Raw genomic sequence first — 72,089 nt, forward strand, 5'->3', positions numbered from 1 at the left:
GCTATACTGGGCAGTTGAGATCTTTTCTATGAATGAACCCTGTCCACTTTGAAATAGATCTTTGAGAACTTGCTGTTGCTTCTAAAGGCTTCGCGAATCATGATAGCCAAATGTGACCTCGTAAGTGTTTTTTTTTTTCTTTCTGAGCCTACTAGATGCAGTTTTTCAAAAAAAAAAAAAAAAAGGGCTCAGAGAAAACTGAAATACATTGTGGTTTGAGCCACCACCCCCACCCCGACTGCCATCTAGCAGGCTCATACAAAAACAGCAAATACTTCAAGAGGCCTCAATTCAGCCGTCTCTTATCACAGTGGTTAATTTATGCTCAGTATACTGTCATCTTTTGATGGTGCTGTAACAAAGCAAAGTACTCTTGAAATGCATTTTATCCATAGTTTTTAGATTAAATTTGTTTTTGTTTACTAAAATGTGCTCACTGCCTTTACATCTAGTTTGTATCAATGTCATACTTTTTGGGGTTTAATGACACACAGTTGCTCCTGATAGATTAATTTTCATGATTATTCAGCTTTGCTTAAAATATCTGTCCTGTTTTCGCATTGTTTGTCTATATTACAAACCCTTGCTAAAAGATATATGACAAAAATGTGGTTGACGTCTTGGAAAAAGCTTGGCCCTACAAGTATTAATGTTCCCTGCCCATATTCTTGACCCAGTCTTCTGTTCATCTGTTATGATCAAAATAAAGCTTTTCATTTGCAGTGCTAAGATGTAGAAATCATTATTATATAATTTGTATTGCCAATGATGCAAGGTTTGTTTTTTGTTTCTTTGCAGACTTGCATGAAGTCTATTTCCTTTGATTACCAGGAAGAGGTGGCAAATGCCAGTGGAAAATGTGCCAGTTTAATATAACACTATATTCTTTCAACACAAATTACTTTTTCTGTAGCATGTAATGTGTTAATATACTAGTAAATAAAGTTAAATCTGAGACAAATTCATTGTTTGGCTTTGCTTTTTATTTGCTTGTAAAAATGTGTTGCATGGAGAAAACTGGTATTTAGCATTTCATCACCTATGATTTTTCACAAAAAAAAAAAATCTAGCTGTGGAGACAAATGTGTACTATCAATGTTTAAGATGGTCCTACAATTTTAACCTCTGCTAATTAAGTTGGAGGAGGTTATGTTTTCACCCCTGTTTGTGAACAGTCTGGAGCCCACAAATTTTCATATATTATGAATTTTTATTTAAGGTTCATATCCTGATAGGCAAGAACTGATTAAATTTTCATGGTCAAAAACAGGAAACATCTTTTAACATTGAATGAATTTTCAAAAATTCATAACTGTCAAAAAAGTTCAAATTTCTTTATTTGAGTGTTATGTAGGATGGTATCCTTTATCAACTGACAAATATTGATGCGGATCTGATCCAGAGTACAGATTTTGTCGTCATTTAACATTGAAAACCCCATTTAATGTATATTTTACATTATATATCAATCAAAAATGCCACAATCACTCATTTTTCTGTTATGGACTCACTGACACCACAAAAATTGGATGGCGGTTCCAATTTTATACCGGTTTCTCTAGCTTCCAGTTATCAGTTGGAAACCAAGTGCCAAAAAGCAACATCTTGTGCATAGCAGAGATGACCAATGTTCTGTGAAAATTGTCTGAAAAAGAAGTCAGAAACCGAAAATGTTTAAACAAAAAACCTCACACCATCACAAAAGAACTTTTATTCAAGTGCATGAACTGAACAGATTCTCCTGACATTTGTTCACATCTCATTTAGCTTATGAAAAGTCACTTCTGACAAGACTTTGACCTTGAAAATTTTTTCCAATGTAAAAATTTTGTGGAATTGGAAATTAGCATTGACAAGATGTTTGCGCTCTACGAGTATGTAGTTATACACAGCAGTTGCTTAACAGCTGAATACAGTGTTCATACTGAAATTGAGGCATTTTTGGTTATAAGAATTTACAGTATACATCATGAATGCATCCAGATATGCTGATTTGTGCCTTAGAATTTTTTAAAGTAAATATAGCAAGTTTTTTTTGTCACAGTTATGCGTTCTTGGAATGGTTTACCAGTATTAATTTTACTGCACCAAGTAATGTACTTTAAAGAATTATGACAAATATGCACAATTTAAGTTTCAGTTGAGTACAGCTATGTCACTTTTTTTCTCATGGTGTGTGCATCTTTGTGTCTACAACTATGTACGTTTATTACAAACTGATAAATGAATCAGGAATTATAACTGACATTTTCCTTGGGCATAAGTGCTCTGCTGTGTATAACAGTTGTGCCCAAGAAAAATTCCTCTGTGGGGACAATAAAATATATTTGATTGACATCTGTGCAAAATGCACAATTTACGGTAGCATGTATAGTTGATGTACACTCAACAAAAATATAAACGCAACACTTTTGGTTTTGCTCCCATTTTGTATGAGATGAACTCAAAGATCTAAAACTTTTTCCACATACACAATATCACCATTTCCCTCAACTATTGTTCACAAACCAGTCGAAATCTGTGATAGTGAGCACTTCTCCTTTGCTGAGATAATCCATACCACCTCACAGGTGTGCCATACCAAGATGCTGATTAGACACCATGATTAGTGCACAGGTGTGCCTTAGACTGTCCACAATAAAAGGCCACTCTGAAAGGTGCAGTTTTGTTTTATTGGGGGGGGATACCAGTCAGTATCTGGTGTGACCACCATCTGCCTCATGCAGTGCAACACATCTCGTTCGCATAGAGTTGATCAAGTTGTCAATTGTGGCCTGTGGAATGTTGGTCCACTCCTCTTCAATGGCTGTGCGAAGTTGCGACGACAAACTGGAGTCACGTCGAGACCCCGATGAGGATGACGAGCATGCAGATGAGCTTCCCTGAGACGGTTTCTGACAGTTTGTGCAGAAATTCTTTGGTTATGCAAACCGATTGTGGCTGGTCTCAGACGATCTTGGAGGTGAACATGCTGAATGTGGAGGTCCTGGGCTGGTGTGGTTACACGTGGTCTGCGGTTGTGAGGCTGGTTGGATGTACTGCCAAATTCTCTGAAACGCCTTTGGAGACGGCTTATGGTAGAGAAATGAACATTCAATACACGAGCAACAGCTCTGGTTGACATTCCTGCTGTCAGCATGCCAATTGCACGCTCCCTCAAATCTTGCAACATCTGTGGCATTGTGCTGTGTGATAAAACTGCACCTTTCAGAGTGGCCTTTTGTTGTGGGCAGTCTAAGGCACACCTGTGCACTAATCATGGTGTCTAATCAACATCTTGGTATGGCACACCTGTGAGGTGGGATGGATTATCTCAGCAAAGGAGAAGTGCTCACTATCACAGATTTAGACTGGTTTGTGAACAATATTTGAGGGAAATGGTGATATTGTGTATGTGGAGAAAGTTTTAGGTCTTTGAGTTCATCTCATACAAAATGGGAGCAAAACCAAAAGTTGCGTTTATATTTTTGTTGAGTATATATAACCCATAGTAAGTGACATCATGACTCAACCACATGGGGTGTACAGCCAGTACATTCTGAGTGCCGGTCCCAAGCCAGTGAAAAAATAATAATAATTGGGCTACTGCTGGACAAAGAAGAAGTAGAGAATTTATCCAGAGGCCGTGCGAGAGGAGGAAAGTTGGAAGGGAGAGCCAAGATTTTGAATGTTGGCAGTATGACTGGTAAAAAGAATTAGCTGATATGATGGAGAGGAGAAAGGCAGGCATGTTGTATGTAAAAGAAATGAAGTTAAGGGAAATAAAGGCAGGAGGATTGGAGGTGGCTTCAAGTTGTATCATTTTGTGGATGGGAGGAGAAATGGTGATGGGATCATTTTAAAAGAAAAATATATTAAGATTGTGCTGGAGCTTAACAAAATGTCTGACGGGGTGATGAGTGTGAAGTTGGAACCTGAAGGGGAGATGATGAATGTCATCAGTGCATTTGCCCCACAGGTAGGTTGTGAGATGAAGAAGGAAGAAAATTTTGGAGTGTGTTAGATAAGATGGTGGAGAGTGTGCTCAAGTGGTGCTCGGAGCAGACTTCAGTGGGCATGTTGGTGAAGGGAACAGAGGTGATGAGGAAGTAATGAGTAGATATAGTATCAAGGAGAGGAAGGGCAGATGATAGTTGACTTTTCAAAAAGAACGGCTGTCATTCTTTAAAAAAAAAGGTGCATAGGATGGCTTATAAGAGTGGAGGAAAGTGCACACAGGTGGACTACATTCTTTGTAGGAGATGAAACCTAAAAGAAATTGGAGACTAAGGTGGTGGCAAGACAGAGTGTAGCTAGACAGCATAGGATGGTGGTTTGTAGGATGACTTTAAAGGTGAAGAAGAGGAAGACATTGAAAGATGAACAAAATCAGATGATGGAAGCTGAAGGAGGAAGAATGCTGTGTGAAATTTAGGGAAGAAGAATTTAGGGACAGTGACACAAACAAGACAGGAGGCAGAGCTGGAGGTGGCAGTGCTGAAAGGACTGGGATTATCTTTATGAGTGATGAGGAGATGGAAATGGTTGATCTACTGTTGCAACCCCTGACGGGAGCACCCAATAGAACAAGAAGAACTGACATCATGACTGACTATCCTCTTTGCAATACAAGTCATGTCAAGGTCATGTTGAAGACTATTCTGCTCCTTGAAAGCCATCCCTTATACAAGCTTTTAGTGAGTGACTTGTGGTGTATCAATGTTCTAATGAACATTTCAGGAGGTCTTTTGTCCCTGCAGAAGTCAGATTTTTTAATGAACACTTGGTTTTTGCTGATTCATTGCAGTAGATCATTCATTCATTTTCTACCACTTATCCGGGTCTGGGTCACAGTGGCAGACCTGCACCAGGACCCAGATTGCAGTAGATCATGTTAGGTATTTATTTATTTATTTATTCCATTGTGTTGTCTGTATTGTGGCATATATGAACTATACAGTGACAATTAAGTTTCCCCTTTGGTATTAATAAAGTTTTTCTAATCTAATATGATATAACATAGTATAATATAATCACAAGTTGAAGGTCAAGGTCAAATCAGAGGTCAGAATTCACTGTCCGCAGTATTATCTTCAAAATGCAAAGAACAATTTCAATCTAACTTAAACTCAGTGGACTGTCCTCTCACAACACAAAACATGTCAAACCCAGGGTAGAAGGTCAAACCAGAGGTAATCTGGCAATATCTTCAAAATGCAATTTCACAATGCAAAGAGCAACTCAGTGTACAATCATCTCTCAGCACAGGTCATAGGTGTAAAAGTTCATAGGTCTAAATTCAAAAATCAAAAGTCATCTCTGAAAATACTTATCAGAAACTACAGATGAGAGATATTGTTTCTGTGTAGACTTCTGCTCTCCAGGGGCAAGCAAATACATATATGACCTCTGATATCAATGACATCAAATGATGTCATCAAGGTCAAAAATTAGCTGGTGGCAGCAAACAGTCATTTGAATGCCTGGTTTTAATATTATTGTTTTATGTAACACTTACATTATTACATCTCCTGTTATTCGCATCAGATTATGTCACTGTGACTTTATTTTGTAACACCTACTACCGAATGAAATATTTTTGAACTGCGTGAACCTTCTCATGGATTTTTAAAACCACTTTATTTGTGTTACTGATGTGAGTTTGTGCAAACCACTGTCCCACAATGTGCACAAGTTTTGATGTAATAATAATAATAATAATAATGTTAATAATAATTAACACATTTTCTTTAATCGCTTACTCCAATCAAGGGTCACGGGGGGGCTGGAGCAGTCATAGGGTCTAATGTGGAGGACATCCTGGACAGGACCCCAGTCTATCGCAGGGCTGCGTATAGAGAGACGAACAAATTTCCACCTAAGACATATGGTAACATAGGGATAAAATCAATACAAATGACACTCTTAGGCTGACAAGTCGTAGTCAAATAATAATTATACATAACAAATAGTGTGGTGAGTCCCTCACAAGATGGCGGAGCAGCGTGTCGACTCCAATTTAAATATAACTGTGTCCCACTGATCTCTATATCCCCGGATGGTCGCCATCTTTCCTCCCAGTGCGGACGGCGGGGCGGAGGGATACCGTCATCATCATCATCGAGGCAGTCGGTTTGTAGGAAGCACCGACAGTCAGCACTGCTGCATTTTTACCTAAAAACTATTTGACACTTTAATTAGCTCGCTACTTTTACCCCTATCTCGAAATGGGTGATCGAGACGATATGGTTTATCAGGCCAAACTTGCCGAGCAGGCAGAGCGATATGACGGTAAGGTTCACTTTCAGAGTGGGACATGCTCATTTTTCCCCCCTTCCGAGTGGTGCTAATCTAGCTAGCTTAAAAGCTAAAGGAATGCCGCGGTTACCACTGCTGTTTGCCAGTTAGCGACCTACCGGCACACCAGCTGGTTGGTGGGCTGATTTAATCACCGTGGCGTGAAAATAAGTGTCGGTGTTGGCAGTAGGTGTGGATGTCTGTTGGAAATAGTTCGGAGGTGGCTAATTAGCAGAGGTGCTATAACAAAATGGCGGAGTAGTGGAGCGTGAGCTGTCAGTCGCCTCCCTCTGCACCAGGCTAGCTTTATTAGCTTCGTGGTTAAATTGCTGCGTGGCCGGCTGTTATGTGCCGCTTCTTGTCGTTTAACCTTTCGGTGAAACCCATCAATAGATCTTGCGTGATCGTGCCAGCCAAATTAAACAAGATTAACTTGGTTGGCGAAGAGTTAACTAGCCGGCTAGCTGGGTTAGCTATCGTTAGTAGCGTGTGGGAGTAGGAAGGCAGCTGTTAGCTTGATCAGGGTGTTCCCCTGCAAAGCAGCAGGCTGGAACCGATCGATCCTTTCTCCACTCACTCTGTCATACCATTACTGGCCGCGCAGAGGCTGTTTTTAGATTGCTGCCTTTGCCACCGGCCATACATTTCCTAGTAATGTTAATGTGATTGTGCCGTGATTCGTGCGGGATTTAAACCACTGATTTCGTGACTTGCCGTGTAAATTGACCATGTCGAAATTCCGTATTGTTATCAACCCAAGCCTATTAAATTGGTCGCTAGTCAATTTTAAGCAGTCATATAATTGTCACATAAAAATAAAAATCATGGAATTTAAAATGAACACAAACTAGTGCTCTAGAACTTTACACTCAGTACATACTAGACCTCTGCTGATGCATCGTTTTTTTAATACCAGTCCAAGTTAAGTATTTGATTATTCTAAAATTTGATTTTCCCCAGAAATACATAGCATAAATGATTTCTTCTTACATTTTGTGTAATTTTTGAAATGTCATAATCACGATATGACGCAATATATTTTGAAATTAAAATTGTTTGTCATGAACAGAATGGGTAAATAAGACTGCTGTATATTTAATTTACAAAGTGGACATTCTTCTGTGACCAAAAGAAGATTTACTCCAGCTATTTCTCCAGAACACGCTGTGACAGGAACATGGAAGAGTGACGCGGGGGTGTCTGGGGTGATGTGTGGGGGTCGGGGAGTTAGGGGAACAGACATTGAGGGGAGGGTTAGAGGAAGTGATAGTGGTGTGGGGGAAGGTGTCTGGGGAGGTTATGGTGAGGGTTGGGGGAAGCAGTGCAGCGGAAAACTGAAAAAATCATTCAAATGGTGATGCAAGCACCAAATTTAGTACAAATACACCTTAGGCTTTACCCTTTTGAAAAGGCAGGTTGTCCACTTAAATTTTCAATACGCAACTAAGTAGGGATCAGTTGGAGAATTACACAGGGGTCAAATTAAAAGATGCTCCAATCATATTGGAAACTACATCATGTTGTTTGTCTGATCACAGAGATTCCAACAAGGCATAGTTTGGACTATCTGTGATTGAATGTTATGGGCTAAAAACAGCAAGAATGATGACAAAGGTCAAATTCAGTTTGTACAGAGGTCAAAAGTTAAGGTTGCTCTATAATTTTGGGAAAAAAGTAATGCAGATTATTGGTTGAGCTAATAGGGTTGTAAAAAGGAATAGTTTGCGTCATGTGTCGTAACATATGTCATAGAATCCAATGGACGTCTACATTGTTTGACCTTTACTTTGCAGACCAAGCATTCAACACTATCAAAACTATTCCATTTATTAATCCTATTAGCTCAACCAATAATTTGCACCACTTTCTACCAAAATTGGAGCACCTTTAACTTTTGACCCCTGGGTCATTCCATATGAAAAGACCAAGGCTTCCAGTTTCATGGTCTCAGAATTGCTCTGTTTTTTTATATTTTGTGGTATGAGGTGTAAGATGAAGATTGCACTTTGTTCCAGTTAAATATCTCCACCCATTCCGATTTTATAGGCTGCTGAAAAAGGGGGCGTGGCAATGTTAACCCTTTGTTATTGGTTTGTAAGCATTTTTAAGAGGCTCTAACTCAAAAACTAAATAAGATATCAATTTGATTTTTTTCAGAATGTATTAACTCTGTCTTAAACTCTCAGAAAAAATGATTTTTACAAACATTAACCCTCCACTGGCCACACAGGATCAGGGTGAAAATTGAAATTTGAATGGTACTGAAGCAAAATCAGCCGAATATAGGCTCAATTTTATCACATACCATTGAAGATAGTGCTTTTGCTTTTAGTTTTCTGGAAAGTACATGCCAGGGGCTTCCAAAGGAAGCGAACTCCAGACTGATGCTGTTGTTTATTTCAGAGCAATGTTAACCCTTTTCAGCCTTGGTTGCCGGGCGAGGCACTTTTGGACCCTCTTTTTCACCTTGTGGGTATCTTCTGATTTTCAAAAACTTTGTATCATCTAAAAGCCCTTGATATGTGCTGCTAGAAAAATTACACACTGATATAAAACAAACACCCCTACACATAGAATTAAAGTCCTCTTTTCAGGGTATATCACCCTTTTTGCATATATTCTAATGTACAGTAATATGTACATAAATGTACATAGGCTTGTCCAAATTTTGTGAATTGAGACCCAAGCAGTGTGTTACTGTTGGAGCAAAGGGGACCCACTCAGGTGATAAAATTATCATGAGTTGATGTCAAAGATGTTCTGTTCAGTGCAGTCAAAAACTTGCATGCTTCACCGATGTGAGCTATGTCCGGGAAATGAGGCACTTGTCTCTTTTCTAGAGGAACGGTTGGCTGTGGCAGGGCTTGAGGAAATTGGATTCAAGAAATGGGTTACCGTTGACAGAACAACTATTGTAGAGCATGTTCTTGATTCAGGCCTACACTGAGAAGTTGGCTTCCATGGTTGATAAACTAACCACCCATCACTTTATTGCTAAGAATCAGGGGGCTTTTCTGGAAAAGCTAAAGACTAACGTGGGGGAAGATGAATGCATCATTCTGCTTGACTTTGCTGAGAATTACTCGTTTGTAGTACAGGATGCAGCACAGGGTTACCACTGGGATAATTCCCAAGCAACCCTGCATCCCTTTACTGTGTACTACAAGATGAATGATTCCCTGCATTGTCGAAGCATATGTGTAATCAGCAATCACTTGCAACACGACACAATTGCAGTTCATTATTTCCTCACTCAGGTTGTGCCCCTGATCAAAACAGGTATCCCGACAACTTTAAGCAAAGCATATTACTTCAGCGATGGGGCAGCCTCCCAATATAAAAATTTCAAGAACTTTTGCAACCTTCTCCATCACAAGGAAGACTTTGGCATGGAAGCAGAATGGCATTTTTTTTTTTGCCACTTCTCATGGAAAGAGTCCTTGCGATGGAATAGGGGGCACAATCAAGCGGGAGGCAGCCAGGCACAGTATGAAAGCAATTGCTTCGGGTTATATTCTTACTCCCCATGACTTATTTGAGTGGGCTCACGCAAATATCAAGGGGGTTGAGACAATTTTTGTTGAGAGCGAGGATGTTCAGAAGCACTCAAAGCAGCAGCTGAAGAGATTTGAAGGGGCTAAGAAAGTTATGGGTACCAGGGATAACCACTGTTTCAGTGTAACTAGGAATGGTACCATTCTCGTCAAACGTTTGTCGGGTGAAGAGGAGGTCGGATTTGAGTGCGATACCCCTATACCTGAGCCTCTAAAACTGGCAGACTGTATCCCTGGTCATTATGTGGCCTGCTTGTATGATGGCCATTGGTGGTTGGCAAATATCATTGAGCAATCTTAAGAGAATGACAATGTCAAAGTTTCATTTATGCACCCAAATGGACCAGCCTCAAACTTCCACTGGCCTCGTAGGGTGGACGAATGCAGGTACCTTTGACTCACATTCTCTTGATGGATACTCCAGACACCACTGGACTTGGAAGGAACTATGTTTTATCTAGTCAAGAAGCTTCCAGAGTGCGGGCATGGTTTGACAGCCTGAAGTTGGCAACAGAGTAGAAGTCAATATTTACAGAGTAGCCTGGCAAAATTGTGGGCTTTTTTGTTCAGAACCAGCAGTACAAGGGTTGATTGTGAATAACAGAATGCATTAGGATGTTAACATAATTAGTTAGTTCAAGGTTTCCATATTTTATATTTAAAAAAAAAATGAAAAAGAGCTGTTGTACATGTATTATTTATGCATTTTAGGTAACTATGCACCATAACTCCTATGTATTGTGTACATTTATGTACATACGACTGTACATTAAAATATATGCAAAAAGTGGGATATACCCTGAAAAGAGGGCTTTAATTCTATGTGTAGGGGTGTTTGTTTTATATCAGTGGGTAATTTTTCTAGAAGCACATATCAAGAGCTTTTAGATGATACATAGTTTTTGAAAATCAGAAGATACCCACATGGTGAAAAAGGGGTCCAAAAGTGCCCCACCCGGCAACCAACATTGCTCTGAAATAAATAACAGCATCAGTCTGGAGTTCACTTCCTTTGGAAGCCCCTGGCATGTGCTTTCCAGAAAACTAAAAGCAAAGCACTATCTTCAGTGGTATGTGAGAAATTGAGCCTATATTCGGCTGATTTTGCTTCAGTACCGTTCAAATTTCAATTTTCACCCTGATCCTGTGTGGCCAGTGGAGGGTTAATGTTTGTAAAAATAATTTTTTTCTGAGAGTTTAAGACAGAGTTAATACATTGTGAAAAAATCAAATTGATATCTTGTTTAGTTTTTGAGTTAGAGCCTCTTAAAAATGCTTACAAACCAATAACGAAGGGTTAACGTTGCCACGCCCCCTTTTTCAACAGCCTATAAAATCGGAATAGGTGGAGATATTTAACTGGAACGAAGTGCAAGCTTCATCTTACACCTCATACCACAAAATATAAAAAAAACAGAGCAATTCTGAGACCATGAAACTGGAAGATGTTCTCAATTTGGCTCATTTCATATGGAATGACCCCCCTGTACAAACTGAAATTGACCTTTCTCACCGTTTTTGCTATTTTTTACCCCATAACTCTATAGAATTCAGTTATAGAAGGCCCAAAATATACCTTTTTGAAATTATGATCAAACAAATAATACGGAATACTTTTCAGTATGATTGGAGCATTTTTAAATTTAACCCCTGTGTAATTCTTCAATTGACCCCTACCTGGTTGCTTATTGAAAATTCAAGTGGACAAAAGAGTGATGTTTAAGGAGTATTTGTGCCAAATTTGTTTTTTGCGTCATCATTTGAATAATTCCTCTGTAAATATTCTCATATCTGCTGCACTAAAGGGAGAGTTTTGGGGAAAGGGGTAGGGTTAGAAATAACAAAATAAAAAAAAAACTGCGTCAGGAAACCATTAAAAACCCAGTGACCCGCTACAGTGGGTCACGTGATGATGTCATTGTGCTCAACCAATTGCAACGTGTCCTGGTCTTCTTCCAGTCACAGAAGAATCTCCACTGCCTTAAAATTAATGTGACCTAAGTCTTGTAATGGAAGTAATTGTAAAAGCACTGTCATTTTGTATCATATAAGTATTATCACAAAAGATTACATTAAACGTGCCTACGGACTACAACATTAATTTGCTACTTAACTAGTGAATAAGACTGTCTGTACTAGGGGTGTGGCCGATTGGATCCAGTATCGGTATTGGGTTCCAATACCAAGGTAATACAAGCATCGGAAAATACCTATCCAACCTGCGGTGTTTTCCGATACCAGAGAGAAACCACATCTGTGAAACCTCTTAACCGCTGCTTGCTCTCTGCTCTGTTTACTCTCAGCGAGGGGAGAGGGGGAGGTTCCTGAGCTGAAGCCAAGCTGTTTCTTCCGCGCACCGTAGCAGAGAGCCACAGGTAGCGGCAAAGTTAGCCAGGTAGCAGCTGTTGGGTTCAAATTGTCTGTGCCGCCGAGGACGGATTTTCTGAAAAAATAAATAGATAAAAATGTGTGCTGAAAAAAAAAAAATAGCTGCTTTGGCATCCCAAGGCTGTGAAACAGCAGCTTAGAGCACGAGCAGAGTTTGTTCCTGTACGCCGAATGTGAAAAAAACTCCAGCAGAATCCTTCAGTATTAATCCACGGTCCCTCGAGTGAGCCTCGCTGACTATACATTCACAATTTTATGGTTTATTTTACAGTTTAAAGGCTTTGTTTCCAAAAAGTTCCATGTTTGCTGGGAGAGAGAGATTTTTATTTTTTTTCACTTGCTTTGACAGTGTAAACGTATGTTTCAATTGAAATTGAATTGAGAGACAGAGGGAGAGAGAGGACTTAATTTTTACTGTTACACTTGCTTTGACAATGTAAACATATGTTTCCTGTGTCAGTAAAGCTCCATTGAAAAGGAGAGGGAGAGCGAGACAGAGAGGATCGTACTATAAATCGTACTATAGATGTTCCGTGCAGTTTGTGAAAGTAGACAAACTAGAAGAGTTTGCTGTCTTGAGCACCATTTTGGGGACAGTGCTGTGCACTAATGTATTTAAACTGATATCTCAGGTATCCAGCATCCTTGCAAATTTCTTTCAATTGATTTGTTTCACATTTAATCTCCTCCTCCCCCTCAAAATATGTAATAAGCCTGGAAATTTGAACAATACTTCCACATGTGGACAATGTTCTCTGCTCACTTCTGGAAGTCTTGCACAGTACCGGTGTCAGAAAAATAATGACTGGATTCACATTATTATTGAAATTTTAGTTGTGTAACTTCCATTGATCAACTTTCCAATACTGAAACAAACATAGCCCCCCCCCCCCCCCCCCGCACATCCTGCATGATGGATACTGTGAGAAGCCAGCCAGGTTGGGCCTGCAATGTCATCTATGGGAGCAGAGGTCATAGTCGAAATTTATATCTGTTTCAGATGTTAATATGATGAATAAGAAAATTGATAGAGCTCCAGTTAATAAAAGAGCATAACTGTTTCTGTGAAGACAACTGGAAATTTGATTATAAATATTCTGGAGCGCTGTCATTGTAAATATTACAGGTGATCAAATTTTAGCTGTTTAATCAAAGGCTAGCATACCAGTTCTTCAACTCCAATATGGTGGGAGAGGTTTAATATCAATCTGATAGTCATGTTCTGAAAAAAGACTGAATTTATTCTCAGAATGTTGACATTGCTGTATTTTGCCAAATCCAGTAGGTGCTGCTGTAGGATTAAGAAAAGCGTTTAAAGCCTCGACACATGGTTCTACTAGAAAAATGTTTTGAGCAGGCCTCCGTTTCATAACTGCTCAAAGAAGGAAAAGGTCCAACTTCCTTTACTTCTTATAGACCTATTAGCCTCCTTAATGTGGATGTAAACATTATGGCCAAACTGTTAGCGTCCTGTATAGACGGAATCCCTTCTATTATATGAAATGAACAGACTGGTTTTTATCAAAGGAAGGCATTCCTTTTTTAATATATGTATCCTTTTAAATATACTGCACAACAAACACTGTAGTAATCTCCCTGAAGTGGTAATGTCATTGGATGCTGAAAGTATTTGATAGTGGAATAGGAGTACCTTTTTGCAGTTGTGAAAAAATGTGGCTTTGGCAATACATGTATTAAATAGATTACTCTCTTGTAGCCCCCCCCCCCCCCCCCCCCCCCCCCACCAGCTTCTGTCTGTACTAATAATGTCAAATTTGACTATTTTACTCTGTCACATGGTACACGTGAAGGTTGGCCCCTCTCCCCTTTTTGCTTTAGCAACAGAGCCACTCTCAGTAAGTCTCAGAACCTCTTCCTTTTTCCAGGGTGTGCCTTGTGGGAGTACAGAACATAGGGTTGCTCTGTATGCAGATGATTTACTTTTAAATGTCACAAATCCAATGAGTCATTTAACATCTTTTATGGCAGCACTCCAAAATGTTGGAAATATTTGCTGTTTTGGCAGTTTGGTAAAATAATTTCCTTCAGGATAAATAATGTTCTTTCTTTTTGAGATCAGAGTAAATCTGTTGAGAAAATTGGGGGGAGGGGGATGTGCAGCGTGGCCATCCTTGTAAGTTAAACCTTTCCTCATATGCACGGGAACTAGAATACCATTGCTGAAACTGCAAGCTAAAATGCGCGGTCATTGGTTTTACTTTTTCTACAAGAGCAAACTTTCAGCCAGTCAGAATCTGTGTAATATCGAAAGTCACTGAAAGTACCCAGATGTGGACATTTTGATTTTGTGCAAATTTTGGTCTGTCAAGTTGCGCCTTTAACATGGCCAAAATTATCGAGAGAGGATGAAGACAGCGTTAAAAAGATCGGTAGTGGCGTAAAAAAATTCATTTAAGCGGACATAGTTGGAGTCGGAGGTGGATGTGTACGGAACAAAGGCATGACTCGGTGAATTCGTCCACAATGTTGAGCTCCCGATGAAACCCGCTGCACGCTATGTTTGGATTTCGTCAACAAAACCTTGGAAGAACATTGCAAGATGAAGAAACGTCACTGAAGTGAATATTAAACTGACTAATCATGTGCTGCCCGGGTCCAGGAGAGCGCAGACGAGGCACAGGCAGCCCCAAAGCCCACTCCACTTGTACTGGCCAGTGACCGAACAGGCAATGCTCAGATGCGTGTCCAGTAACTCTATTCATGCAATTAAAATGTTTACAGTCAATGAAATTTTAAGTGTGGCACAATTATTTATACTGTACAGGTACTGAAGTGAAATTCAGGGCTGCTAAACCAGTGTTTGTATACGGATTTTTGTCAGAATTTTTCATGTTCTGTTTATTTCATCATATAAAACCACTAAGTTGGGGGGGGGGGGGGGGAATATATATATATATATATATATATATATATATATATATATATATATATATATATATATATATACACGAGGTCTATTAGATAATAAACCGACCCTTTTATTTATTTTATAACTATATGGATTTGAATGACATGCGATTACACCAATCATGCTTGAACCCTCGTGCGCATGCGTGAGTTTTTCACGCGTGTCGGTGACGTCATTTCCCTGTGGACAGGCCTTGAGTGAAATGTGGTCCCGCCCTCTCTGCTGAATTCCTTTGTTTCACACGCTGCTCGAGACGGCGCGCGTTGCTTTATCAAAATTTTTTCTGGACCTGTGAGGAATATCCGAGTGGACACTATTCGAGAAATTAAGCTGGTTTTCGGTGAAAAGTTTAACGGCTGATGAGAGATTATGGGGTGTTTCTGTCGGTGTAAGGACTTCCCACGGAGTGGGACGTCGTGCAGCGCTTCCAGGCGCCGTCATCGGCCTGTTTCAACCTGAAAACATCCTAATTTAAGGCTTAATTCGCCCAGGACATCGTGAGAGAACAGAAGATTCAGAAGAGGCCGGCATGAGGACTTTATGCGGACATTCCACTGTTTAAGGACATTTTTTTAATGAAAGACGTGTGCGCAAATTTGCCGAGTCGTTTCCGTGACGACTTGGCAAATCTGTGTGCGCCGCGACAGGAAAAACACCATGTTGAAAACCATTTGTAAAATTCAGGCGGCTTTTGATGGCTTTCAACAAGTGAGTAACTGAGAAATTGTTTAACAGCTTGGGCATGTTCCAACTTGCCCGTTAAGGTTTCCAACAGAGGTGTTTTTCCAGTCGCGACCCCCCGCGGTCGGGTCCGGCCCGACATGCGACTCTGCCCGCACGTTCTTTCATTATAAAATGTCCGTTAACAATGGAATGTCCGAATAAACTCCTCATGCTGACTTCTTCTGAAAGTTCTCTGACAACTTACTGGGTCAACAGCGCCTGAAATGTGGAAGTTTTCAACTTGAAACGGCGAGACGCTGCCGCCTCGAAGCGCAGATCGCCGTCAGGTGCTGTGGGCCGTCCTTACAGCGACACTACCAGACCAAAATCTTTCATCAGCTGTTAAAACTTTTACCGAAAACCAGCTGAATTTATCGAATGGTGTCCACTCAGTTGTGCCTTACAGTTTTGAAAAAATTTTGATCAAACAAAGCAGCAGTCTCTGAGCCATTCCTAAACAATGAAAAAATCGACGAGAGGGTGGGCCACTCCTCACTCAGACTGCCCACAGGCGAATGACGTAACCGACAGGCGTGAAAAAACTCTCGCATGCCCACGAAGGTTCAAGCATGTCTGATGTAATCACACGTGATTCAAATTCATATGGTTTTTGAAAAAATAATAAGGTCGGATACTTTTCTAATAGACCTCGTACACAGTGAGGAAAATAAGTATTTGAGCACCCTGCGATTTTACAAGTTCTCCCACTTAGAAATCATGGAGGGGTCTGAAATTTTCATCATAGGTGCATGTCCACTGTGAGAGACATAATCTAAAAAAAAAAAAAAAATCTGGAAATCACAATGTATGATTTTTTTAAAATTTATTTGTATGTTACTGCTGCAAATAAATATTTGAACACCTGTGAAAATCAATGTTAATATTTGGTACAGTAGCCTTTGTTTGCAATTACAGAGGTCAAACATTTCCTGTATCTTTTCACCAGGTTTGCACACACTGCAGCAGGGATTTTGGTCCACTCCTCCATACAGATCTTCTCCAAATCTTTCAGGTTTGGAGTTTCAGCTCCCTCCAAAGATTTTCTATTGCGTTCAGGTCTGGAGACTGGCCAGGCCACTCCAGGACCTTGAAATGGTTCTTACGGAGCCCCTCCTTAGTTGCCCTAGCTGTGTGTTTGGGGTCACTGTCATGCTGGAAGACCCAGCCATGACCCATCTTGAATGCTCTTACTGAGGGAAGGAGGTTGTTTGCCAAAATCTCGCAGTACATGACCCCATCCATCCTCCCTTCAATACGTTGCAATCGTCCTGTCCCCTTTGCAGAAGAGTACCCCCAGAGTATGATGTTTCCATCCCCATGCTTCATGGTTGGGATGGTTTTCTTGGGGTTGTTCTCATCCTCTAAACATGGTAAGTGGAGTTGATTCCAAAAAGCTCTATTCTGGTCTCATCTGACCACATGACCTTCTCCCATGCCTCCTCTGGATCATCCAGATGGTCACTGGTGAACTTCAAATGGGCCTGGACATGTGCTGGCTTGAGCAGGGGGACCTTGCTGCCCTGCAGGATTTTAAACCATGACAGCATCATGTTACTAATGTAATCTTTGTGACTGTGGTCCCAGCTCTCTTCAGGTCTTTGACCAGGTCCTCCTGTTTAGTTCTGAGCTTTCTCAGAATCATCCTTACCCCACAAAGTGAGATCTTGCATGGAAACCCAGACAGAGGGAGATTGACAGTCATCTTGTATTTCTTCCACTTTCTAATAAATAATCATAACAGTTGTTGTCTTCTACCAAGCTGCTTGCCTGTTGTCCTGTAGTCCATCCCAGCCTTGTGCAGGTCTACAGTTTTGTCCCTGTGTCCTTAGACAGCTCTTTGGTCTTGGCTGTGGTGGACAGGTTGGAGTGTGAATGACTGTGTGTGTGAACAGGTGTCTTTTATACAGGTAACAAGTTTAAACAGTTGCAATTAATACAGGTAAAGAGTGCAGAATAAGAGGGCTTCTTAAAGAAAAATGAACAGGTCTGTGTGAGCCAGAATTCTTGCTGGTTGGTAGGTGTTCAAAAATTTATTTGCAGCAGTAACATACAAATAAATTATTTAAAAAAATTTTTTTTTTTTTTTTTAGATTGTCTCTCACAGTGGATGTGCACCTAAGATGAAAATTTCAGACCCCTCCATGATTTCTAAGTGGGAGAACTTGCAAAATTGCAGGGTGTTCAAATACTTATTTTCCTCACTGTGTATATGTATATATGTGTATATGTAAAACCCAGTAAGTATGGGGAAATGCACAGACTTTCATCAATAAAATGTAAACAGTTTGTTCAAATTCTTTCATATTTTGCACACTGATGGTCCCCTTGACAGCCAAGTACATGTTGGGGTCAACTAAAAATGTATGGTTTTGGAGATACTGGGTTTTGCATCTGAAGTGTGTGTGTGTGTGTACACATAAAATGGCTTTATTTTGACACCAAACATGCTTTTCTCAAAATGTGACACTGGAGAAAAACAAACCAACCCCTCTTCTTCTGTGGCGTATAACGGCAGCCGACATCCTTATTGTTGCATTACTGCCACCTTATGCATCAGTCCATTATAGCAGTACGAAATGCTCTCTGAGTCCAGTGCCTTTCAAGTATTTAAAAAGCCAACACTTCCCCCTCTCAGTTGACCTTATGGCTAAAATACTCCACAGAAACATCTTTCAGGCCTTAAAATTGATTTCCTTCAGTTTTTACTCCTTTAATAGATGAACCATTCAAAAATGATGAGATCCGCCCGCATCAATTTTATTTTTTGTTTTGGCGAATTTCATAGACTTCGGTACATCTATAGCACAGGATGTGGGCTTTTTAATGTTACTATTTAATTACTAATTGAGGTGCACCGATCGATCGGCCACCGATCATTATTGACCGATCATGCCTTGATCGGTTTGATCGGTGAACGGCAAAATGCGCCGATCAAAAGGACCGATCACAACAGTGCAGGCACTAGCGAAGGGAGCGCTTGGTGTGTTTGTCAGGAAAATGATCATTTCTCTACATTGATTACAGACCCTGCAGCGGGTCCGTGATCAACTTTTCTGCAGTGCGGCTTTGCTCTAAACCTTGAACCAATCGAACCAGTGGTTCGCAGATTGAAGCAATGCTTCGAGCCTGTTGCTTCTTTTATACTTTTTTTCTTTTGCTTAATTTTCCCCCGCTAAAACCCTAAAGAGCATACGTTTGTGAGTATTATTTACCTTTTCTATGTTAAACTGACCTGTTATGGTCTTCTGAAACAGTTGATGTATTTTATAACTTAAAAACTGGAGCGATGCTAACGCGTTAGCATGTCTATGGCATTTTCAGTGTTAAAAGTTACCATTACGCATTTGCAGCTGTCATCACGTTCGGGTGCATTTGTTTTCAAATTGTAATATTTCTTAAATTTATTTTTGTTTATATATTAATTTATTATTATTTTGGGCATGATCCAAATATGTACTTGATCGGTATCGGCCGATCAAAATTTCGGTCGGCCTAAGAAATCCTGATCGGTGCACCTCTACTAATTGGTGTGTGTGTGTGTTGGGCTGTGGGGTTTTCCTGGTGACTGGCATTAGAAGTTGGGTTGCAAACTCACATGGTGTGATTTAGGAATTTATTATCGGACAGTAATTTGTAAGCATACATTTTACGTAGAAATATTAATAAAGTCACTGTTTTATACCACAAATGTTTTGCTAGGTTTTAATGTCTTAATGATTTGCACATTTGGTACTTAAGCGTTTTCCATAATCCCCTTGCACTTCCCAGGATGCACCGCGGCGCCAGCAAAGTTCTGCCGTCTCACAGCGCAACAATGGCAAAGCAAGGATGTGGATGGTGTAGATTTAGCAAGTTCACGGGTGATTATGATGATGGTACATTTTCCCAAGTTGAAAGTGTTATCAAGAGGAGGTGTAGCACGTGTGATGGACTTCTGCTGTGCCCCGATGTTGTCTTATTGTCCATGTTTCAGGAGGTGTGTTTACACTGAGTGCTAACCTCCTGACACTGGAACTCTGTTGAAACCGACCTTTCGCATGAGTCACGGACCGCGAGACGGTGCGAGATTCACAACTGCGAAACAATAAATACTCGCGTGAAGTTCCAGTGTATTTCAGGTCTCATTGCAGGTTAAGAAAAGACATTTGAAGAATAGTTTTGGCAAATTCAGTGATATCTGTCTAATGGTATAGCATTTGGGCAGATATTACTGAAAGAAGGTCTACATAGCCGGATTGTTTTATTATAGTAAAGCCCTGGTCCCACTGAATAATGAAGGATGAATAATGAGCTACGTAGCATGTTTTTTTTGGGGGGGGAGTCCAGTTATTCAAGACATTAGCGGACATTAAGGGACGAACACAAAGTTAAATGTTGGATCACCTTGTCAAAATGACTGAGCCGCGGAAGAAATAAAGCCAGCGAGAAGAAGTGCAGAGGGACTGTCCAGGAACCTGTGGTTCGGTTCTACCTGGTCTGTGGATATTTTGTTTTTTTTGGGGGGGGGGGACGATCCACAGAGTTGGGGGTGTATATAATTAAAGCAACCACCTCATTGGTATAAGGTCAGCTTTTCAAAGATTGGCTGGATTAATATAGTGAAAATGAACGTTTCACCCAAGTTTTTATACAATCCCAATTCCAATGAAGTTGGGATGTTGTGTGAAATGTAAATAAAAACAGAATACACTGATTTGCAAATCCTCTTCAACCTATATTCAATTGAATACACCACAAAGACAAGATATTTAAATTTCAAACTGATAGAGGTTTTTGGTTTTGTGCAAATATTTGCTCATTTTGAGATGGATGCCTGCAACACATTTCAAAAAAAGCTGGGACAGGCGCAACAAACGACTGGGAAAGTTGATGAATGCTCAGAGAACACCTGTTTGGAACATTCCACAGGTGAACAGGTTAATTGGAAACAGGTGAGTGTCATGACTGGGTATAAAAGACTCAGCTGTTCACAAGCAAAGATGGGGTGAGGATCACCACTTTGTGAACAACTGTGTGGAAAAAAAAAATAGTCCAAAAGTTTAAGAACAGTGTTTCTCAATGTTCAATTCCAAGAATTTAGGGATTCCATCATCTACAGTCCATAATATAATCAGAAGATTCAGAGAATCTGGAGAACTTTATACACGTAAGCAAAAAGGCTGGAAAAAAAAAGGCCGTGACCTTTTATCCCTCAGGCGGCACTGCATTAAAAACCAACATCGTTGTGTAAAGGCTCTTACCATGTGGGCTCAGGAACACTTCAGAAAACCATTGCCAGTTAACGCGGTTCCTCACTACATCTACAAGTGCAAGTTAACTCTACTATGCAAAGCGAAAGCCATGCATCAACAACATCCAGAAACGCCGCCCCCTTCTCTGGGCCCAAGCTCATTTGAAATGGACAGATGCAAAGTGGAAACGTGTGCTGTGGTCTGTTGAGTCCACATTTCAAACTGTTTTTTGGAAATCATGGACATCGTGTCCTCCAGACAAGAGGAAAAAGACCATCCAGATTGTTACAGCGCAAAATTCAAAAGCCAGCACCTGTGATGGTATGGTGTTAGTGCCGATGGCATGGGCAGCTTCATTGATTGATGGCACAATCTTTTTTTAAATTTATCGATCAAGTGATTTCCTCATTTATATGGAAAGGTAAACTATTATTACAAAAATAATTTACCTAATTTGATGTTTTATTACAGAGCAGCTAACATTCAAAAATGCATCTACCTGTTAAAGGATCCTCATACAACTTGGTGTCAGTTAGAAACTCAGTTGTTTATTTACTTTTCTCCCAGCCTTATTATTTTCTTCTCTCCCTGTGTCCCTGTCTCAGCACACAGATAATCCTATTGTCCTTGCCTCTCTTAAAATTTGGTATCAGCTTTGACTTCACTTCAGATGTGTTTCTGCTCTTGGGCCTTTTCTGTAATAATCACCTCTGTCTTCCTTCCTTCTTAGATGCTGCATTTCATCTATGGTATAGGTATTAAACTGATTCCAGAAAGGGCCAAGAGGGTGTAGGTTTTCTTTGTAACCACCAACTCCACCAGGTGATTTCACTGATTAACATCAATTTGAGCAGATGGGATGATGAATTCATCAATGAAATCACCTGGTGGAGTTGGTGGTTACAAAGAGAACCTGCACCCTCTTGGCCCTTTCTGGAATCAATTTGACATCTATGAACTATGGGGTAAGAAGGGCATTAAATGTTTCCTTCTTTTTTTTTTTTAAGGATAATACCTTTAATTTTACTCATATGTCTTCCTTGTATGGCTTGTCTTCATCTCATTTATTTTATTTAAAATAAATAAATGACCCGCGCACTGCCTGATTGTGCGGGTTAAGTGCATATCAAGTCATGCCGTCTCTTATCATCCAGCCAGCTGGACTCAAGTTTGAATATGGGGTCTGGAAATGATTTGCCATCATCATCTTTTAAAAGGGCAGCGTAATCTGTCGCTCTTCTGTGATACAAAAGAGTGTCACATTCCGCCTGTGTTCATTATACATTGATCCAAAACACAGGCACATGTGCCTATAAGCCTAATACGAGGTCTGTTAGAAAAGTATCCGACCTTTTTATTTTTTGCAAAAACCATGTGGATTTGAATCACGTGTGATTGCATCAGCCAAGCTTGAACCTTCGTGTGCATGCGTGAGTTTTTTCACGTCTATCGTTTGCGTCATTCGCCTGTGAGCAGGCTTTGTGTGAGCAGTGGTCCACCCCTCTCGTCAGATTTTTATTGCAAATAAAATGTCTGAACGATTTGGAGCTTTGCTGCATCAATTTTTTTTCCAGAAACTGTAAGAGACCTCCAGGTGGATACCATTCGGAAAATTCAGATGGCTTCCAGGGACGATTTTATGGGGATTACACAGATTAAGGAGTGCAAATGACGCAACCAACAGGCGTGAAAAAACTCGCGCATGCGCACGAAGGTTCAAGCTTGGCTGATGCAATCACACGTGATTCAAATTCATATGGTTTTTGCAAAAAATAAAAAGGTCGGATACTTTTCTAACAGACCTCGTAAATGACCAGGCAGTTGCTTCATGATTATTTACACCATTCAGCTGCTATTCACCAACCAGATCCATGATTAACTTTATTTTATTCTACACCAATAATTTATTTTCCACACTCAGAAATACGAACGTAGTGCACAAGATTTATAGAAGTCTGCAAAGTGAAATGGTGCACAGCTAATTCTTTGTTTACGATTGGACACTGCCTGGGTTGGCAATGGGTCGAGTCAGACAAAACCTGAATTTTCAGTTCGTGTGCAGCATAAGCTTCAGTTTTTCTTTTTTGGACACCAATACCACGTTTTCACACAAAATCTTTCAAGGAATCAACACTCCAACGGGAAAAATGATCAAAGTCTCTGTTACTCTCGCTGCCGACACAGTCAGTCATGATGCCTTGAGACTCTAGCTCTGACCTCGCGCGTCAGGCCTGGAAGCGAGCGAGTGTGTGAAAAGGCTTATTCGTACGTCATCACCTTGTGCAAGACTTTCTTTAATTCAATTTAATGTAGTTCACAGGCTGTATTTTTTCAAAGTCCAAATTATCCTAAATTTATCCCAATTTTTCTGATCTTTGTAATAGATGTAACTCCTGTCCCTGTGATTTAAGTCATGTTTTTTTTTGTTTGTTTGTTTTTTGCCCCAAAATTTATTCATATTGGATTTTGTATTTTGATGTTATTTCTCACGTTCTTGGAGTCAGACTGGAGCCTTGTCTGCTGATCGTTATTTTTGGAGTTCTGGAGTCCCCACTGTGTCCTTTACTAACTTGCAGGTGGATGTACTTGCCTTTACTTTATTGCTAGCGTGACACAGAATATTACTGTCTTGGAAAGCTCCACGTCCCCCATCCATTTCTTTATGGTTGAAAGATCTTTTTTTGTTGTTGTTGTTTTTGCCCCCCACTTGGTTAAAAATCAAGTTTCGACTCAGAGGGAGGGCTGGTGGTTTTCTAAAACTGGCAACCTTGTATTGCTTATCTTGGATCAGTGGAAACTTTTGAACCTGATTGAACTGATTGTCATTGGTGTGTGTGTATTGTTGTTATTTCATAGGGCCGATGGTTAGTCTATTGAGATTATGTTTATGAATGTTCAGGTTCTTGCACGTATGTGACTTTAGTTTAATTCTGCTTGCACTTTTCAAAATATGCTAGTGTTTTGTCTCTTGCTGAAAAAAAATGTGATAAACAAATGTTTAAAAAAAGTTTAGTATAGTCTTCCCTGTCTTCCTCAACTACTTGATGTGCTCAGCCACTTAGGAGTTTTTCTTCTGTAAGGTGATTTTGAAAGATGACCACTTTATTTATTTCTTTATTCATTCTGTTTTTTAAAAGTTCTTATTCATTCAGTATTCAGGCTGTTTTGTTCAGATTGTGTATCAGGGTTTGCATTCTTTTAACGTGTTAGATCTGACACATTTGCTTTTAGAATGAAGTGCCTTGTGGCATGTTGCAGAGGTTTTACAGTTTTAGAGATGGGCATGTAATATTTCAGTAACTCTATTCTTCTTGGGCTTCACATTACCTTTTGTGCAAGTCTGTGCAAATAGCTATTGAAATTATCTTGACAACCCTCAAATTATTTTTGCTTGTTATATTTTGTTGCATGGTTAACTGATTAGCGTTTAAAGCAAGTTTTCACCACAAGACCACATCAGCTGACCTTATTGGCATAAGTTTACATACAGCTTTGCAAAAACAGTTGAAACTCTGTTCTACCATTCATATTCAGTTTTAACAAACAATAGGTCTTAAGTCAGATAGGATCTCTACTTTAAATCCATATAATTATTTTTACATAATTATTGTATGGCCTTGCCTTACAATATAAAGCGCCTTGGGGCAACTGTTTGTTGTGATTTGGCGCTATATAAAAAAATTGATTGATTGATTGATAATTATTTAAAAATAAATTACAAGGTGGACAGAAATAGGTGTGTTTTTTTATTCATTCATGTCATATTTCTAGTGGTCAGCAGTTTACTACACCAATGTGAAAGACTGAACAGCAAATAAAGATCTAGGAATTGTTTGAATAATTTGGAAAAGCATTTGAGGTTATTTGGGAGATCTTTGTAATATGGGCCTACAGTATCTGTAGAAGAAGTACCTTATGTTTAAGAGCCAGTGGGGTGGGGAACACTACTAAAGAATTAAAGCAAGGCCTCCAGATGACAACAGACAGGTTCTTAATTGGCATATCACAGTCTATAGTAAAACATTTAGACGGATGGTGAAATTGGGATGTGTTAGCTGTGCGTGGTTTGTACATGCTTATATTTGATACTCTTTATTTAAATGTTTAATAAATTATATTTACTATTACTAACTTACCATAACAAAGCACCACAGTTAACCATGTGAAAATGAAGTAGGTATCTTGATTCACTTACACCTACTGTATTGTTTGATAAAATGAAATGCATGTAATTACAGAAAAATGGGTTTGAGTGTTTTTACCAAGATGTAATCTGTTATGGGATGAGTTTGAGACATCTCGTTTAAACTGTTTTTTGTTTTTATTCTGAATGTGAACCATTTAAAGAAGTGATAATCACAAACAGCATCTTCTATTTCATCAACAGAGATGGTAGAGTCTATGAAGAGGGTGGCTGAAATGGACATAGAGCTAACAGTGGAAGAGAGGAACCTACTATCAGTGGCCTACAAGAATGTGATTGGAGCTCGGAGAGCATCCTGGAGAATAATCAGTAGTATTGAACAGAGGGAAGAGCAAAAGACCGTAGAGGGCAAGCTGAAGATGATTCGGGAATACAGGCAAACGGTAATGTTGCGGACTATCTTTTTAAAAAGTCTAAGTGGATCATTCCTTCTCAAATCAACCAATAGCTCCAGCAGCACCATTTCTGATTTGCATTATAATCAGGTTCAGTGTGCCATTGGGTCCCAAAAGAAGGTAGGAAACAGGTTTTTGGTAATACGTGTACGCATGTTGCTATTACAGGGGGTAAGTTTAGGCCTACATTTGATGGCCATCATTCAGATAGGTACAGGGCCACAATTCCTGAAATATAACAGCTGGAGGCATGAAATTCACAGTAACATCTCATTTTTCACTGCTGGTTGCAAAACAATTGTGTTTTTAGCCTTATGGCCCAGTCACACGGCACTTAACGAAGGGCAACAAAGCCGTAACGAAACAAGAAATCTGGACTTTCATTGGCATCATTTAACCTTCGCTCAGCTTCATTCCTGCAGCGGTCGCTTCGTCAGGATTTTTAAACTGTCGAAAAACGTGAACGAAGGGCAACGAAAACCTCAGTTTGTCTGTATTTTGTTTTGCTGTCGTTCTTGATGTTTTTGTAACGTAGAGTAAACGCTAATGTTTGACTTCATTCGACCAGCTGAATGTTTTCATACAGTGCAGAAGACGTTTCTGAGCGCTGCTGCTGCTGCATTCATTTACAGGGCAAACTCGGCCTGCTTGCTTGGAATTTATTTATTTATTTATTTATTTATTTTTTTATCTGGGTGGGGGGTCAGCTTCACTGAGCTCAGGCACCTTATGTAGGCCAGAATTAATCTTTTGTGTGGATACAATTAATTATTTTGCCACAAGCAACTGCTGAATTTGAAACAACAAAAAAGTTGTGTAATTTCCGACAGTAGTTGAACGCAGCGGCAGCAGCAGCTACTGCATGTGCCTATTATTTCATTATTAAATATAACAGTATGAGAGTAGGAATGACAATCCATCCCTTATGTATATGTGGCAACAGGTAGGTGATTCAAATGATTATTTAAAGAGCTGTTCTGGAAGGCAGAATTCACATTGTGGATCAGCTGCAGCTTGTAAAATAACTGCACATGGGGAGTCAATGTGCGTTCACACGGACTGATCAGTTTACTGCTGTGATATAATCAATCATCTGTACACTTATTTATTTCCCCTTTTGACAGTTTTCTGTTATAAATCAATATATATGGCTTAGTAATGTAATACAGTGATGCAGCAGTGTCCACAGCACATCAGTGTTGTTTTTTTTATATATATAAATTGGAGCAAAACAGAATGCGCAGCGTGTCGACAGACTGAGGATTCTGATGATGGAGATAAGTCTTTTGTTCTGTATGAGGAACCAGAGCAGGTGGGTCCACTGACGTGCGCACAGATCTCCATAGCTTCTGTTTGCAGTTTCTCCAGTACTCAAGCGCTATGAGCTCTGTCCCAGCACAGAGTCCTGGAACTCAAAGATGCAGACACACACTGCTCCAGCAGTGGCTCCAGGTGTGTTTTATTTAAAGCGTCGATCGTTAGCTTCGGTTTTGTTTCGTTTCTCTTTCTTCCCTTTTGCACTCCTGATTCGCAGGCTATTGGGTGATAAATCTCTTTTGTCCACCTTTTTTCAATGAATTGTGACTTTTTTTTTACTTTTTTTTCCCCCTCTTCGTTCAGGAATTGTCATATGCCGTGTGACTGGGCCATTAGAGCGAGTGTGGAAATTTTTATGGAGGGTGGAATTCCTGGGTGGGGGGGGGGCAGATTTTGACCTAGATTTTCCATATGAAGGAGACAAAACACCAGTTCAATCTTTTGAAGTTTTTATTACTGGAATATGAAGATTCACTGTAAAAAGTTTGAGTGGTGCTATTTATCACGCATGGTGGAAAAATATGGTTGAATTTCACAAATTTTAGATTGCTCCTAATTAAATTATATCCTGCGGACACACTAAACAGCTGTGTACTTCAACAATGGTTATAAAATGTCAGTAAAGACCCATACTCAATGATCAAATACTATGAATTATGATTTATTGACTTATATGGCATATACAGACATGGGCGAAATTAAGATTTTGAAGTTTGTTTTTTTTGTTGTTGTTTTTTCAAGAAATCAGCCCTCCATAAAATTTTGGACACTCAAGCTACGGCTAAAAATCTGATTGTTTTGTAACCAGTAGAGAAAAATGAGATGATGCTGTGAATCTTATGCCTCCTGCTGTTATAATGTTGTATGTAAAAGTTTGGGCACCCCTGATGATTTCCATCCACAGCACCTTATCCCAAAATGAATCTGGCTTGTCCAAATGTGCTTTAGCATTCCTCAAGCAACTTTGTTTGTGGCGTGAACGCAGAAAAGGCTTCCTCTGCATTTACAGCATCATACAGCATCTCCTTGTGCAAAGTGCGCTGTATAGTTGAACGATGCACAGACACACTATTTGCAGCAAGATCATGTTGTAGGTCTTTAGAGCAGGTCTGTGGGTTGACTATGACTGTTCTCACCATCCTTCGTTCATCTTATCTGAGATTTTTCTTGGCTTGCTACTTTGGGCCTTGACTAATACTGTGCCTGCGGTCTTCTATTTCCTCACTATGTTCCTCACAGTGGAAACTGACAGCTGAAATCTCTGAGATAGCTTTTTGTATCCTTCCCCTAAACCATGATGTTAAACAATCTTTGTTTTCAGGTAATTTGCGAGTTGTTTAGAGGCTCCCCTGTTGCCATTCATTAGAAGAGATGCAAAGAGGGGAAACATTTGCAAATGGCCACCTTAAATACCCTTTCTCATGATTGGATTCATCTGTGTAAGGAGGTCAAGGGTCGGTGAGCTTACCAAACCAATTTTGTATTCCAATAATAGGTGCTAAATGTATTCAAATCAATAAAATGACAAGGGTCCCCAAATTTATGCACCTACCCAATTTTGTTTAAATAACTATTGCACACTTGCTGTAAATACTAGAAACTTCATTTCACTTGTGAAATATCAGTGTGTTTGTTTGCTGTATGCAGTGGTGGGCACAGCTAACCAAAAAGTTAGCTTTGATAACAATCAGCTAATTGAAAAATTATCTCTTATGAAGCTAAACGGGTAAACCACCCCAAAAAAAATTATCGGAAGCTACAGCTAATCGATAACTTTCAGTATTGTCTCCGGTACACTTACAACTAACAAGCTGAATAGCTTCTGGTAGCGTCAAAGATGACCACAGACCCAAATAATAAGTCAGCATTTCTGTTTCTGTGAAGGCTCTCAGTTGTCCAGATGCTTTCCATAGTAGAGAAGCTCGAATCTTTGACTGGACTGGGTTGCTTGACGCAAGACTTCGACTGGACTGGGTTGCTTGATGCGAGCATTTCTGTCTTTGAGTGCCCTGTCCACTGCTGGAAGCTCCTGTTTACTACATAACTTGCAGCAGTGAAGCAGCTGAGAGGAGCAGTGAAGCTCAACTCTCTACTCAGTAGCAGTGTCGCCGTGAGGCGGAGGTCTTGGAAAACAAAGCAGTGCTGACTTATGGTTTTGATTTATAAATAAAATTAATACGGATAGAATAACTCCATTAATGTCAGTTCTGTCATTTGTACAAAGGTAAAATATAACATATCTTTTAATTTTAAATAATGCACTAATCCTAAAGTTTTGTGACACAGACAGGTGCCAAAGGGATTAAGGGTAAATGAGCCTCCGCTAACACTGATTGGTTCGCTCATTCATTCTATGTAAAAACCAACATGTTAATGTGAGGTGTGTGTTGGTGTTTACATATAAATGTGCTTTTGTAAAATATGCCTTTTTTATTTGTTAAAAAAAAGGCATTTGCAAAACAAAGGTAATTTGTGATTATATATATATAACCGGTGTCAAAATAAATGGGTCACTGCCATCTACTGGTGCCCAGATGCTTAGTACTTAGGGTGAATACTGCCATGAACACTACTGGCAGGTAGATGGGAGTAGAGACCGTGAAAACTTGCCAAAACAAAATTCCAGATCTGTGTCTGCTACATTTAAAATGCGTGGAATTTAATAAACGCAAACTGAATTTCGGACATCTTATATATATATTACTCTGGAACAAAGATGACAGACAGTGTTTGACATAAGCAGGACTCTAAAGCGTAAACAGGAATCGATTGCAATGATTCCAATTGAAAATAATGGAGAAGCAACCTGGGCTTCTTCTCGCATTTTTACATAAAACAAACACAATAACAACGTCTAAAAACCCAGAGAATATATTCACGAGAGTTTTAGGCACAATATACAAAGAGTTTAATGCTGTTGTCCGTGTGGAGCCTGAGCAGAGCGTCTCAAATGCATTTCTTCTGTCATGAATGTACTAAGATTACACATAATGCACCTGGACACAGCATGTTCACACTAAAACCTTCAAAATTAGTGCATTACTTTAAAACGTATATCGAATATTTTCACTTTATAAAACTTCAGACGTGACGTTAATTTAAATAACTGAAATTAGACCAAAATTAGTTTGGTTAAAATTTTAACCATAAGTTAAAACCGTATGCCTCTGGATGACTTGGGTGATATTGCCAGCGTATCAGTATGGGGTCAAAAGAAATTAGCTTTTTTTTTTCTGTGGCCAGTTCTCCTTTGTTTGCAGAGGATAGAACTGCGCATCTACTACAAAACTTTTAATAGGGAGATACTCAACTGATTATAGACTTCATAAATGTAACTATTAAGCTTTATTCACCACACCTGCAAAAATATGTTAGCGGTCTAAAAATTATCGGACCAAAACTTAACGGAAGATAATTGATCAGTGATGGTTTTCAAAGTTATCTGAAAAGCTAATCCGATAATGAAAACATTATCTTCAATAATTAGCGGAACTATGCCCACTACTGGCTATATGATATATTTTAGTGAAATTTCTGATTCAGACAACCAATGATTTATAAAGAAAAATCATGAAAATTATCAGGGGTGCCCAAACTTTTGCATACAACTGTATTTCAAGAATGGTGACCCTGTGAAGTAGATGTAGGCCTAAACCTACTGCCATATAATGGGGTGTAAAAGCAAAATGCATACACATATTACAGAAAACCTGTCTTCTACCTTCCTTTGGGTCCAACTGGAGCACAGAGACTGACTATAATGCAAATCAAAGATGGTGCTACTGGAACATTTTTGCATATTTGTTGATTTGACATGGAATGACTCAAGTGCATTTTCTGCTGTCGGAACAGCTACTAGATGCATAGCCTCTGAGTAATAAAACATTTCTAAATAGATATGACTATTCCACCATTAGAGACCCCTCATTATAGTGCCTTTGTTTACTCTGAACAAAGGCTGCCCTACCATATAGTATACATGTTATCAAGAAGTGCCATGCATAACATATATCAATAGTCTAATTTGAGAACCAGTTCCTAATTTTTCAATGCAGCCAAATTGTATGCCTCAGATGTTGTCCATTCCTCTCATTAACGCTGGAATGTTTTTCTGACAGTTGCATTTTGCAAAACCCATGTTATGTCAAATTATATGTGTAACAACTTGTAAAATGGGTGAATTGACACTGAAAACCTATGTGAGGCTACATTTTCCCCACACACACACAATTGGTCAGGAATTGATAAAGAATCAGATGTAAGAGGGGTATCATTAAATGGAACCCTACACACAGTCGGCACACCTCTATCAGTTTGAGATATGCTAGTTAACGTGTCATATATATTTCATGGAAATTACAAAGATTCTTTTAGTAGTACTTGTAATAGAGGGCTGGTTATAAATTAATCTGAAAGTAGGGTCATGGCTCATGGGCCATACACATTTCTCTTAGTGAATTACATAAAATTTCAACGGAATGCGTTATATTTCTATAAAAAATTTACGTTCTAAATCTGAAATGGTTTCAACATAATAAAATGACTTCTGTTTAATTTAACAGAAATTTATTTATTCCAGAAACCTTTCGGTTCCCAAGGTGTGCTAAAACAAAGAAAAGGTGGTCCACATAATAATAAAAAAGTAATTTTGTGTTGTATTGGTTTACCAGCACTAAACTGTTAAAAATACCAAGACCAGGACAAAATGTTAATGGTTTCCTTTGTGAGCACAAAGTAACAACATATTCATCATATTTACCCCATACTGAGGGTGAAATTCTGCATCCCCAGGACACTGTGTGGACTGTTTATTTAGCGCTTTCATGGTCAGTGCTTTACAGTGATGCCTTACATTCACCTATTCACAAGACTCACACACTGGCATCTGAGTGCTGTCTTGCAAGGTGCTCGCTACCAGAGGTCTCTACCAGATCATGGTGTTATTCGAGCACTGGTTCTCCCTGAAGGCAGAGGGACAAAGTCTGTGGGTGGGGTGAGTGGGGTTCTTCATAATACAGGAGGCCCTGCTCCTGTCTCCATATTTTCAGTATATCAGTGCAGGATGTGGCAGTGGACTGCTGCACAAACAGTCCACTGTTTGTGCAGCAGCTCTGAGTTTGCGTCGTTTGGCTGTTTCACACAGCACGGTGGCAATGCTGCGAAAAAGAGTAGCACACCTCTATGAGCTTTAGGAACATATTTGCGCTTGGTTTTCTTTCAAAGTCTGTGCGTCATCTGGCTGTGTTAGTACAGCACAGAGCCAAGAACAACACTCCCACAAGTGAATAAAAAATAAATAAAATACTAACACGTTGCTTTATGTGTCATTGAGTTTTATTTATGAAAGTGCACTAAATGTTACCATTTCATGTTAAAAATTTCAAAATTTTCGCAATGGACATCCCTCACAAACCCTCAACCCATCTCAGTTGCTTTACCCCCTCCTTTCTTAGGATTCACTTATTTTAAAATTTCCCAATATTTTAAAAATTTACACTGAGTAACTAACAACCTGCTAATCTCAGCTGTTGCATCATGTTGATGCCAAACATTACTTTTTGAATAAACTTTTGTGTGTGTGTTTTGTGTGTGGTGACAGGTTGAGAAAGAGCTGAAGAACATCTGTAATGATATTCTGAACGTACTGGACAAGCACCTAATTCCTGCTGCTAACACTGGAGAGTCTAAGGTCTTCTACTACAAAATGTAAGGTCTTTGTGATGTAATTACCTCTTAATTGTTGAATAAATTAAACTTGTGTAACGTTATCACAGAATAAGCTGTAGATTTATTTCTGCTCTTATTTGATATCTTCAGAGTATTGGAGAGATATCAGGAAAAATAAACATGTGCAATGCAGTAGTCCAGTTGATAGTAATTTAATTGAAATTTTTAATCAGAAATGTTGAAATAACCCCATCAACAACAAGCCCACCCCCTGGCAGTGAATCGGACATTTACTTCTGTTTCATTAGACTCTATGAACCCAACATAATTCATGTCTTGTATGGTCAGTGTCATTTGTTAATATACATCCATTCCTGCATGCTACAGGTGATGTCAGCAGGCGAGTATCTCATGATTTGGTACAAAAACAGTATCCAGGAAATTAGGAGTGTCGGAAAAAATTGATTCACGTCCGAATCGCGATTCCTATTTATTACAATTCTGAATCGATCCAAAATGTCCAAGAATCGATTTTTAAAAAGCATTTTTTAAAACATTTTCTTGCTTATTCGCTGCGTGTACTGTTTGTCAGGCAACGGCTTCCGTACTACAGCGTCCCGCGAGGGGGAGGGTCTGGCGTGCTTCAAACATTCGTGAGCACCAGCTTAGCATGGCGGGCGAAGAGCTAATTCAGCCAGAACCGTCTTTGCTGAAGGCAAATGTTTGGGTGCATTTTGGACTTTATTATTTGCTGCGTAAGAAGGAGCTTTGCATGACTTATGCAGTGCGCAAAATCTGCAAAATGAAAGTCAAGTACTTCTGAAACACTTCAAATCCGCAAGCCCAAATGCTACGCCATCACCCGGAGCTAAAAGAGGGGAGCAGCGGTATCTGCCAACTACTGACCAGAGCTTACCAGCAGATGAGTAAATTTACATCTAGAATCACTTGATTAACCTTGTAAAGCTGCATTTTCTTAAACATAAACATTTTTTAAGTAATATAACTATTTCTCAGAGCTCTTTGAATCGAAAATCGTCATTCCAAGAATCGGAATCGAATTGAATCGTGAGTTGTTGTATGATTCACATCCCTACAGGAAATGCTGGGTCTTTGAGGACCAAAGGTAGACAGATCTCTGATTTGTCAACAAATGCATGAGAAAGTTGACATGCTTAACACCAATTGATATCAAACAATTCAAGGAATCTAGTGGAATTTCAGTGCATAAAGAACAAGGGTGCAAAGATAATCTGAACACTAGTGATCCCCGATGTCTCAGCCATATGTGCATCACGTAGTGTCATTCATCAATAGGATTGCGTATCAAGAACTGTTTCTTTTCCGGTATTGTTAAGCATTGGTTTGATCCACTGACATCAATAGCCTTTTTGCTTGATGATTCCCTTATCGACCCTTCAGAGTGGCCGTTGTTCTTGAGGGTGTTTGTCGGGAAAATAATTTCTCTGATTACAGACCCTGCAGCAGCTCTGTAATCAACCGCTTCTGCAGCGCGGCTTCACTTTGAAGCGTGAACCAAGGAAGCAGTGCTTCGATCCGCTGGCTTGTTGGTTCTTTGATTCGCTGCTCTTCAGAAGCGGCAAGTCCGCTTCTTAACCCCTCTCAAGGCCATTAAAATATGTCAGTCATGAGTCACTTTTGCGTGGATTAAAGTCACTAACTGGGAGTCTTGTCTTGTTGCAGTCAAGAAACGAGAATCGTCCTCTGTTTTCATTGGCACAGTTCCAAACGCTTTGCTTTACTTCTCTCTGCCGGGGCAGAGTGTGGTCGGAATTAATAACTTCAAAATGAATTGTCGTTTTAAATAAAATGACACTTTTCCAAACACTGAAATACAGACAATAAACTACAATCAACTAAAATGTTTTTTCCTCCCAAAATGAGACATTCTGCGCTCTTTATGAATTACATCCTGACATGCAGCACAGCGAGCTGCAAGAGCTCAGCTCAAAGGTATGGAAAGTATGCCAATAATGTCTGAAAGGAAATGCTTTTTGACAAAACTAAAGATTTTGTTTATTTCTATTCAAGGATCCACCATGTAGAGTTTATTATGTCCAGAGTTTTGGATCCAGTGACCAATTTCATATTTATTTACTTTAAGACTCAATAAAATGTTGTTGACATAAAAAACCTGTAAAGGTTTTTAAGTTCACAGAAAATTCAATCAATCAATCAATTTTTTTATATAGCACCAAATCACAACAAACAGTTGCCCCAAGGCGCTTTATACTGTAAGGCAAGGCCATACAATAATTATGTAAAACCCCAACGGTCAAAACGACCCCCTGTGAGCAAGCACTTGGCTACAGTGGGAAGGAAAAACTCCCTTTTAACAGGAAGAAACCTCCAGCAGAACCAGGCTCAGGGAGGGGCAGTCTTCTGCTGGGACTGGTTGGGGCTGAGGGAGAGAACCAGGAAAAAGACATGCTGTGGAGGGGAGCAGAGATCGATCACTAATGATTAAATGCAGAGTGGTGCATACAGAGCAAAAAGAGAAAGAAACAGTGCATCATGGGAACCCCCCAGCAGTCTACGTCTATAGCAGCATAACTAAGGGATGGTTCAGGGTCACCTGATCCAGCCCTAACTATAAGCTTTAGCAAAAAGGAAAGTTTTAAGCCTAATCTTAAAAGTAGAGAGGGTGTCTGTCTCCCTGATCTGAATTGGGAGCTGGTTCCACAGGAGAGGAGCCTGAAAGCTGAAGGCTCTGCCTCCCATTCTACTCTTACAAACCCTAGGAACTACAAGTAAGCCTGCAGTCTGAGAGCGAAGCGCTCTATTGGGGTGATATGGTACTACGAGGTCCCTAAGATAAGATGGGACCTGATTATTCAAACCTTATAAGTAAGAAGAATAATTTTAAATTCTATTCTAGAATTAACAGGAAGCCAATGAAGAGAGGCCAATATGGGTGAGATATGCTCTCTCCTTCTAGTCCCCGTCAGTACTCTAGCTGCAGCATTTTGAATTAACTGAAGGCTTTTTAGGGAACTTTTAGGACAACCTGATAATAATGAATTACAATAGTCCAGCCTAGAGGAAATAAATGCATGAATTAGTTTTTCAGCATCACTCTGAGACAAGACCTTTCTGATTTTAGAGATATTGCGTAAATGCAAAAAAGCAGTCCTACATATTTGTTTAATATGCGCTTTGAATGACATATCCTGATCAAAAATGACTCCAAGATTTCTCACAGTATTACTAGAGGTCAGGGTAATGCCATCCAGAGTAAGGATCTGGTTAGACACGAAGTTTCTAAGATTTGTGGGGCCAAGTACAATAACTTCAGTTTTATCTGAGTTTAAAAGCAGGAAATTAGAGGTCATCCATGTCTTTATGTCTGTAAAACAATCCTGCAGTTTAGCTAATTGGTGTGTGTCCTCTGGCTTCATGGATAGATAAAGCTGGGTATCATCTGCGTAACAATGAAAATTTAAGCAATACCGTCTAATAATACTGCCTAAGGGAAGCATGTATAAAGTGAATAAAATTGGTCCTAGCACAGAACCTTGTGGAACTCCATAATTAACTTTAGTCTGTGAAGAAGATTCCCCATTTACATGAACAAATTGTAATCTATTAGACAAATATGATTCAAACCACTGCAGCGCAGTGCCTTTAATACCTATGGCATGCTCTAATCTCTGTAATAAAATTTTATGGTCAACAGTATCAAAAGCAGCACTGAGGTCTAACAGAACAAGCACAGAGATGAGTCCACTGTCCGAGGCCATAAGAAGATCATTTGTAACCTTCACTAATGCTGTTTCTGTACTATGATGAATTCTAAAACCTGACTGAAACTCTTCAAATAGACCATTCCTCTGCAGATGATCAGTTAGCTGTTTTACAACTACCCTTTCAAGAATTTTTGAGAGAAAAGGAAGGTTGGAGATTGGCCTATAATTAGCTAAGATAGCTGGGTCAAGTGATGGCTTTTTAAGTAATGGTTTAATTACTGCCACCTTAAAAGCCTGTGGTACATAGCCAACTAACAAAGATAGATTGATCATATTTAAGATCGAAGCATTAAATAATGGTAGGGCTTCCTTGAGCAGCCTGGTAGGAATGGGGTCTAATAAACATGTTGATGGTTTGGATGAAGTAACTAATGAAAATAACTCAGACAGAACAATCGGAGAGAAAGAGTCTAACCAAATACCGGCATCACTGAAAGCAGCCAAAGATAACGATACGTCTTTGGGATGGTTATGAGTAATTTTTTCTCTAATAGTTAAAATTTTGTTAGCAAAGAAAGTCATGAAGTCATTACTAGTTAAAGTTAATGGAATACTCAGCTCAATAGAGCTCTGACTCTTTGTCAGCCTGGCTACAGTGCTGAAAAGAAACCTGGGGTTGTTCTTATTTTCTTCAATTAGTGATGAGTAGAAAGATGTCCTAGCTTTACGGAGGGCTTTTTTTATAGAGCAACAGACTCTTTTTCCAGGCTAAGTGAAGATCTTCTAAGTTAGTGAGACGCCATTTCCTCTCCAACTTACGGGTTATCTGCTTTAAGCTACGAGTTTGTGAGTTATACCACGGAGTCAGGCACTTCTGATTTAAAGCTCTCTTTTTTAGAGGAGCTACAGCATCCAAAGTTGTCTTCAATGAGGATGTAAAACTATTGACGAGATACTCTATCTCCCTTACAGAGTTTAGGTAGCTACTCTGCACTGTGTTGGTATATGGCATTAGAGAACATAAAGAAGGAATCATATCCTTAAACCTAGTTACAGCGCTTTCTGAAAGACTTCTAGTGTAATGAAACTTATTCCCCACTGCTGGGTAGTCCATCAGAGTAAATGTAAATGTTATTAAGAAATGATCAGACAGAAGGGAGTTTTCAGGGAATACTGTTAAGTCTTCTATTTCCATACCATAAGTCAGAACAAGATCTAAGATATGATTAAAGTGGTGGGTGGACTAATTTACTTTTTGAGCAAAGCCAATAGAGTCTAATAATAGATTAAATGCAGTGTTGAGGCTGTCATTCTCAGCATCTGTGTGGATGTTAAAATCGCCCACTATAATTATCTTATCTGAGCTAAGCACTAAGTCAGACAAAAGGTCTGAAAATTCACAGAGAAACTCACAGTAACGACCAGGTGGACGATGGATAATAACAAATAAAACTGGTTTTTGGGACTTCCAATTTGGATGGACAAGACTAAGAGTCAAGCTTTCAAATGAATTAAAGCTCTGTCTGGGTTTTTGATTAATTAATAAGCTGGAATGGAAGATTGCTGCTAATCCTCCACCTCGGCCCGTGCTACGAGCATTCTGACCGTTAGTGTGACTCGGGGGTGTTGACTCATTTAAACTAACATATTCATCCTGCTGTAACCAGGTTTCTGTAAGGCAGAATAAATCAATATGTTGATCAATTATTATATCATTTACCAACAGGGACTTAGAAGAGAGAGACCTAATGTTTAATAGACCACATTTAACTGTTTTAGTCTGTGGTGCAGTTGAAGGTGCTATATTATTTTTTCTTTTTGAATTTTTATGCTTAAATAGATTTTTGCTGGTTATTGGTAGTCTGGGAGCAGGCACCGTCTCTACGGGGAAAATTCACATGAGGTATCGATAAGGAATCGCATCAATAAGCAGAATCGCTAATGGTATCTATCGATAAAATCTTATCAGTACCCACTCCCTATTCATCAATAGCTGATGTAACCACTTGGGCAAGAGATTACCTTGGGAAACAATTGTCAAGAACTACAATACAGAATTACATTCATAAATGTCACTTTCGTGTTTACCATGCATGAAAATGAAAAGGTCCCGCCCTCTGTCTTGCTTGCTGTAGAAAAATTTATTCAGGACTATATTTACTATGTTTACTGTGCAAAAAGGATGCCTTATGTTAACCTTATTCTGAAGCGATATCTACTACTCTGGGCTCTGAGGTACATGGGCTGGACCTTCACACACGGGAACTCTCTATTGTATTCAGACCAAAAAAAAAGGACAGTCAAATATGGGTTGCATCAGTGCCCTTGGCAAATGTAATTTGCACTTACGTGATGACAGTATGAAAGCAGAAAAGGACACGAGATTTTTGAGCAACAAATCCTGCCTTGTAGAGGATATATTTTCCAGGGAAGTTGCGCATTTTTCAACAACACAACACAAAACCACTTTCTGCACACATTACATACAACACATGGCTGAGGAAGAAACCTGCCTGCACGATGACTCTGTACTATTTTTTTAAATTACCTCATTTACTGTTTTAATGATTATTTCTTTATTATTGTTGTGGTTGTTTCTACCTCATGACTACCTATTATTTACCTGCATCCCACACTTTTTGGAATGTTTTGCAGGGCTGAAATGCAGGAATGGATATATGTTAATAGATTAAATATTTTGGGTTTGTAGTGTCAAATGAAAATGTCCCGCACCCCGTCTTTTTTGTAGTTTGTAGTGTCTGAAATTGAAGTCAAAGTAAATGTGAGAATCGCTGAGGGGGGTATTTACATTTTCTATGCGATCCCAACCTCTTCTGATTTGGGGTTGATCAATGTTCAGTTTTTGTTCATCTGCTATTTCAGTGATGTTTCTCAGTTTTGTGACAAAGTTTGAGACTACATTTTGGAGGTGTTCTGTTGAACTGCATTATATGCAAAGGTATTTTGAAAATTACATATAGACGGTAAGAGCTCCCGGAAGAGTTTTTGGCTGCTTTATTCGGCGGATTTAGCTGCATTTTATCCATGTATTTGCGGCTAGTATGGTGCTCAAAACGCCGGTGAAATGCTCCGCCCCTTTCCACCACAAAACAACCGAAACTACCGCGAACTTCGGTCTACGTACTACCCGCTGACAAAACCGTGTATGTGTAACCTGGGCTTAATCCTTCCTCCTCCCATCTGGTGTAGTGTGGTAGTGAGGAAACAAAAAACATTAACACAGGACAAGGTACCTCATAGCTGGGGTTGACCACTCATTAGCTGTTTAAACTATTTGTGCTGAAAATTTGACCCCAACATTAAACATTACAAAGCTTGGCTCCGCATTTTCATTTTCACACAATTTTTACTTGAGATGCTCTTTGTAATACAACTACAGATGTAGATTGTGGCACATGTGGCTCTGAATCGGGGACCTTCGTGTTGGAACATAAGTACAGTGCTCCTTCTTGATTTACAGGGGCAAATAAACAAAACTGATAATGATCCAGCTAATATAGGCTCAGTACCATAAATCTGATTACCATTGTTACTGGTTTTAGAGGTCCTGCGACTTAGACTGGTCCAACTTGTATACGGGGAAAAAAAAAACATTATTCACGACCACAAATTTTCTTTACACATGAAATGAGAAACACACCATTATTCTGCCTCTTTGTTTTAAAAATAAGAGGTGAAAACATCCTATAATAGTGCTTCATTATTTTTAGCACACATTTAAAACTGAATCGGGTCATACTTAAAGTGTTCTTTAAATGAGTGATTGTGATGGCGTTACTATTTAGAGCTTTACTTCATACTGGACTCCAGATAAAATTCAGTTGGCAGACATGCTTCCTTCAAGTAAATAAACAAACAGCAAAGAGTGCTGTTTAGTGCCATAAAACGCACAGGAACAGACATTCACGTGTGTGCACGCCAACGAACAGATGTTCGTGTCTGTGTTTGCACACACGCTAATGAACAGATGTTGTTTGTGTCTGTCTTCTTGCATGAAGTGATAAATGTGACTTATACTCAAGTGCAACTTATACTCCAGTGCGACTTACACTCCAGAACATACAGTACATAATCACCTAGATCTGAGAGCAGATCACTTCTGGAGCCCCGTCTTGGTGATGCATTTCAGGACGACATAACTGTAGGTACATTGCTCTATTACAAGTTTGGCATCAAGAGGAATAATTTTAACTGTGACTTAGTAGTAGTTTTTTAAGCACATCCACAGAATCACAGCTCTCACCATGCACATCACATCCTGTGCACACAGGTAACTATGGTGTTATCTGCAGTCTACCAATCCACATTTGTCAAGATATGAAAAATCAACCAAGTGTTTGATCAAATGCCAGAAGCACTGACAGAAATAATCTTTGTGGTACATATACATTTCAGAGGAGAATGTCATATTTAGGGAAAACTATTGAGTTTGTGTGTGTGTATATATATGTTTGGCCATGTTTGTGGGTTGGGACATAAACATTTTTCAGCAATTACATTTCTGTGATTCTCCAGTTTGTTTTAGCTGAAGACAGTCGCTCACGCTGTTGTCTGTCTCGCACCTCTGTATTCTCACTCACTCGAGAGTTGACACTGTTCATGTAAAGAAAAGTGAAATTAGGGCAGTTGGTGAAATTTGCCAACCTTGGTGGAGGACTCACTGGATACAAATCTAAAAGCAACATGCGATGCAGTCATGTTTTTCAAATGCATCCCTCTTGCAGGCTGATGCCCGTCTGCTCTACTTGTTAACATATTGTCTGAATCTATGCCATAAAGATTAATAAAGTGTAATTTACACTTGTGTTCAAAATAATGTTTTTTAAAAAGTTAATAAAGCTCAAAATCCTTGTAATTGCTTTTATTTCCATACATGGAAATGCTTTGGGAACACTGCACATTCTATTGTAAACAAAGCATGAAGAAAAACTTTATTACTTTACATAAAGTGAAGAGAAAGGAATGTTGAGCTGTTTTTTTTTTTTTTAAATCTACTTTTTTTTTCCTATGGAGAAAAGAAGAAACAGGTGGCCCTTATTTAAGGACAAAGGTAACAAATGTTGTAATGAATTTCTCTCTGAAATTTTGAGTGAAATGGGTTGTTTCAGACATTGTTCAGAAGAATGTACCTTGATTTGAAAAAGTTGATTAGAGAGGGGAAAACATAGAATTTCAGGATAGGCTGCTCAGCTAAAACGATCTCAGATGCTTTAAAATGTCAACCAAAACCAGAAAGAAGTGGACAAAAATGGGAAAACCACCATTCAAATGGATTGAAGAATTGCCAGAATGACAAACACTCAGCCAGTGATCAGAGATGATCTGAAGTTACCTGTGAGTACTGTAACAATAGGAAGATGCCTATGTGAAGCAGAGCTATGGGCAAAACATCCCCAGAAAGACCCATTGTTGAAAAAAGCATGTACTGAAGAGATTACAATTTGCCAAACAACATATTGACTGGTCTAAAGAGATATGGCACAACATTTTGTGGATTGATGAAAGTAAGATTGTTCTTTTTGGGTCTAGGGGCTGCAGACAGTTTGTTAGACGACCCCCAAAAGCTGAATTAAAGACATCGTACACTGTGAAGACAGTGAAACATGGTGGAATAAGCGTCGTGATATGGGGATGTTTCTCATACTATGGTGTCAGGCCTATTTATCGCATACCAGGGATCATGGACCAGTTTGAATGCATCAAAATACTTGAAGCGATCATGTTGCCTTATGCTGTAGAGTAGATGCCCTTGTAATGGATGTGTCAACAAACGGCCCCAGCACAACAGCAAGCGAGCAGGATCTTGTTCCACACAAAGAAGGTTAAAGTTATGGAGTGGCCAGTCCAGTCCCCGGACCCTAATCCAATACAAACCTTGTGTGGTGTTTGTGAGGCAAAACCAAGAAATGCAGAGGAATTGTGAATGCAGTCCAATCGTCCTGGGCTTTAATATGTGTTCACAGGTGCCAGAAGTTGATCAACTTCATGCAACACAGATTGAAGCAATTCTCACAAACAATGGTTATACAACTATAGTAGTTTAGTGATTCATAGGAAAGTTAAATCTTCAAGCATTTTTCAGTTTATACAGTAAATGTTTGAGTTTGTAAAGAAAAATGCAGACACTACTTTTTTGAACAGCCTATTTAATATTCCTTTTTCCGCACTTTCTGTAAAGTAATAATTGATACATTTTCTTCATATTTTGATTTCAAGTAGAATGTGCAGTGTTCCCAATGCATTTGCAGGTATGGAAATTAAAGCTATTAAGGATTTTGAGCTTTACTCAGTTTTTTAAACACTATTTAACACAACTGTATGTCTTGTTTATACCACTCACCTCCATTATCTGATCACTCATTTTCAGTGCTGTGTGTCAGCAGTATATTAGTGGCATGCAGATAGCTGTTTATACTTTAATAAAATCACCATTTGTTACAGCACTGTTGAGTTTCATGGTATTGTAATGAACGTTTGTTTTTCTGGTTACTGTTTTAAAGACATGCAGGTTAGGTGAATTGGAAACTTAAAAATTGTCCAGGTCTCCCTTGTAAAAGAGATCTGGATCTCAGTGGAACTAACCTGGATAAATAATGGTTAAATAAGTGAAAATAAAGAGCTGTCTGACTGTTGTGTAATTCATCTGCCTCTCTGGTGTTAGTGGTAGCTGGAATTGAGTTGTGACTATTTGAAACAGCAAAACCCAGCTCATAAATGAGACATTTCACAGGACTGTTTTTTAGTGCCGAATGTGAAGCTTGCTCTGTCAGTACCACAACTACATAAAATATTCTACTCTACAGATTCTATCGAAAGACCACACTTCATTTCTGAATGTGTTCATAGACAGTATCGCCCTCCTTCTTCCCCAATTCCAGGAAGGGTGACTATCACAGGTACTTGGCAGAGTTTGCCACGGGCAACGACAGGAAGGAGGCAGCGGAGAACAGTCTCGTGGCCTACAAAGCAGCCAGCGATATAGCCATGACTGAGCTGCCACCCCACAACATCCCATTCGTCTGGGCCTTGCCCTAAACTTCTCTGTGTTCTACTATGAGATCCTCAACTCCCCTGATCGTGCTTGCAGGTGACTTCTTCTGTAAAGTATTTTAGGTAGTTTTGTAAATGGTGAAGCACAGCATTTTCAAAATTACTTTACTTTGTTAGTAGATAAATAAGGGTTCATGTTATATATATCTATCTTCAGGGTGAGAATTTTTTTTTTTGTGCATTCATGTACAAACTTTGCTATACAGCTTTACTGAGACTGTACTCTGCAGCATGCCTTCACATCATATGAGATGAAGGCAGATTCCTATTGCTTTAAAGCAGGGGTTCTCAATCCGGTCCTCAAGGACCCCTGAACCATCTCTCCCTGCTGTGCCACAAGCTGATTTGCTAATTCAGGTGTCTGTTAGGAGTTGATTGGCTGTGCACCTGGAAACCCCCCCCCCCCCCCCAAAAAAAAAAAATTTGTCTCGGACAGATTATTTTCATATGACAGACTTTGACAGTTGATTGGATCTTGCGCTCTAAACTGGGAAATCACTTTTAAAAATTTTGAATTGCTTCAGATTGTTTTATTTTCCAGAATACATACACCCACACATAATTTCACTGCTGTTATTGGCACTTCACAATTATCTGAACACGCTGACCTTCTAAAATTTGGTGCTTTGTTGGCTCAGGTTGGCAAAGGCTGCGTTTGATGATGCTATCGCAGAACTGGATACGTTGAGCGAAGAAAGCTACAAGGACTCCACACTTATCATGCAGTTGTTACGTGACAACCTGACACTATGGACTTCAGATATGCAGGGAGATGGTAAGACAAATAGTAACGTCTCTGTTTGTACACTCAGTGAAATTTTGTACTATAGCTTATCTACCTGTATATGTGATTTGTTTCATGCGTACATGTTCATATGCAGCCTCACCCCTCAGTTATCCCCTCTTACCTGTCTACATTTTACACAAGATTTGCAACATTACTATGTGAGTAGCTTGATGGATTTTGTACTGAATGGTCACTGGCAGGACATGACATGCTGATTGACACGTAACAATTCCCTGTGATTAGCAGGGCCATCATAGGTGTGATGCCATTGGTGGTTCTGCCAAGTTTGGGTTCTGATAGATACAGCTGAGGGCCAGCGAACCTCCTGTTTTGGGTGATTTTGGCATCTTTTACCAGTCACAGTCACCAATGACCCAAAGTTTTAACACAGCCTTGTTGGTGAAAGCTTCGTCGTGGTGGCCACCCTAGTGGCACTAGTTTCCAATCCCACAATTTTCACCTTGGGAAAAAATTTAAGGTCACAGTCCTGTTCAAAGTTGCTTTTCATAAATTTAAGTATGATTATGATCAAATATGGTGTGATATTGACTTCAAGTGCTACTTTTCCAAAAATATTTCATGTATTTCAACATACTTTCATACAGCGTTAGCACACCACATGAAGATCTGCATGAATGAAGGTAATTCTGGTCCCAAGGGGAAGTATTTGGACTGTGGTGTTTTAATTATGGCATGATAGTGTATGATATTGACTTTATAAGTGTCACTACTTCATGGATTATGAAGCTTCATGCAGTGGTAGCACACCAGGTGAAGACGGGCATGAAGGCAAATAATTCTGGCCAACTTCTTCAAGGGTAGATAATTTGACAACTTATCTTCATGCACCGCATGCTCACTGAGCACAAAGGACACTCGAGCTCTTCCACCCACAGGTCACGCTACAAGGTTTGTGGTGAATTGAGTTAGTACAAGACTCCAAAGTTTACTTTCAGGTCTAACAAGAGGTGTGTGTATATATAATATTAACTGTTGGTGTAAGTAGCATGAAGGTGCATTTTTATGCTCCTCAAAAGTAGCTTTATACATGGTGATTTCCAGCGCTGAACTTATGGTGCTAAGGTTGTTTTCATGACAGGTGACAGTTAAAATCTCTCCATTGTATCATACTAGCAGGCCCATTCATAAATTTATTTTTTATAATAATTTGCCATGACATACGTGTGTGTGTGGTGTGTGTATTAGGGCTGAAACGATTAATCGAGTAACTCGAATAATTCAATTACAAAAATGTTTGAGGCAGATTCTGTGCCTTGACGCTTCATTTAACATTGTAGTACATATGCCAGGCTTGTGTGTGGCGCTGTAACATCCCCAGAAAAGAACACAGAAGAAGACTAGAGCATGCGCGCAGGCAGTGTAACAGCTAATCCATTAGCACAAAAACTACACCGTTTCAGCATGACACACAGAGTAAATCAAAGTCTTTTAGAAGGACGGTTCACGTTGATCATCTGAAATAGCTTACTGGGCATTTAAAGTGAAGCATTGTTTTTGTTTGTGGTGTTTTTTTTTTTTTTACACCATTTCATCCACTGCCTGCTCTACGTGTGCGGCTGGCTGCTGTTTCTGCCCGTTGTGAGGGGTTCAGCAGTCCCCTCACACGGTGAGTCACAGCTCTGTCCTGGACACATGACAAACAATCTCTGGAAGAAGTCCACTCTTCAGTCTGTGTTTTGCTCAGAGTCGCACGGAGGTTCGCTTTTTAATTTTCACTTTTGGGTGAGCAACACACAGCGCTTCACAAACACGCTAACTTAAATAAAACATTAATGAAAAACAGTGACTGCGAGGCTTGCATGTTCAACTTGCAGCTGAAATGCATCTGTTGAATTGCAGAAGGGTGGGGGGGGAATTCACCATGGGCCCAGTCCACCAACCTTAAAAAAAAAAAAAATTTAAAATGGTTAAATGTTACGAGTTGGGGCCTTAAAACGTCTTGACTGTACTGACATCCACATAGGCATCACCATAGACAAGTCATTTGTCAATGAATGTCCACTGGTATACAACCCTCCTCATGAGGACTTCATTAACAGCATGTTGTTTCAAATGCACCATTTTTGTGGACTGCTATGCAAATGTATCACATTGAAAGTGATTGTGCATGCCTAAAATTGCAGGCGAAAATACACTGAACAAAAGTTAAAACGCAACACTCTTTTGTTTTTGCTCCCATTTTTCATGAGCTGATCTCAAAGATCTAAAACATTTTCAATATACACAAAAGACCAGTTCTCTCAAATATTGTTCACAAATCTGTCTAAATCTGTTAGTGAGCACCTCTCCTTTGCTGAAAATAATCCATCCACCTCACAGGTGTGGCATATGAAGATACTGATGAGACAGCATGATTATTGCACAGGGTGCCTTAGGCTGGCCAAACTAAAATTAAAGCAGTAGTCGTTAAGTAAAGGACTCGTCTTAGAAAAATTGGTGTGCATTAATATAAGTGCTCTGTAGCAGCATTTCTAGAGCTTTCGTTGTTATAGGTTAGAGAGAGTGTGTGTGTGTGTACATGTTCTTGTGGGTTGTTGGTTTGATTCACTGAAGATTTGCTCATCTCACTTGACACAGCGGAGCCTTGGTCTTCATTTTATTATCCACTGTTAGTGCAGCTATAACCTCAGTGTTGGTGATTTTTGTCAGGTTTGGGAAGATGCCACAAGTTGGTCTCAGTCTTCACTGTTGTTGCCCTTTGCTGGTTCCACTTTTTTATTTGATTGTTTTTTATGGTACTGGCTTTTGAGGCTCATCATCTTGCTCACACTCTGCATGTTTACTTCATAGTGCCATTGTTTGTAGAACTTGTTTACAAATGGCTGCGCTGCAGTCAGCTCTGTTGCCAAAACGTTAGTCTGACCAACTTGGAACGTTAGCTTTTCCAACTTCCAACATTTTTATTTGTCCAAATTCATCAATAGATTGCTTCTTTTCCTTCTTTCTTTTAAACCATTCCTGTTGAAGAACATCCATTGATTCCTTCATATCTTATCTCTGTTTCTCATTCCCTCTGCTGTAGAGTCCTAAAGGAAACAACATGACTGTCATTACCCATGTTAACTTTACTTTGTAAGTGTTGCTCATCAGTGTCTTGCTTTGTGTGTGGTGTGCGGGGCTGCCTCTCACTCAGTTTAATAATTAATTTTTTTTTTTCACCATGTCCTCCTCACTCCTTGTGGCTCATTGATTAACCACTGGCAACGGTCAGTAATTTTTTAATTTTTCCCTGCAGTCTGTTAAACAGGCTTGGCTTAGCTTGACTCAACTCGAATGTTTTGTGTACAGCAAGTGTTTCTTTGTGGTGTTCATAAAAGTACTCACTCTTTTTATGGGAGGTGATGGTCTAGTGTTAAAGCTTTGGGCTTGAGACCAGAGGACCTCGGTTCAAATCACAGCCTGACCGGAAAATCACTAAGGGCCCTTGGGCAAGGTCCTTAATCCCCTAGTTGGTCCCGGTGTGTATTGAGTACCTTTTATCGGGGTGAATGCGAAGCATTATTTGTAAAGTGCTTTTAGCGTCTGATGCAGGCGCTAATAATTGCAGTCCATTATTTAAGCGTCATTAAAAAAAAAAAAGTTTTGGGCAACTTAAGTTGATGTCTGTAGCATGGACTAAATTTTTAATATCCATAATACCAACTGATTGCATATGGTTCCTTAAAGAGGAACTAAATCATCAAATGCAGCCTGAAATATTCCACAGTGTCAACTCCAAGGAGTATTAACTCTTAGCACAAACAACACAAAAAGTGCAATCTTTTGTTGTTATTTCCCATATACTGTATATGTTATGGTTTGTGCTATGTTGTCCTAATTTTATGTACGTGTACCCCAAGCATGACATTATCTCGCATGCAAGAGCTGTAAGTGGTCCTCCAGCCTACAGATAACCCTTTCTTTGGGTTGGTGTAGGGTTGGGTATCGTTGAGAAATATTAATCCACCGACATCAGTAACCTTTTTGCTTAATGATAATTGAAAATGATCATTTCTCTACATTGATTACAAACCCTGCAGCGGGTCTGTAATCAACTTTTATGCAGCGCGGCTTTGCTTTGAACCTGGAACCAGTCGAAGCTGTGATTTGCAGATCGAAGCAGTGCTTCGATCAGGTGCTTCGTTGATTTGTTTTTATTTCGCTTCATCTTAATTTTCCCCACTAAAACCCTAAAGAGCATATATCTGTGAGTAATATTTACCTTTTTTATGTTAAACCGACCTGTTATGGTCTTCTGAAACAGTGATAGATGTATTTTATGACTTAAAAACAGGACCGATGCTAACGTGTTAGCATGTCTATGGCGTTTTCAATGATAAAGCTAGCATTAAGCTGTTCGCATCTCGGCAGGTTGTGTGTGCATTTGTTTTCTGTGTAATTATGGCTCAGCGTTCGTTGTTGTTAAAGAGTCAAATTGTATTTTTTTTCATTTTATTTTATCATAATTAATAATAACAACAAATATAGTAACACTCATAATAACTAACAATACCACAATACAATTTTAGAGAAAGAGACAAAAAGAACCTGATGAAACAAAACAGAAAAGATAAAACCAACTAACGATGAAAATAAATAAATTCATATAGAAATGAATGAATGTTTCCTGTGAACACCTAGTGACTCGTACACCTCCACTTCACCCCTGCTTTATTTAAGTTGAATGACACCTTGTTTCGGTCAAACCGTATTTTCAGTTTGGTCTTTTCTTTGGACTGTGGCTGGTGTGATGCTGAGGGGTTATCACTGCACAGCGGCATCCAGGTCCAAACCAGAGGTGGCTTGTAGGAGTTGACACATAGAACATATTTTTCTGTAGAGGTTGGCAGTCTCCCATGGCTGTTGATGGAGCTGAGATAACTCTGCATTGCAGTTACTGTGTTGTCTAATGCACAAAGACCAGGTAGTGCCCAGATCTCAGTCAGTGCATGCATCTGGTTTTGGTCCGGCAGTCCCAATGGTCAGTGTACTGAAGGAGTGGCAGAGATTGGATGAGGGTTTTTTTTTGTTTTGTTTTTTTTTTGTTGTTGTTGTTGTTTGTTAGATCAGACAAAAAAAAAACACCACCAAAAAAAGACATACTTTGCTTTCTGTTTTTATAAATAACAATAATCAATGAAAAGGGGGAACATTTACCTATGGCCCTGAATGAAGACAAGGTGTCCATTGTTTTACATAGTACGTCCCTTCAGCTGTTCCCTTGTTTTCACTCAGCGTTGCCACAGCAGATCCAAGGTGGGTCTGCATGCTGATTTGGCACAGGTTTTACACCTGATGCAACTCCACATTACATGGAAAAATGTGGTAGGGGTGGGGATTGAACCACTGCACTAAAACCAAGCACACTAACCACTTGGCCACCCCTGCCGTCCAATGTTTTCCATGAAATTTTAAAATAAAATACTTGTTAAACTGCAGGTAATGGAGAGTGTGGTTGAGAGTGCAGGCAGAGTGGAGTGGGTGGAGAAAGGTGGCAGGAGTGATTTGTGACAGAAGAATATCTGCAAGAGTGAAAGGACAAGTCTACATACAGGACAGTAGTGGGGCTTAGAGATGGTAGCACTAACAAAAAGACAAGTGGCAGAGCTGAAGATGTGATTCTGTTTGGGAGTGACAAGGATGGACAGGATTAGGAATGAACATGTCCAAACCATTGAGATGGTTTGGGCGTGTGCAGAGAAGGGACCCAGGATCTATAGGAAGAAGGATGCTGAGGATGGAGCCACCAGGTAGGAGGTTTATGGATGTGGTGAGGGAGGACATGGTGTGTCAGAAGACAAGGGTGAGATGGAAATGATTGATGACCCCAACAGGAGTAGCTGAAAGCAGAAGTTGTATTATGGCTATGATGCTATGCGCGCTCTGATTGGCTGATTTCCTGTCTAAATTTTCCCTTATCAGGCTGTTACCATGACAATTGGTCCGGATCGCGTATCACATTCATTACAAACTAGAAAGCTAAAAACACAGTTAGAAAAACCAAGTCAGACATGAACGTACTCCATAAATATCTAAACAGCATTGGGAAAAACATACAGATTGAAAGTTTACCAGCTAACCTGACCATCTTTTAAGCAAGTTCTTCATCGGTCTCTACGGGAATATCAGACCTCTGTGTTTTTACAGAATCTGAAGCTTTCCCAGTGAATTCTGGCATTATTTTGGTTCTTGCGTTGTTCAGTGCTTGCGTCGACTGGGTGTTGTGTGGGGTTGTTAACCAGCGGCTTAAGCACTATCACGCATGGGCACACTCCATTAGGGAGGATTAGATGAAAGTTTGAAAACACAACATAACCTTGAATTTTAATCTGAACTATGTAGTAACTATTTCAGTTGTACTTCAGATTCATATGAACTTGGTTTGGGTTTGGAGGAGTGCTCTCCCCCCCACCCTGCCACACTTTGCTTCATACATTACTTACTGAAAGCTTGTTTGTCCAAGCTGTAGAAGAACATGTTACTCATGACCCACTTTACTTTGTCATGGACAGTGAGCAGATATTATTAGCTTAAATGAAAAGGTGACACTGTAATGCAGTCCTTGTCTGAGTTCAGCATAAGGCTGTTGGTGTGGCCTGACTGAGTTTCAGCGGTTTTGTAGTAACGGATGAGCAGCCTGTTAGTGTACACACGTTTTTTTTTTTGTTGTTTTGTTTGTTTTTTAAATGCTAAAGCAGTTTTAGTCCTGTGTCGAGGGCCAAAATTGGACCTGAGCAGTAACCGCTAGAATAGGTGATTCTGATAAAGAATTTCCTCAGCTTTTCAGTAATGATATTTTTGTTATTCTATCTGGAGACTCTTGGTGAAAAATCATTACCTTGGCAACCAAAATGCCGAAATAAAGCAAATTTATGAAATATAGTAATTTCAATATCTCCGAGTCTATTTATCTGATAGGCATGATTTTGTGTCGAAATATGTTACCAAGTGTGGCCGTCACAATGGAACTATGTGGGTTGAGGTCAGAGGTCAACTTCATTTGCATATGGAACGTTTTTGTCACAAAATTGACCTTTCAGATCAAGAAGGTGGGTGACATCTCTTGTGTTACTTTGCCAGTCCTGGATATTATCATACAATACAAATGGCAGTTTATTATGGCAGCCCTCCCCCAAAAATTACCATGTAAACAGGAAGTTGACTTCTCTCTTCTCTCTTCTCTCTTCTCATAAAATTCAAAAAGAAAAAATAATATAGCACTTTCAACTGCACCACAGACTAAAACAGTTAAATGTGGTCTATTAAACATTAGGTCTCTCTCTTCTAAGTCCCTGTTGGTAAATGATATAATAATTGATCAACATATTGATTATTCTGTCTAACAGAAACCTGGTTACAGCAGGATGAATATGTTAGTTTAAATGAGTCAACACCCCGAGTCACACTAACTGTCAGAATGCTCATAGCACGGGCCGAGGAGGAGGATTAGCAGCAATCTTCCATTCCAGCTTATTATTAATCAAAAACCCAGACAGAGCTTTAATTCATTTGAAAGCTTGTCTCTTAGTCTTGTCCATCCAAATTGGAAGTCCCAAAAACCAGTTTTATTTGTTATTATCTATCGTCCACCTGGTCGTTACTGTGAGTTTCTCTGTGAATTTTCAGACCTTTTGTCTGACTTAGTGCTTAGCTCAGATAAGATAATTATAGTGGGCGATTTTAACATCCACACAGATGCTGAGAATGACAGCCTCAACACTGCATTTAATCTATTATTAGACTCTATTGGCTTTGCTCAAAAAGTAAATGAGTCCACCCACCACTTTAATCATATCTTAGATCTTGTTCTGACTTATGGTATGGAAATAGAAGACTTAACAGTATTCCCTGAAACTCCCTTCTGTCTGATCATTTCTTAATAACATTTACATTTACTCTGATGGACTACCCAGCAGTGGGGAATAAGTTTCATTACACTAGAAGTCTTTCAGAAAGCGCTGTAACTAGGTTTAAGGATATGATTCCTTCTTTATGTTCTCTAATGCCATATACCACACAGTGCAGAGTAGCTACCTAAACTCTGTAAGGGAGATAGAGTATCTCGTCAATAGTTTTACATCCTCATTGAAGACAACTTTGGATGCTGTAGCTCCTCTGAAAAAGACAGCTTTAAATCAGAAGTGCCTGACTCCGTGGTATAACTCACAAACTCGCAGCTTAAAGCAGAAACCCGTAAGTTGGAGAGGAAATGGCGTCTCACTAATTTAGAAGATCTTCACTTAGCCTGGAAAAAGAGTCTGTTGCTCTATAAAAAAAGCCCTCCGTAAAGCTAGGACATCTTTCTACTCATCACTAATTGAAGAAAATAAGAACAACCCCAGGTTTCTTTTCAGCACTGTAGCCAGGCTGACAAAGAGTCAGAGCTCTATTGAGCTGTGTATTCCATTAACTTTAACTAGTAATGACTTCATGACTTTCTTTGCTAACAAAATTTTAACTATTAGAGAAAAAATTACTCATAACCATCCCAAAGACGTATCGTATCTTTGGCTGCTTTCAGTGATGCCGGTATTTGGTTAGACTCTTTCTCTCCGATTGTTCTGTCTGAGTTATTTTCATTAGTTACTTCATCCAAACCATCAACATGTTTATTAGACCCCATTCCTACCAGGCTGCTCAAGGAAGCCCTACCATTATTTAATGCTTCGATCTTAAATATGATCAATCTATCTTTGTTAGTTGGCTATGTACCACAGGCTTTTAAGGTGGCAGTAATTAAACCATTACTTAAAAAGCCATCACTTGACCCAGCTATCTTAGCTAATTATAGGCCAATCTCCAACCTTCCTTTTCTCTCAAAAATTCTTGAAAGGGTAGTTGTAAAACAGCTAACTGATCATCTGCAGAGGAATGGTCTATTTGAAGAGTTTCAGTCAGTTTTAGAATTCATCATAGTACAGAAACAGCATTAGTGAAGGTTACAAATGATCTTCTTATGGCCTCGGACAGTGGACTCGTCTCTGTGCTTGTTCTGTTGGACCTCAGTGCTGCTTTTGATACTGTTGACCATAAAATTTTATTACAGAGATTAGAGCATGCCATAGGTATTAAAGGCACTACGCTGCGGTGGTTTGAATCATATTTGTCTAATAGATTACAATTTGTTCATGTAAATGGGGAATCTTCTTCACAGACTAAAGTTAATTATGGAGTTCCACAAGGTTCTGTGCTAGGACCAATTTTATTCACTTTATACATGCTTCCCTTAGGCAGTATTATTAGACGGTATTGCTTAAATTTTCATTGTTACGCAGATGATACCCAGCTTTATCTATCCATGAAGCCAGAGGACACACCAATTAGCTAAACTGCAGGATTGTCTTACAGACATAAAGACATGGATGACCTCTAATTTCCTGCTTTTAAACTCAGATAAAACTGAAGTTATTGTACTTGGCCCACAAATCTTAGAAACATGGTGTCTAACCAGATCCTTACTCTGGATGGCATTACCCTGACCTCTGGTAATACTGTGAGAAATCTTGGAGTCATTTTTGATCAGGATATGTCATTCAAAGCGCATATTAAACAAATATGTAGGACTGCTTTTTTGCATTTACGCAATATCTCTAAAATCAGAAAGGTCTTGTCTCAGAGTGATGCTGAAAAACTAATTCATGCATTTATTTCCTCTAGGCTGGACTATTGTAATTCATTATTATCAGGTTGTCCTAAAAGTTCCCTAAAAAGCCTTCAGTTAATTCAAAATGCTGCAGCTAGAGTACTGACGGGGACTAGAAGGAGAGAGCATATCTCACCCATATTGGCCTCTCTTCATTGGCTTCCTGTTAATTCTAGAATAGAATTTAAAATTCTTCTTCTTACTTATAAGGTTTTGAATAATCAGGTCCCATCTTATCTTAGGGACCTCGTAGTACCATATCACCCCAATAGAGCGCTTCGCTCTCAGACTGCAGGCTTACTTGTAGTTCCTAGGGTTTGTAAGAGTAGAATGGGAGGCAGAGCCTTCAGCTTTCAGGCTCCTCTCCTGTGGAACCAGCTCCCAATTCAGATCAGGGAGACAGACACCCTCTCTACTTTTAAGATTAGGCTTAAAACTTTCCTTTTTGCTAAAGCTTATAGTTAGGGCTGGATCAGGTGACCCTGAACCATCCCTTAGTTATGCTGCTATAGACGTAGACTGCTGGGGGGTTCCCATGATGCACTGTTTCTTTCTCTTTTTGCTCTGTATGCACCACTCTGCATTTAATCATTAGTGATCGATCTCTGCTCCCCTCCACAGCATGTCTTTTTCCTGGTTCTCTCCCTCAGCCCCAACCAGTCCCAGCAGAAGACTGCCCCTCCCTGAGCCTGGTTCTGCTGGAGGTTTCTTCCTGTTAAAAGGGAGTTTTTCCTTGCCACTGTAGCCAAGTGCTTGCTCACAGGGGGTGGTTTTGACCGTTGGGGTTTTACATAATTATTGTATGGCCTTGCCTTACAATATAAAGCGCCTTGGGGCAACTGTTTGTTGTGATTTGGCGCTATATAAAAAAATTGATTGATTGATTGATTGATGTACACCTGATTGCAAATTTGAGGCTTATCTTGTATCCACCACAGAGATCAGTTAACATCTGCTGCAATTAGAAGTATCTGAGGACTCAGAGTATCAAGCCTATAGAAGTAACCACACTCTTCATTCTGAGACAGCCCTCTTCTGGATTTCATATCTTGACATGACGTTATTTGATTTCATCAAGGCTTCCAGTTTAGGAGATTGGCCACTTCACATAGAATGCTTGAAGAAGATGATCATTTGGTTTCATGCATATGATCACCAACGGTACGCCAGATATGCATCCATTTACTTGGCAGACGTGATTCGGCTTCCGGAAACACACCCTGCCATCTATGCATACATGATGGATGGTCAATTTTCGGTCCAACGCGCATGTCAGAGCTTCTCTTGTGTTCCCTGTGACCAGACTCTGGAGTAGACTCTCAACAAAGATTCAAAGACATGTGGAATGACTGACTGACTGGTTTCTCAACCAGTGAAAAGGCCAGACAGACGTGGGCCCTAACAGCTGCAGATACATCTGCCATGGCCAGATTCATGGAACATGCGGCTGATATTGAAGAAGCTGAGTGTCAGAAGCACAAAGAGGCTGGAGTGACCAGGCTCAAGCACGATGAAGAGGTGGTGAGGAGAGCAATGGCAGTAATTGAGGGGATGAGAAATTCATTTTCAGGAACTCATGAACTGGTGCGTCTCTCATCTGAAGTGATCGCAAAGAACACAATGAGAGATGACATCCTCAATGCTTATGAAACTGGACAAGAAAGGAGTAAGGAATTTTTCAGGGAACAACTAATAGACAAGACACTCAAAATAGATGCACCACTGAAGAAATTGTCATTGAAAACTTTCAAACTTTCATCGTTTGGATGAATGTAGGCTTTCCTGTTAGCTTTGCAGATGTTGTCTTCTTGTCCTTTCCCACAAATCCTTCAACTTGGTTACAACCTGGGAAGGCATGATACAAGATGAGCCTCAAATTTGCAATCAGGTGTACATGAGAGAAGAAGTCAGCTTCCCAGTTTCCATGGTAACTTTTTGTAATTCAGTGGCATCCACATCACAATTTTGTTCCCATTTTTGGGGGGAGGGTTGCCATGATAAACTGCCATTTGTATTGTATGATAATATCCAGGACTGGCAAAGTAACACAAGAGATGTCACCCACCTTCTTGACCCAAAGGTCAATTTTGTGACAAAGAGTTCTATATGCAAATCAAGTTGACCTCTGACTTCAACCCACACAGGTCCATTGTGACGGCCACACTTGGTAATATATATTTTCCACACAAAAATCATGCCTATCAGATAAATAGGCACGGAGATATTGAAATTACTAAATTTCACAAATTTTTTATTTTGGCATTTTGGTTGCCAAGATAATGATTTTTCACCAAGATAGCCTCCAGATAGAACAACAAAAATATCATTACTGAAAAGCTGAGGAAATTCTGTATTAGAATCAACCTGTTCCAGCTGGTTACCGCTCAGGTCCATTTTTGGCCCTCTGACACTGGACTATTTGTGGAAGGTGAGCGTGATTTAGAATCTGAGAGTCTTAATGGGGTAAAGACTCTCTCAGCACTGTAGATGTAACAGGTGTTTACTTTTGTGTGGTTAGCATATGCATATGTTGGTGTAACATTTTCATTGCAGCATTGTAACACTACTTACAGAAAGTGTGGCGGCTGCCTTTCATGTTTTGTTTTGCTTCATCCGTGAACGCTGATTTGGCATCAGATTTACCTGCATGTTTGCAAACTTACTAAATTAGAAACAATTTAATCTGTGTTTTCCGACAATCACTTTGTGGAACATAAATGACAGCTTTGATACCACAACTCACTTCAGGACCCCCCCCCCCCCCCCAAAAAAAAGGACAGTTTCTTTAACTCATTTTTGTTTGGTTCTAGGGAGTCATACATCTGACAGTAGTTTTGCCTGTTGTCCTGAGTTCATCTGCCATCATTTCCATGAATATACTTGAATTATGGGCCAAATATTTAAAAATAAACATCTAAAGTGCACAGATTTGCCATTTATATTTATCTTCGAGAAACTGCCTTAAATTTTAATATTTGAGCTACAGATATATCTTGAGAGCAAAAACCCATATACGAGGTGTATTAGATAAGAAACCTGACACTTTTATTTATTTTTTTTTAACTATATGGATTGAGTGACGTGCGATTACACCAATCATTGCTTGAACCCTCGTGCGCATGCGTGAGTTTTTTCACGCGTGTCGGTTGACGTCATTCCCTGTGGGCAGGCCTTGAGTGAGATGTGGTCCAGCCCTCTCGGCTGAATTCCTTTGTTTCACATGCTGCTCAAGATGGCGCGCGTTGCTTTATCAAAATTTTTTCTGGGACCTGTGAGGAAATAAATCCGAGGTGCACACTATTCGAGAAATTAAGCTGGTTTTCGGTGAAAAGTTTAACGGCTGATGAAGATTTTATGGGGTGTTTCTGTCACTGTAAGACTTCCCACGAAGCGGGACGTCGCGCAGCGCTTTCAGGCGCCGTCGTTGGCCTGGTTTCGACCTGAAAACACCTAATTTAAGGCTTAATTTGCCCAGGACGTCGTTGAGAGAACAGAGAAGATTCAGAAGAGGCCGCCATGAGGACTTTATGCGGACATTCCACTGTTTACGGACATTTTTTAATGAAAGACGTGCGCGCAAATTCGCCGAGTCGTTTCCGTGACGACTCGGCAAATCTGTGTGCACCGCGACAGGAAAAACGCCTCTGTGTTGAAAACCATTTGTAAAATTCAGGCGGCTTTTGATGGCTTTCAACAAGTGAGTAACTGAGAAATTAACAGCTTGGGCATGTTCCAACTTGCCCGTTAAGGTTTCCAACACGGAGGTGGTTTTTCCTGTCGCGACCCCCCCGTGGTCGGATCCGGCCTGACATGCAACTCTGTCCGCACGTTCTTTCATCACAAAATGTTCGGTAACAATGGAATGTCCGAATAAACTCCTCATGCCGACTTCTTCTGAAAGTTCTCTGACGACTTCCTGGGTCAACAGAGCCTGAAATGTGGAAGTTTTCAACTTGAAACGGCGAGACGCTGCCGCCTCGAAGCGCAGATCGCCGTCAGGCACCGTGGGCCGTCCTTAAAGCGACACTACCAGACCAAAATCTCTCATCAGCCGTTAAAATTTTTACCGAAAACCAGCTGAATTTATCGAATGGTGTCCACTCAGTTGTGCCTTACAGCTTTTGAAAAATTTTTATCAAACAAAGCAGCAGTCTCTGAGCCATTCCTAAACAATGAAAAATCGACGAGAGGGTGGGCGACTCCTCACTCAAAGACTGCCCACAGGCGAATGACATAACCGACAGGCGTGAAAAAACTCTCGCATGCCCACGAGGGTTCAAGCATGTCTGATGTAATCACGTGTGATTCAAATCCATATGGTTTTTTGAAAAAAATAAGGTCAGATACTTTTCTAATAGACCTCATATAAATTGTACCTTTTTCAGTATTGTCAGCTGTTTAATTTGGGATTTTTGTGGATTATTGTGGTGTACTCTTTATTATTAGCATTTATTCTTTGATTATTAGTTTATTTTGTTGAATGTGTTGATTATATATAAATTTTCATTCTAAATATTATAAATGAGCCACATGTGATTTTTATGATTTGTCTCTGTGTATAAGTTGCACCAGAGTACAAGTCCTGGGGCCTCCCAAACTATTAAAAAAAAATTGACTTGCACTGTGGAAAATACAGTAATTATCTGCAACTATGAATCGATTAGCATTATTGCATCATAGCAACATGGGAGTGGGCCCCCTCTGGGTTGTTGCACCGCTATGTTGATGCAATAGACCAAAAAGATTCCGGATTTTGTATTTCATGTTTACTAGTACAGGCTAACAAGGTGAGAACCCTCATTTTTATGAGATAGGGCGTCATACCTATTATTAATCATAAACAGATACAGGGGAGCATGAATCTCCATCCCCAAAGAAGTGAAAATGTGAAGGGAAATGATAACGTGATTGTCACCACTAGATGATGCTAAATCCTACACACTGTAGCTTTAAACATTCATGAATATTTTTGTCAAATCTGAAAATAATTTTAGCTACATTCTGTAACTGACTTCCACAAGCCGAACTCAAGCTTTGTTCCCTAAATTGTTAAATTATAATATGTTGGAAGCTTTTTTGTTTCGTTGTTGTTTTTGTTTTTTAAACTGATTCTGTGAACAGTTTTGCCCTTCTTTCAGGTGACGAGCAGAGCAAAGAGCAACTGCAAGATACTGACGAGCAGCAGCAGCAGCAGCAGCAGCAGCAGCAGCAGTGAGACTAAGCCACCAACAGCCAACAACTTGACACCCTCCCTTCACCTCCTCACACTCCTGCCCCTTCCCTCTTCCTCCCCCTTTCTTCCCTCTCTGTGAGTCATCCTCCTCTATTTTCCTCTTTTCCTTTTTCCTTTCTGTAGCTCTGCAGCTCCAAGACTCATCAGGGCCATGGAGTGTTTTTTTTGTTTGTTTGTTTTTTAATTAATTTTTTTTATATTATCCTTCACATTATTCGGAAAAATACCACTTAATTGAGACAGTAAATACAATAGTAGAAAAATAGTCCCTGGATTTTTTTTTTTTTTGTCCTGGTACAAGCAGTTCTGAAATGTTTTATCATTATTGTATTTTTTTTTTTTTTTGCTTCCTTTTTTTCCAATATTTTTATCAGTTGCTGGATGTATTGAGAATTTTTTTTCTTAATGTAATTACAGAAATTAACTTTTATTACTGATAATGTTGACTCTTAGTTATGGGAGCTATTTTATCTCTGTTTTTAGTGACATGCAAATCATTTTACCTTTTTGCGGGCAATTTGAGCAGTTAAAGTGCCCTTTTTGTGTTAACTTAGTTTTTCAGGGGAAGTTGGCAAAATTCGTGATATCCATGTGGGGCAAAGTGCATACCCTTTCCACTATAGGGATTCAGTTTTTGTAGTTGTCCTTGGACTGTACTTTGTGCTGAGATACTGTAGCTGTGCACACATGCTGAAAGGTGGACCTCTTGATCGGTGGTGGTGGTTTTAATTACAAATAAATGGGAGTTTTTGTCACACATGCAAAAGAAAAGTCTCAATTTGGCCCTCTTTCATCAGTCCTAAAAAATCAAGTTTGTCAGTGCTTGCATGATTGAAATATCTTTTCTTCTCCTTTTTTTTAATATAAACTAAAAAGCTCCTCTAGGATCCGAGGTTTTCTTTTTTGCTGTTATTTTTGCTTCATTATGTGTAACTTGGAGCTGATTTGTACTACTGGATATCTGACTGGAGCCACAGACAGGGAATCTGCATTGTTCTTACTGAAACACAGCATGGAATTAACATTAAACAATCTAAATTAAACATTACAAATGGATTTGTTTGCTTTCATTGAGTCCAGCATATCAGTCTGCCTGTCAGAGACAGGCTGATACTGCTGCTTCTTATTTTGGCTGTTATGTGGACAAATATAATCCATGGAATTGTTTGTTCAAAGTTCTGAATTAAATAAAACTGTCCTGCAGAATCTGTTGTTACTGTCTTTTGACCTAAACCTAACTAAATGAAACATAGACCAGGCATGTAAAACTATGAATCCAGTGGATACTTTTAAATTCTGCAGAGAAACTGACAGAGCAGAAATAAAGTTTGGTGGCGGTGCACCTTTGCTTCATACAGAGCAGATGATGTTCCTGAAATCTGACTTTGGTGCTGAGCGTTATTATAAATTCATATATTCTATTTATAAACTGAGACAACTGCAGTCTTAATGGCCTTTCCGTGTATGCAGTTGATAGAGAGGGTCGCCCAAAGTCTGAGGCTGAGTCTGAGGCTGGTTGCCTTTTGCATTCTTTGTCACGTCTTCCATCCTGACACTCCTGTCACACCTTGACGATTTAGCCAACACATGCTGACCGTATTAAAAGCACTAACATACGCTGCCATATGGCTAATAAGTTATGGGTAAGTTTTGTACAAGTTAAGCGCACATTGATACGCGTCGTGATACAGCAGTAGATCGAAAAAATTTGCGTATGCACAATATTTTTGACGTACAACCCCAATTTCAATTGTGTAAAATGTAAATACAAACAGAATACAATGATTTGAAAATCATTTAACCTATATTCATTTGAATACACCACAAAGACAAGATATTTAATGTTCAAACCGTGCAAATATTTGCTCGTTTTTAAAATGGATGCCTGCAACACATTTCAAAAAAGTTGGGACGTGGCTCAGAGAACACCTAATTGGGAACAGGTGAATGTCATGATTGGGTATAAAAGGAGCATCCCCAAAAGGCTCAGCCATTCACAAAGATGGGGTGAGGATCACCATTTTATGAACTGCATGAAAAAAAAATAGTCCAACAGTTTAAGAACAATGTTTCTCAATGTTCAGTTGCGAGGAATTTAGGAATTCCATCATCTACAGTTAATAATATAATCAGATTCAGCGAATCTGGCGAACTTTCTACACATAAGCGGCAAGGCCGAAAACCAACATTGAATGCCCGTGACCTTCGATCCCTCGGGTGGCACTGCTTTAAAAACCAACTCATTGTGTAAAGGATCTTACTGCATGGGCACAGGAACACTTCAGAAAACCAATGTCAGTTAACAGTTTGTCGCTACATCTACAAGTGCAAGTTAAAATGTGTGGTGCATTGAGGCGCAAAGTACGACAATGGAAACCCCGGACTGTTGGAACAACTGAAGTCGTACATCAAGCAAGAATGGGAAAGAACAACAATTAGTGTCCTCACTTCCCAAACATTTGAGTGTTGTTAGGACAGGTGATGTAACAGTGTTAAACATACCACTGTCCCAGCTTTTTTGAAACGTGTTGCAGGCATCAATTTCAAAATGACATATTTGCACAAAAACAAAGTTTATCAGTTTGAACATTAAATATCTTGTCTTTGTGTTGTATTCAACTGAATATAGGTTGAAGAGGATTTGAAAATCATTTTCTGTTTTTATTTACATTTTACACAATGTCCCAGCTTCATTGGAATTGGGGTTGTATGCTAACGGCCATAAATTGTAAGTTATGCAATTGTTGACACGTTTCTTGTAAGTTATTTGTAAGTCGAAATATGTCCATTGATGCTATCCATTGATTGGCTGAATAATTGAAAGCTGCAGTCTTCAGACTGTTAGAAATATTAAAGCCACACACAGAGTAAATATAAAGTCTTAAGCTTACCTGTTATGTCGTTTCAGTCAGATTCATCATCACAGCCTGAGAAGAACTTATCCATATAAAGTGTCCCAATTTTGAAAAACGACATCTGAAAATACTTGAATTCCTTGTTGCAGCTGAAGAAATGTAGCATTTTGAAAGAAGTCCCTCTGTGTTCATCTGTTCTCAGTGTTTCTCACCCTGAACCAGAGAATGCCGGCACTTTCTGCCACAAGAAAAGTAACTTATTTTAAAAGTTGCGTCACATCGCCGCCTCCATTCACGTCAGCATTCATCACAGGCATCAGTCGATTCTTCAGCATTCCCAATCCCATGAAAATAAATCCCATGATCCACCAAGACAAAAAAATAAAGGTTACTGTTTGGCGTCCGCGGGGGGCACACGACAGTGTACGCATGCTTGATGATGTACTCGTCAATATTTTCATGTTCCACTTGCCAAACAAAAGGGTTCTGCCAGGGGTGGAAATGCAAACCAAGCCAAACTTGACCGTTCTGGCTTATACCGTGCAGTAGCGGCCCAAACCACTCAGTGGAAACATGGCTGTCGGCATACTTTGGCTGAATCGTAACGGTGTGATGGCTGCATAACTTGACGTCTTCGGTGCATTTTCATACGTCTGCATACGCTGGGGCCCTGACAGGTAGATGGGCATGAACTGTCTTGGAAGGCTTCATTTTTTTAATACACAATATACTTAATCTGTTTACACAAAAATTTCAACAATGTAACTGCATATTTTATTGGCCCAGTCGGGCGATTCTCTCATAGTAATTGGTGCACTCAAGTAGATTTCAAAATGTTTCAAGAAAAAGTTAGCAATCAAAAATGCAAGGTACTCGAGTCACCACTTGTCGTTTCTGCAGGTGAGGTGTGATGCTGTATTTTGCATTTTGTAATGAGTCACATTCTGAGTCTGATGACTGCAGACCATTTTATCATTTGCACTATGTGCAAATGGGATGTGCCTTAAATTTTTTGTGTGTGTCAGACTGGTGTCCTGTAAGGTGTACCTTGCCTGTTGCCCTGTGACAGCTGTGAATGGCTCCAGCCCCCATGACCCTCGATTGGAGCAAGTGGATCTTGAAAATTAATGAACGAGTGACTGAATAGTCCAGTCAAAATGGGCAAAAAACTCAGGGGAAAAAAAAAAAAAATGAAAACCTGTAAATTGGTGTATGCTCTCCTCTCAGTAGCCTTGATGACATACAGAATGTCCCTGTGTATCCTCATTGAGCTTTCACCATTAGGGCGTTATGACATCATTGCTTATATATGTGAGAAATGGCCTCATCCAGATATATAATTTAGTATACAAAGGTATATTTTTGAGTAGCAGTGAATCGGAATTGAACTGATCTGTGCTTACTTTCATCAAACTCGTGTTCTTTATCAGTGTCTGATACACAAATCTCTGGTTTTTCAGAATTGCTGCAGCCATTTCCATGGCAATGGCCACACAGAATTCTCCTCTGGTCACAGTGACGGCCTCCTCTGCGAACGATTCTTTTTCACACAAAAAGCAAATGCTCTCCTCATCCATGATGCCAGCGTTACCTTTGAACAGCCTCATAATTTTCACTTCTCGACATCACCTGAAAAACATGGAAAAAACCCTGGTTGTCTGACAGATGTTTAAAAAAAATCAACTTACAAAAGGAGATACCAATGATGTCACAATTACAGTTGTACACAAAAGTTAATTTTCATGATTTTCCTTTTATAAATCATTGGTTGTCTGGATCAGAAATTTCAGTTAAATATGTCATATAGCAGACAAACACAGTGATATTTGAGAAGTGAAATGAAGTTTATACGACTGGGTAATGTATTTGGAGCTAAAGGATGCCACAATGGTTGATGGAAATGAAAACTCAACCTACAGAGTGCTGAATTCAAAGTGAAAAAAAAATGATGCGGCAGCTTTGTTTTGCCAAAATTTCATTGCAGCAACTCAAAATGGTACTCTGCAAGTTGTGTGACCCCCACATGCTTGTATGCGTCAGGGGATGCTGCTAGTGAGACGGTGGATGGTGTCCTGGTGATCTCCTAGATCTAGACCAGGGCATCACTTAGTTGCTGGACAGTCTGAGATGCAACCCGGCGGCATTGGATGGACCGAAACATAATGTCCCAGAGGTGTTTTATTGGCTTTAGGTCAGGCGAGCGTGGGGGCCAATCAATGGTATTATTTCCTTCATCCTCCAGGAACTGCTTGCATACTCTTGCCACATGAGGCCAGGCATTGTCATGCACCAGGAAGATCCCAGAAACCCACTGCACCAGTGTAGGGTCTGACAGTGGGTCCAAGAATGCATGTAGGGGTCTGTGCATCCTTCCAGGGATATGCCTCCTCAGACCATCATTGGCCCGCCACCAAACCAGTCATGCTGAATGTTGTTGCAGGCAGCATAACCTTCTCCACAGCATCTCCAGACTCTTTCACATTGTGCTCAGGTTGAACCTTGTCTCATCTGTGAAATAGTGCAGCAGATAAGTGAATATTTACTGAGGGATCCTCGAAATGGTGATGCAAGCACCAAATTTGGCACATACTCCTTAGATATTACGCTTTTAAAAATGCTGGGTACCCACGTGAACTTTCAATAGGCGACCAAGAAGGGGTCAATTGAAGTATTACACAGGGGTCAAAATTTAAAAATGCTCCAATCATATTGAAAGGTATTCCATATTATTTGTCTGATCATAAAGATTCCAAAAAGGTATAGTTTGGACTATCTGTGAATGAATGTTCTGGAGTTATGGCGTAAAAACAGCAAGAACAGTGACAAAGGTCAATTTCAATTTGTACAGGGGTCAAAAGTTAAAGTTGCTCCAATTTTGGTAAAAAGTGATGCAAATTATTAGTTGGGTGAATACGGTTTTAAAAAGGAATAGTTTGCATCGTATCATGCTTAGTTATCATGTTACAGGGTAGCATATGTCACATGTCATAGAATCCAATGGATGCTGAGATTGTTTAACCTTTACTTTGCAAACCAAGCACGCAACACAGTCAAAACTATTCCATTTATTAATCCTATTAGCTCAACCAGTAATTTGAGCTGTGTATAAAATTTCAGTGTATAAAAGAATGTAAGTTGATTTGGCTTTGCCTTTGTTTTCACTTGGGGTTGCCACAGCAGATCCAAGGTGGACCTGCATGTTGATTTTGCTCTTTATCACTGTGATGAGTAACACACAAATCTAGGTTTATTGTTAACTGTTCAAATTGGTGTCTATGTCTCATGGGAACCAGAACCGTTTTTTCAGTCTTGTCTGAACTTAAATGCAAGAAGTTATACTGAAACCTGGCAATCCTCTAAAGTATTAATGCGCATGAGATTACCTGCAGTTATTGGCATATACAGCTCAGTGTCATCTCCATAACAATGAAAAGTAATTTCATAGTGGCGTAATATCTGCCTTAGGTGGCACGCTAGAGGTTCTATCATTTCAACCGGTCTTATCTTTAACAGTCTAAAAATGTACCTGTGCCAGCTTTTTTAAAATGTTACTTTAAAAATAAGTGTAGATTTTCAGAAAATCAGTATCCAAAATGGTGTATAAGCTGTTTGGGGAGACATCATAGCTGCTAAAGTCTGAATGGAATATTTTTTTTTATTAATACAAAAATTGGGGGTTTTACATGCTCATATTTTCAGTATTGACTTAAAAATTATGTAGGTATAAATGAGGTGACAAAAGTGTAAGTCAATAATTTAGCACTAAAAAATCCTTCACAACACAATGTGATATTTAATTTTTATTTTTTTCTAGTAATATACTATATTCGCACGTCTGGGCGCCCTGGGCGTGAAATTCTGCATCAAGTGAGGTGGGTGTTTGCACAAACTCAGCCGGTTTGTGAGGAAATCTGACATTTTCCTGAAATGGGTGGTCGGACAAAGAATAAATCACCTGTCTGTTTTTTCCCCCCATCCTTTTGTCATTTATTAAATCTGTTCCTTTTCAGCTGATGTCTGGCGCAGCACAAACATAGTAAAAAGTGATGTGACGTGCACGGTCGGTTTTCAGTATTAACCACATGGACAATAATTTACTTCACTGAAACATTTTGCACAGTTGTTTATATTAAATCTGAAACCTCTGGCTCTCATGGAAGTTTCCAAAAGTTCCTACCTGTTTAAATCCAGGCGACCGTAGTGCTCTGTGCTCTCACTTTCAGTGCTTTGTTTTATTGTTTATTACGTACATCGTAATCGTCTTAGCAACTTTCTGTCGAGCTAACATCACCTACAGTTGACACGATCTTTTAAAAATTGGAGTTTCGTGCGAGAGGAGTATTACAGTTGAGTTTTCTCGTTCATACAACATGCCGGACACAGCAAGGGACCCCGGCTCTCCGTGGATCACCATCCCAACGAGAAGGAAGTGGAGGCGGCGCAGGGGGTGCAACCAGAAGCGGTGATGCAGGGCCGGCATGCCAGCCAGGCTGCGGAAGCGGCCACAAACCATCGCTTCCCAACCTCTCCCAGAGCACAGGACAAACAGATGACATCATCACAAGTCTGACACGGAAGAGAGAGAAAAACATTGTGAAAACTCTTCTTCTTTTTTTTTTTTTGCTTTTTACAACATGCTGGGGGTCACAGAGTTACTTTATTTTAGGTGGGCATTTAATACATCGCTCACTCACTCATTTTCAACCGCTTGCTCCAATTGAAGGTCGCGGGGGGCTGGAGCCTATCCCAGCAGTCATAGAGCAAAAGGCGAGGTAATTTAATTTTTAATAAATTAAATTTTTTCATTTATTCAATTTATAATGTGCCAAATCAAAACAAAAGTTGCCTCAAGCTGCCTCACACAAAACAGTTCAAAATAAAATTAAAATGAGTGAGTAAAATAAAAGATTCAAATACACAATTAAAAGACAAGTAAAAGAATAAAACATTAAAAAAAAAGCTATCCATAAGAAAGGGAATAAAAACATATTTTAGTCTTGACTTAAAAATGTCCACAGACTCTGACTGCCTCGCAGGGAGACTGTTCCACAGAGCAGGTGCATGATAAGAGAAGGTAGGAACACACAATAGTCCCGCATCCTGCGACCACAAAACCCGGGCCGGTACGTAGGGTTTCATCAAATCGGTCCATGAACAGTTTTATAGGTTACCTTAAAATCTGTTCTTACAGAGACAGGAAGCCAGTGCAAAGATGCTAAAATGGGTGTAATATGTTCAAACTTCTGCTTGGTGTCAAAAGTCTAGCAACAGCGTTCTGAACCAACTGGAGGCCCCTAATGCTGGACTGCGGTAACCCTGAAAATACGACTTTGCTTATAATCCAATCTAAAAGAAACAAAGCATGAATCAGGGTCTCAGTGTCATCCATAGACAGGATGGGGCGAATCCTTGCTACAGTTCACAGTTTGCCTGATGACACATAGGAAAGCCGAGCCTACAATTGATCTGATTTACGTTTTATGATCCTTTTCTACTCCAGCATGAAGCTGTGAATGGGGATGCAACAAGCTAACGTTGTCCCATCCTCAGGTTCTCCACTTGCATCCAGAGAAGCCTATAATTCTTTCAGAGCCGTCATGGGTGGCTTCCCTCACTAGTTTCTGTCCACTGTGGTTCATCATTTTTGAGAAGTGCCTGGTGCTGTTTATATTTCTTAATGATTGATAGAAATAAAGTCCAAAACTTACTTATTGAGCTGTTTAAGTTTCTTACAGTCTTTTGGCACGTCCAAATGTGGCGTCTGTGTTTGTGAGGCTGCAGGATGGCTTCTGTGTTTTGCCAAACTATGCATTGAGACTTGTTAAGACTTCTCTTGTTGATTTTGACACAAATATGCTTTCCGCTTGGAGGGTGTTCTTGACCTGGCCAGTGTTTGCACAGACGCTTTTCTTCACCGGGGAAAGAATTTTTGGTGTCCCATCTTTTGTGTTCCAAAGGTCAGTAAATAGTTGATTTGGTGATGCCTTATTGTTTTTGTTTTTGCTTTTTTTTTAAAGGGACAAATCAAATTTTTGCAAATATTTAGTTGAAAATGAAAGACTCTCCAAAGTGTGGAATTCACTGCTTTTGCAGAAGGTGTCTTCTAACCGCTACATTCACTTTAAGGTAATCTTAAACTCAAATCTCGGTTCAGGAGTGATCTCAGAATATGAGGAGATCAGCGTGCAAAACTGCAGCATTTTTGTGTTTGAGCAACTGATGGTTGTGCAGCAGCCACTTTAGTGCCCCCAAAAGGTCAGACCTGATAATCACAGCAAGACCAGGATCCCCTATTGTGGGTATGAATCACTCGACAGGTGAAGTGGATGTTGTGCGTTGATGATGTTGCTTTATAAAGCATGATGATGCTTTGTCCTGCGTGCTGTGAAGAGAGGAGGCCGAACCGCAGAGCTGAAAGCTTTGTGGAAGCTGTCGTCACGTTTGGTGCCAGTCTACTCTGACAGACATCCAGCAAACCCGGGCCAACGTGGCTCACAGGATATCTTTAGTACAGGGAGGTTGACAGGGTGCAAAATGACTCTAACTCAGTTCAGTTTGTTCGCAACACGTTTCTAAATCTGGTCAGTGGAGTCAGTAGTTTATACTTTAGAGCTTTAGAACGTGATTTCAAATACCACTAAATCTTTGTTGAATTATCTGTGGTGGCTTTGGATCGTTATTATCTCTGACAAGGAGGTGGTGTTTTTGTTGTCTGTCTGTTAATTCAGTCTTCAGCAGGATATGTCACAAACACATGAACAGATTTCAGTGACATTTGTTGGACAGGGAGGCCGTGGGTGAAGGAAGCGTGAATTAAATGTTAGTGCAGCTCTAAATAAAGAAGTGGATCAAGTCACTGAGCTCTAACCGCAGATCCTTCAGCTTGATTCCTTTGATCCTGATTTTGCCACTGATCCTTTTATGTGTGATCTTTGATCCAAATCAGGATTGTTGATTAGGATTAGTTGTCAGGGTCTGCTGATTGAGTATGGGTCCTGTGATCCCGATTATTGATCACGATTGACGGTCAGGGTCTGCTGATTGACCATGAGTCCTGTTATCCCGATTATTGATCAGGATTGACCGTCAGGGTCTGTTGATTGGGTATGGGTCCTGTTATCCCAGTTATTGATCAGGATTGACAGTCAGGGTCTGCTGATTAACCATGGGTCTTGTTATCCCGATTATTGATCAGGGTTGACAGCCAGGGTCTGCTGATTGAGTATGGGTCCTGTGATGCTGATTATTGACCAGGGTGGACGGTCAGGGTCTGCTGATTGACCATGGGTCCTGTGATCCTGATTATTGATCAGGAGTGACCGTCAGAGTCTGCTGATTGACCATGGGTCCTGTAATCCCGATTATTGATCAGGTTGACATTGACTGTCAGGGTCTGCTGATTGCGTGTGTCCCCTGTGATCCTGATTAAAGGATCAAAGCCAGACAGACAGATGGCAAAAAAAAAAAAAACCTGCATAGTAGGTGATTGATCTGGATCAAAGGGCAGCAATCAGAATAAAACATTAGGATCAAAGGTCAGCACGCAAGATCAAAGTTTGAGATAAAAGATGAGTGACCATTTTCTAAAAGTCAGCACTCCAGATCAAAACCTGAGGCTCAAAGATTAGATGAAAGATGAATAATATGTTCATACACAGATCAGCAATGAGAAACAAGGCTCAGCCATCAAAATCAAAAGATGGAATGAAAGATAAGTGATCATGAATAATGATCAGGATCACAGGTCAGCAGTCAAACAAATGAGTTATCAGGATCAAAGAATGTTGGAGATTAAAGAAATAACCTTCTCAAGGAAAACAGAAAAGATCAAAAGAGGCATAAACTGACACAAACCTTCAGAGTGTCGCCAACTATCTGCCTTAGCTAGGTTATGCAGTCAGTCTCTGGGTCTGACTGTTTGTCTGGGTGGTTGCCATCTAAGGCCCAAAATGATTCTGTGGTGTGGGTGATGTGATGACGCATGGCACTAGCACATGCTCACAGACTTGTCTTGACTTGGCCCTCAGTGCTAGCACCAGCATGACGGATTATGCTCAAGGAAGTGTGATCGCCTGATTGTAATGTCGTAGCTAACATTCCCTGGTGCATATGCAGTACGTAATGGACCTCATCCAGGTCTCTGAATAAAAAAGGCTATTTGACAGTTATTCTTGCAGGAGCAAAGTGTTCACCAGAGATATAAAGCCAAAGACATCCAGTCGCATCCAGGTTTCGCAACCCTAGTCAGACCAGACACACTGTGGCATTAAAGTCTTGGCCCTGTGGTAATGTTGATATCTATGCAAGAAAACAAACACCTTTGCACAGGTTCCTCATCATTTCATAAGCTCTTCCCAAATGGTTTTCAAGCTCATTCGCCCTGTTGAGGTTTCAAATCCCACATTCCAAGTCACCAAAGTGTGCTAAATGGTAAATGGACTAGATTTATATCATGCCTTTAGATCTGAATCAGAAGCTTAAAGTGCTTTACAATGATGCCTCACATTCACTCATTCACACACTGATGTCAGGGTTCAGTCATGCAAGGTGCTTGACTGCACACTGGGAACAATTGGTGGATTAAGGAACTCGATTTTTCCAGACTAGCAGGAGCTTGAACTGAGGATCCTCTGGTCTCAAACCCACCGCTTAACCACTAGATCATCACCACCCCAACCCACCTCCCTATTCTTTCCAACACTTTTTTTTTACGTGCCTTTTGATTAAAATTCACTAAAGCAAACAATGGTGAGCACTGTACAGCTAAACTAACAGGTAATTAGTGAAGCTAACGTTTTCATTAGCAGATTAATTTTTTTAGCTAACTTTGAAAACCATTAGCGCACCAGTTAGGTTCCACTAAATTTAGTTCCACTGATTTCAAGTCAGCTAACTTATCTGAATAAAGTTTAATGTTCAACACAATAAGTGAAACTGACACTTTGCACGAAGGCAACATAAGCGTCATTTTGAGGAGCAGGAGGCCAATGCAGAGCACATGCATTCATTACATTATTACGTTTGCCAAGGATGGAATATAATCATTAGCGTTTATTTATTAATTTATTTGTCTCTGTATCTGTTAGTGGGATTACGTCAAAATTTAACAGATTTTGACTAAATCCGAGAGAGTGAGAGAGAGAGAAACCAAAGCTAAATTCATGCAATAAAAGTTAGTTAGCCATTAGCTGTTAGCTTCAGCTAACTGTTTTAGCAGTTCAGTGTTATCACAGTTACCTTTTCATTGTGGTTACTGAAGCTAACTTTTAAGTTTAGCGATGTCCACTGCTGCTTTTACCTTGATCTGCAGGAATTTTTAGTGAAAAGGGTGCAAATGAAAATCTGTTTGCACGGTGATGTGTTGATAGCTGCACGACACTTTACTGCTTCCACACAGCTTCCTTTTGTAACATGAAACCTCAAGAGGGCAGCAGGTTCCAGCTACACTGACCATCACAGTCAGCGTGTAGGGGATTATCATGTGTGAAGACTAACTATGGTGCCCGTTCGTCCCACAGTGCTGTGCAGAGGGTGCGGTCAGGTTGAAGAATCAGTTACCTCCGTGTCTACACTCTACGTGTACACTGCAGCCTAATCTGCATCCTCTAGTTTCAGAAACTGGAAACGGTCCATGTGACCTGTCGTCCGGTGCAAGATTACTGCACGCAGCCATGGACTAGGGGAACAAATGCCCAATGAAATATTATGAACTTCCTTTTATGCTGCAGAGACAGCAGTTATAAATAGACAGGGTTATTTTCAGGCTGCACTTGTGAGATTTACTCAGCCTGGTCCGGTCTTGGCGGGCCTATGTGTGAGATCTGGTTACAGGACTGTGCCACAAATATAGAAGTTGACCCTGTGAACTATCGCTCAATCTGCTGGGCTCCTGCACATTAGAAGGCTACACTCCTTGATCTGTCAGGTGAACATGCTCTGTGCTAAATCGTGTGCATCTTTAGAATACAGTAGCATCCAGGAATCAGTTTGAGATATGCTAGTTAACGTGTCATATATATTTCATGGAAATTACAAAGATTCTTTTAGTAGTACTTGTAATAGAGGGCTGGTTATAAATTAATCTGAAAGTAGGGTCATGGCTCATGGCC

General features: G+C 39.8%; 2 protein-coding genes across 2 annotated transcripts in view; both read left to right on the forward strand.

Annotated features, from left to right (window-relative positions):
- crk (v-crk avian sarcoma virus CT10 oncogene homolog) overlaps positions 1-965 on the forward strand; it is a 36,156-nt gene extending 35,191 nt beyond the window's left edge. The window contains exon 3 of the mRNA XM_034167780.1: positions 1-965. This exon is cut by the window's left edge and continues 4,615 nt beyond it. The gene's annotated coding sequence lies outside the window, so the exon portion shown is untranslated.
- A 5,096-nt stretch (positions 966-6,061) lies between these two features.
- ywhae1 (tyrosine 3-monooxygenase/tryptophan 5-monooxygenase activation protein, epsilon polypeptide 1) lies at positions 6,062-60,331 on the forward strand. Its single transcript, XM_034167781.1, is given in 7 exon segments — positions 6,062-6,270; positions 25,489-25,688; positions 32,617-32,723; positions 43,291-43,411; positions 43,414-43,499; positions 44,101-44,237; positions 59,031-60,331. Coding segments are annotated over 7 exon segments (792 nt in total). The 5' UTR covers positions 6,062-6,206; the 3' UTR covers positions 59,108-60,331.
- The last annotated feature ends 11,758 nt before the right edge of the window (positions 60,332-72,089 follow it).

The sequence above is a fragment of the Thalassophryne amazonica genome, chromosome 4 (genome assembly GCF_902500255.1).
Source record: "Thalassophryne amazonica chromosome 4, fThaAma1.1, whole genome shotgun sequence".
In the NCBI taxonomy this organism is placed as follows: domain Eukaryota; kingdom Metazoa; phylum Chordata; class Actinopteri; order Batrachoidiformes; family Batrachoididae; genus Thalassophryne; species Thalassophryne amazonica.